The 72,089-nt window shown below is 39.9% G+C and overlaps 1 protein-coding gene, 1 long non-coding RNA gene and 1 pseudogene across 6 annotated transcripts; all 3 read left to right on the top strand.

Annotated features, from left to right (window-relative positions):
* Positions 1-25,195: 25,195 nt before the first annotated feature.
* On the top strand, positions 25,196-25,588 carry LOC112199386 (cytochrome P450 71B17). Its single transcript, XM_024340413.1, has one exon. The coding sequence runs from the start codon at positions 25,196-25,198 to the stop codon at positions 25,586-25,588; it is 393 nt and encodes a 130-aa protein (XP_024196181.1).
* Positions 25,589-41,928: 16,340 nt separating this feature from the next.
* On the top strand, positions 41,929-45,236 carry LOC112199385 (annotated as a pseudogene).
* A 1,231-nt stretch (positions 45,237-46,467) lies between these two features.
* LOC112198358 lies at positions 46,468-49,487 on the top strand. 5 transcript variants are annotated; one of them, XR_005810501.1, is made up of 7 exons: positions 46,468-47,214; positions 47,308-47,419; positions 47,502-47,565; positions 47,671-47,778; positions 47,879-47,943; positions 48,313-48,392; positions 49,170-49,487. It is a non-coding gene; the product is annotated as an uncharacterized LOC112198358 (long non-coding RNA). The 5 variants fall into 5 exon arrangements; XR_002935961.2 differs by having other exon boundaries at positions 48,313-48,486; positions 49,191-49,487; XR_005810500.1 differs by having other exon boundaries at positions 48,313-48,486.
* The last annotated feature ends 22,602 nt before the right edge of the window (positions 49,488-72,089 follow it).

Raw genomic sequence — 72,089 nt, 5'->3', positions numbered from 1 at the left:
GGCAATGCATACGGTGGTTCCGACCGACTCCCAAGCCCAAAACTTTTGGGTCCAATCTCTGTTACCTTTGCGGGTGATGGTAATAATCCTTCTTGGAAGAGCAGATTTCTGCTCGATGAAAGCCTGAAGTGGTAGCCTAATCTCCGGGGCTATGGCAGGGGTGGTGGCGAAACAGTATGGTTGCTAAAGACTTCCCAATCTCTCTCTATGTCTTCAATGGTGTCATCGTCAGTGACTGAGGCGCAGATGACAGGGGGCGCTGAACGAAGGTGCAACGCAGAGGTTATAGATCTAGAATGGTTGGCTTGGGCGTCGCTGCGGACGTGGTCAGAATTTCCAGTGACTTGCCATTGGATTTGGGTGTCCAAATCAATAGGGCAGGACTGTTTTTTGGCTCATACTTGAGCCCAATTCTTGCTAATTATGATGATGATTTCCTGGTGGTGTTCTCTAAAATTTGCATTGGTCTCAGGTGGTGGTCCAGGTGGCTGGGTAACTCCCTGCGATAGAGATGGCGGGGGCTGTAGCAGAGAGGCTACAACCTTCGTGAGATTGGGTTTGTGCTCAAATGAGCTAGGGCAAACTTTTGGGCCCGTGCTTAAGGCTGCTGTGGGCCAGAAAATGAAGATGCAAAAAGAGGGTGATGGGCTTGAGTTTTTCCTTTCAATTCGGATCTTTAAGAGTTTGGGCAGTTGTGGGGCCCACTTCACCCTACTGTTAGGCCCAATCTCTCTACGGACCAGACAACTTTTGTGTTCGACAAAATCTCCTAGCCCGAGCTTGATGGGCAAGGAAAAAATATAGATAGGTGTGGTAGGGGCCTATTTACTATGTCTTACTATTCTCCATAGTTTATAGGCTCACTTTAAATAAGTGAGCGGTTAGTTCGAATATAGGTGGTATGTTTCTATGTATCACAGTAGTTCTCTTACTACAACTTCTTGATCTGTCTAGTCGAAGGCAGCAGAAGGATATGTAATGGCCATCATGGCATGCGTTAATGAAATCCACATTTCTTTTCAAAATTGTGATCTTCTTTAATGTAAAATTAACAAATTTAATATGTTCACTTTAATTTGTATCATTAGTTTCTTGATTTTTGAATCAAGGAAATAGTATATTCATCACAAGCCAGAATAGGTCGTTACATACCCTTCCGCTGTCATTTAAGGACATAGACAGACAAGAAGATAGTGGTAGTGCCCACAAGTGTTACATAGAAATGGTAGGTTAAATGACGAAAAAAACATCTATGTATTAGAAGAAGAAGAAAAAACTCATATTTCCTTTTATTATTCATAATTATGTATAAATAGTTAGATAAACACAACAAATTTTCTATACATGGCCTCCCCATTTAATACAAGAAGTCAAGAATAAAATTAAACACCATCTAATTTAATTTTTTATTAAATAAATTGTAATTAAATCGGGTGAGCAACCATTTAATTTAGAATTTCAAAATTAATATATAGCATTAAATATTTTTAAAACAGATTTTTTTACACTCATTTTTTAGTTAAATTCCTCTTTTTTTTTGTTCTAAAAGTCATGATTAGTCAATTTTGTTGTCTAATACAAAACATCATAAGTATAAGACTTTATAATTGTTAATTTTTTTGGCCCTTCCAAAGACAACTTCGTAGTTCCGCCACAGTGAAGAAACTACTGATATAGCTAATTTTGGCATCTATTTGAAGGGAACAATAAATCTTTATGAATTTTCTAATAACTAACACAAGTAATCAATATGGTCATTTACAAAACGTCAATATACTAATCATATTAATTATAGATTTAATATAGTCATATTTTACGTTTTTGAGATTAAGGATATTTTGGGTTGTGTATTTATTAGCAAATAGGTAGTGTATTAAGTATTTAGGGGTGTGTATTTAAAACTTCTCTTTATATGTACCTTGTAGTTAGGTTGATTTAATGTTCTTCACTTTCTGCCTTTTGGTTAGGTTCATACTAGACATACCGTATTTTATCTTTGCGAGGTGAAAATATAATCTCTTTATAAGATGAAAATAATTATACCTCTATATGAGGTAAAACACTCATGCATGCTTGCATGCTTTTTGGTTAGGGAAAATGTCCATTTACCCAAATTTGGGCTACACTAACCTCATTTACCCAAACATCTTATAAGATTGTCCACTTACCCAACAAATTACATATTTTTTGTCCTAATACCAAATTAAGTTTTTTTTTTATTAATTTTTTTTTTATTTTTGGGACAATTTTGCCCTCTCTCCCTTTGTCACTTAGAGAGAGAGAGAAAGAGACTTCACAGGACTTCGGTTGCCGGAATCCGGTGACTTGTTATAGTGTCTTTCGTAAATTTAGGGATCAATCACGCCTTGGTTTGTTGGAACTCTATGATTAAAGACTGCGCCTTGAGCCTCGGATCTCGGGCTCTAAGCACTTGAGCATTTTCTTTTGTTTCAAATAAATATGACAACAATTACAAAGAACACTTCTGTTCAAAATTCAAATCGAAAAGTTATAAATTCTCATACAACGGTTCAATCTGAACTCTATAAAGGCACACAAAGATCAATACCCAAAATACATCAGTTTTGAGACTCATCTTCCGTGAAATCATTTGAGAGTGACCACATATTGATGTATGCAATAGATTCTAAGGCAACAATACTAACCTTGGGAGAGTTGTATCCTGCAGGACACACGTCCATGAAGATCTACAGTAAGTGTGTAGGGACGTATTTCTTTCACTACTACACAAAGTGAATTAGACAATAGTCAAAAGACTGTTGTTTGAATGAAAATGGAGTTGTTGTCTAGTAGTCTGCCGTCTGATCTCCCCCATCAGACAACATTCTTTTTCAATTGTCTCTCTGGTCATTCACACAACATATGTACCAAAATATGTGTTGTCTAAATTTACCAAATTTCTCTTCATGATAGTAGTCTGTTGTCGGGTATGAACTCAGACAACAGCTTATTAGTTGGGTGTTGAGTGAAATTTATCAAGCACAACAATCTATCCAAGGCTGTGTTGTCTGTCAAATATCTTCAACGACAATAATGTAAGAAACTTGATGTGTGAAGTAAACATCAAACAAGCATTTTTCATTACCAGATGTTCTGCTAAATGCATTATAAATATCAATTTGCTCGAAATGGTGTTGTCTTGAATGAACCCCAGACTACACTTTCAGTTACCTTATGTTGTCTAACTCTTATCTAAGATAACAGTTAGATGGATTCCAGTGTTGTCTGAAATAGAATTAATATAACAATCTTTTGGATACATGTGTTGTGCGGGACAAATTTCATATCACACATTTTATTTTTCTTGTTGTCTGAATCTAACATAAATGGTGTCTAAATGTTATTTACGATAACATTGACGTTGATGCATTTGTTGTCTTGAATGAACCTCAGACCACACTTATTTTTTCCTTCTTGTTGTCTGTGTTCCTCTTAGATGACAAATTGTTGGACGCCATTATTGTCTGAACTAGCTTTAAGATGACAAGTTCATAGATGGCCATGTTGTCTGAATAGCTTTGAGATGACAAGTTGTTAAATAAAAGTGTTGTCTGTATTTTACTCAGACAATACGCTTTATTTTGACCTTTTTTTGCACAATTGATCTGGAAATAGGCAGATATGAAATTCAAAGTTCCAATGTCATTTACTTCATCATTCTCACAAATCTTATATTATGAATTCAAAGTACAAGCATCACTCATGTCCAACTAAATCCATAGAACAAAGTTTCAACTGAACTAAAAAAAAATACATCTCCACAAGTACCAAGCACAATGCTTACATATATGTCTTGACCATAAACTTTGCCCACTCATTTCTGACCACATCAATATCTTCCTGAGTATATGAAGCTTTGCCTCTTCTCTCCCACTGAAATAAATTGGTCTGCAGTTAGTAATGGACAAAATTGCAGAAAAGAATCTATAGTTGTCATTGAACATTATGTATTCTGGACAACCTTGACAAAGTTTTGTAATTTGAGCATTACATATATGCCACTTAGTAATTGACAATCAAATTTTCAATAACCATAATCCAAGCAACCAACAATAATCAAAATTACATATATATGTCATCATTCAACAAAAGACATGTAAAACAATAATAACCAAAATTTCAAGCATTCTGGACAACCTTGATATAATCAAAGCAACCAACAGCTTGTGGACCATTTTAGAAATTTGTACGGTACTGCGTGAGCAATATGCATTACTATTATCTTTTCAAAACCAAAAATTAGTTTGCACAGTTATCTACTGTACCTTCTTCCCTGGTTGTCTTGTGTCCGAAACAGCCTCTTAACCAAAGAATGCCAAAAATTAAGAAGATAAGGCATAAAGCTGAAACAACTCCAACCACAATATAAATCTTCCTTTTGCTGTCATCAGGGGGACTGAAATCTAGAAGCCAAGATGAGGGATCATAAGATTGTAGTTCACAAAAGGTACTGCAATATAGCTTAAGAATACTTCTTATATGGCAATAGGTGAGATAAAAAAGTTTACAAAAGGTAGTACCACATAGCTTAAGAACATTTCTTATATGGCAATATATGAGATATAACAGTGTTAAGATCAAGAATTTAAGATAGTCGTTGAGATACAAATAAGGCACAAAGAAAGCAAAGGTTAATGTAAGGAAGTTGTGGAGTCGACCTGTTTGTCTCCCAACTCCTCTAAGCGAAAAGGCATGGGATATGCCGTTTGAAAAACTAATTAAACATATGCCTACTGACTCTTTACCAATATATGGAAAGGTCATCTTTTATTTAAACTTCAGAAATTTAATTTTCAATTGGAAAAAACAAAAAACAAAGTTGGCAGATTATAGTAATATATTCACACCACAACAAAGTGTTCATGGGTAAAACCTTGCAAGAGAAGAAAAATGATGATACAAGGAAAAAAGAACATATAATTGTTAAAATAAGAACTCCTACAAGTTGCAATATCAATTGATTCAATTTTGCATTTCAAAATCCCAGCTATGCAAATCAAGGAAAACAATTTGCTCCAGTTGGACAACCACTGAACCCAAAAAAATTGACCAATAATGTATATATATCAAGTTATTTTAGGGAAACAGAATTGAGAGAAATTTGATGTGTCGTCTCATTGATAATAAGGGCCTCTTTATATAGAGGATTACAATGCATAGAATCCAAATCATATAAGGAAAGTAATCATACATTGAATAGGAATCTAGATCCTTCTAATGTAACCCTATTACCACTAGGTCAAGTAACCTAGAGTTTGGGCCAAAAACAGAATAGAGATTTCCTTGAACACTCCCCCTTGTGTTGCCCAAATGCGGTGCTTCTCTCGTTGCCTCGTTAAAAACCTTGCCGAGTAACAAAAACCCAGTGGGATAAAAATAACCTCGGTCGAAGGGGAAAAAGAGCACAACACACCCTTCACATTTCAAGACCATACATGTAGACATCTCCCCCTAGTGTCTGCATCTCCCCCTGATGACTACGATCATGGGAGTTCGGATAACTTCCGCAAACGATGCTACCAACATGTTTCTCGAAAGTGGAATTTAGGCAATGACTTAGTGAATAAGTCTTCCACACTGTCCTCAGATTGAACCTAGTTCACTTTGATCTTGAGGAGAGTCTGTTGTTGCTGATTATGCTTGGTGTTGTCGCTTTTGATGTAGCCTTGCTTCATTTGTTCAAAACAAGCAGTATTATCCTCATAAATGCTTGTAGGCTTGTCTGTGGTAGACTTCAAACCACAATTGTTCGAACATGCGTAATCATGGATCCAATCCATAAACATTCACGAACCATTTCGTGAAGAGCAATAATCTCTGCATGGTTCGAAGATATAGCGACTAAAGTCTGTTCTGTAGACCTCCAAGATATCACGGTCTTTTTCCATGGTGAACACTTAACTAGTTTGGGAATGACCTTTGTATGGGTCAGAGAGAAACCCAATATCAGCAAAACCTTCCAAAACACATGTCGTTTTGGGATGGGGATAGCAGACGCATTCCAGTGTTGGCTGCGTTCCTGGTGTGTGATAGGTCCGAATCTATCGTCTCTCTGTAGGGATAGAACAAGCCCATATCAATCATACATCTCAAGTATCGAAAGATATCTTTTACACCAATCCAATGGCGTCACATTGGCGCAGAGCTATATCTAGCTAACAAGTTCACAACGTATGAGATGTCCGGTCTTGTGCATGGAGCTAAGTACAAAAATGCGCCTATTGTACTTATGTAGGGCACTTCTGCCTCTAGCACATCTTCGTCATCATCCTTCGGACGAAGAGGTTCCTTTTCAGGATTAAAACTACGGACGATCATGGGGGTGCTTGAAGGCTTGACCTTGTCAAAATGCCTAAGCATCTATCAACACGATGCTGAAGTTCCAAACCGAGACATAATCGTGTTCTCCCAAAATCTTTCATCTCGAAATCGGATTTCAAGTGTTCAGCGGTTTCCCTTAACTCTTGAAGGGCTTCCAATGAAGATCATGTCCAACATGAACCGCGATATAATCCGAAACTTGTTATGGAAACGTGCGGACATATCCCTTCCCAATCAAGTAGTCACTTTAGTGAGCGTTTCAACCTCTTTGTAAAATGCGCTCCGTGGTCTAGAGCCACTTGACTTGGGTAAATGAAGTTCACCGTGAACCTTCATGTATATTCTGTATCTAGATCCCCATAGAGATACGTAGTGACCACATTTGTAAGCTGCATGTTCAGTTATTTGGAAACTACCAAACTAACAAGGTTGTGGAGTGCAATGACATCCATTACGAGAGAATATGTCTCATCGTAGTCGATTGTAGGGCGTTTTGTGAGAAGTCTTGCGCCATAAGGCGAGATTACTATCTCTTTTTCTCATCACGCTTTCTATCGAAGACCCATAAGTCAACAGGTTTTATGATAGGAGGTGTTGGCATCACCGGCTTGAAAACCTTCCTCTTCGTTAGAGAATCCATCTTAACTTGGATCGCATCTTTCCATTTAGGCCAAATTTCTCTACGTTGGCATTCATTCATCAACGGAGTGTGGTTCGATATCATCTGATTCAACAAACTCATGTGCAACAAAATGCGCAACTACATCATCAATTATGATGGAGTTTCTATCCCACGTCTCATGTACACTAGTGTAAGTTTCATAGAGCTCTATATTCTCAAGAATAGGTTCTGACGTTGAGGCGTCCCCCAACGATAACCATAACCCGGAAGATTCTCATGAGACGGATTTTGAGTCTTGATGATCAAAGGATTAGGTTGTGCTAAAGTATCCTTCGAACCCACGGGCCTCCTATGCATCCTAGCTGGGGCCATGGCCTATAACGCCAGAGTGCCACTCTCTTTGGCGTTGGCGCCATGCCTACCTCCGTGTAGGGTGGTGCTACGTCCTCTCGTAGGGACGTCCTTCCTTGCAGGCATATTTGCAACTTATTTGTGTGATCTCATCACTTTAACAGGGATCGAGATGAGACATAGTGGGGACAGACCACGACAATTCCTGTCGTTCCTGTTGAACATCTGTGTTCTTATCTCCCCCTAATGATGGGAAGACTGTCTCATCAAAGTGACATTCGCAAATCTAGCAGTAAGGAGATCATCTAGCAAGGGCATTAAGTGGTGGACGATTGTTGGAATCTCAAATCCAGTTGCCCATTCGTCTGTAAGGACCCATCATAGGGCACTGTGGCGGCGCAATTGGCACATAAATGGCTCACTCAAATATGCGTAAGTACGATACTTGTACCCAGTCACTAGCTATAATGTAGAGGTAAATTGAGTGGCGGTGGGTCGTAGACGAACTAGCATAGCTGCATGCGATATTGCATCACCCCAAGCGGATATAAGAAGATTGGTGCACATTATCAATGACCGGACTACCATTGTAGTCGTTTTCGCGAGACCATTTGGGTGTGTTCATGGGAATATGATGTCCAACATCAGTCCCAATGCAATAACCATCGAAAGTCTTCGATGTAAACTCTCTAGCATCGTCAAGTCCAATTGACGGAATAGGATGATCCGGGGAGTGAGCCCGTTGTTGTATGATATGTGCTAAGAGTGTAGGATAAGCAGCATTACAAGTGGACAATGGCACAACACGTGACCAGCGTGTTTACGTGTAAACCAATATCATGAGATATTTAAATGTCCGCAAGTCGGTTGGATCAGTCCACAGAATTCCCACAGATTCTACGTAAGAACATAATGAGTATTTTTATATCCTTTGCATAGGACGGTCTCAATCCTAATTTCCCTAAGGAACGGGCTTTGCAAAATGAGCGAGGTGCCTTAGAAGCAACCAATGAGGAGTTTGGTTAGGCATGAGCGTCTATAGCGCTATTAGAAGCAAAATATGTGACTACATCACCCATCATGGCGGTGGAACCATGGAAAGTGGCATCCATGGCAGCATGGCCATGGGAAGGAACATTCATGGCGGAATGGCCATGGTTGGCGCCGTTTATGGCGTTGTCACAAAGGACTTTTGTTGCCCTACGGCAGCTAAGGACAGTGGCAGTGCTGGATGCAGCGGTAGCGGCAGTCACGCTAAGTCCGGGAATCAATTTTCGATTCTTGCTTCTTCTCACTCTGAAGAATGGATGTCCGTGTGAAGTCTTTAGTAGACGGATCATCATATCATGACTAAGATTATCTATCCTGTCGTTACAAAGCCAATATGTGTCTAAATCCAAGAGATCTTTTCTCATAACTTCATTGGATTTAATAGCTCAAATAGTGACATAGAGTCCATTAGAGAGACACATAAACTTCTCTAAGATGCGCCTTTGTTCGCAATCATTAGAGGTATTGCAAAGGAACTCATTTCCGTTCTTTACATGCGGTTTCGCACGGAATCGGTTGGCTATTCATAGGTGCGATTTTCCCTAGGAGAGTAGAGAGTTTATGTGACAGTAATCAAGGTGCCATTTGGCAAGGGGAACTTGGGCTATTCCATGTCCTTGAATTAATACTAATGGCCAAGCCATCGTAGTCACAAAGAATTATGCTCAGAATCAAAATGGAGTCATAATGAAAGGAACTCGAAATTGTATTCATAAGCCAACGGAGTACACCATTGTCTCTTAACCATTAGGGGAATCTAATCCAAATGCTAGCTAATGCAAAACGGCAATTGCCCATTACATCTCTTGGAAAAATAAAGACTTAAACAGAATTGGCGATCTATCGATCCCAGCCAGATTTGTAGTCTTCAACCCTGCACTCTAGATCATCTTGTTGATCTTCTTGTTCCACATAGTGAGCTTCTCTTGCTTCACAATATGCTTTGTAGGCGGTGAAAATTTCTTCACGAGCTCTATAAATGTGTGCCCAATGATCGGATACTCCACATCGAGAACATACATCTCTGCGCTCAGACTCCATTGATTGAGGCGCTTCGAAAGCGTCATTTAGATGGCTCTTAGTGTTGGTGGCGCCACCAACATGGCCAGAGGCGTTGCCTCCCTCTCTCTTTCCACGTTGACCTCTTCGGTTCCGTGTTCGCCTATTTTGGCAGTTACCTTCCCAAGTAGAGCGACTATATGGACCAGAATGTCCATAAGTATCCCTAAGATTAGGGTTTTGCTCTTGGCGCCCTCTCTTAGGGGCGCGACTATAATTGGATTTCGAAATATGCTCTATTTCCACGGATTTCAAATTATAGTTCTTCACAAGGATGTTGTCATGCTTTTCAGCGATATTCATAGCTCCAATAAGCTCATGAAACCTTGTGATCCGTCTTACAGTAACGTCGATTTGATGGTTCTTAGCAACCATCATTACAGAGACGGGGAAGGTAGATAGAGTTTTCTCAATCAACATCGCATCTGTGATCTCTTTACCACAGAATTCCATTAAGGATTTAATGAGAAGTGCTTCTGAGTTGTAATCAAGAACTGACTTGAAATCACAGAAGCGGAGGCTATGCCATCTCATTTCTAGGTCAGGAAGCAAGGAGTCACGGACGTTGCCAAATCTTTCTTCGAGTGAGACCCACAGCCTTCTGGGGTCTTCTTCATTCATACACTCGTACTGGAGCGAATCATCCATATGACTAGTCATTAGGATGATGGTTTTCACCTTATTTGCCTCTAAGGCTACTCTATTTGCTTTCAAAGCTTGAGCTTGCTCAACAGTTAGCACGTCCTGGCTAGGCTCGAGAATCATATCCAAGATTCCATCGGCCTTGAGATGCTGGTGGACATCACGAACCCACCTGTGATATCCAGAGCCAGTTATTCCCAATGGAGCAAATTCCAATTTGTTCAGGTTACTCATCCTGAAAGAGAACAAGAAATTAGGGTTATTTTCGGAGCGAAAAGGCTACCACGAAAACAATAGAAATTTCTGAGCGTAGTCGCTTCCAAGAAATCCGATTCCAAGAGGAATTAGATAAGATCGAAACAATGATGTGTTTGTGGTCGATCATAATATCTCAACAAACTCTAAGTTTGAAGGATTCTACAGGCTCCAATCTTGGAGTGAGCACGAACCCCCACAGTTCGGCTATTGGTCTCCCCTATGAAGAAGAAAGGGGAAGGGGGGGGGGAGAAGGGAGTTTGCAAGTCCCCTTAGAAAAGAAGAAAAAAAGGAGAAAAACTCAAAAACGGGAAATTTAATCTCAAAACTTACTTGTTGATTCGGGGCTAGAGAACACGCGCATGTTGGAAAACAGGCTGGGGGGATAGGCTGCTGGTGCTGCATAGCCGCGGGGGCAGCAGATACAGTGCGCGCAGGCAGGAACAGCAAGCGCAGGGGCTTGTAGGAGCTGCTGAGCGTAGGGCTGCGGGGGCAGCAGATGCAGGGCGCGCTCATGGGGACAGCAAGCGCAGGGGCGCGTAGGAGCTGCTGTGGTCGCACGGTCGCAGGCGAGTCACGGGAATGCGGAGTCGCGGGGGTCGCTGCAGGTATGCTGCGGGAATGCCAAGAGACCACTGCGGAGATGTCGCGGGGCCGCGAGGAAGCTGCGGGGATGCCGCGGGGCCGCGAGGACGGTGCGAAGATGCCGTGGGGTAGTTGGTGAGTAGCGGTCGCGAGGGCAGGCGAGCGTGCGCGAAGGTAGAAGGCAAGCAGGGCTTGCGGGCGCCACAAGGGCAGCGAGGCTAACCTGGTAGGGTTAGCGTTGAGTTGTGATGCGGCAGCTGTGGGGGCAGTAGTAGCGCAGGCAAGGCTAATCCGGTGGTGCTTGATCAATTTCTGGGGTTTTGGTTTCTAAAGCTAGGGTTAGGGCTCGTGCTGATAACGTGTTTTAGGGAAACGGAATTGAGAGAAATTTGATGTGTCGTCTCATTGATAATAGGGGCCTCTTTATATAGAGAATTACAATGCATAGAATCCAAACCATACAAGGAAAGTAATCATACATTGAATAGGAATCTAGATCCTTCTAATGTAACCCTATTACCACTAGGTCAAATAACCTAGAGTTTGGGCCAAACACAGAATAGAGATCTCCTTGAACACAAGTTAAATTAATCCTCATTTTTTCACTATTAATCTTTTTAGTGTATATGTAATTATGATCACATGGATATGATTAATTGAAAGGCTTCTCCCAAGATTATACAACGCAGTACATATAACAAGAAAAATCATAACTAATTACACCTGACCAGCAGGCCCGCTCACCTGCGGGACTACTTTTCATAGACAAAAAGGGACAGATGGTTTATAGCCATTAGATTTAAATGAACCAGATCCGAGGGGTGAAAGAAACTTTACAAACCTTCATGGATTCCACCCAATCCGTTGCCCATCTTCATTTGCTGCTCTCTCTCTCTCTCTCTCTCTCTCCATTTCCCTCCCTCCCTCTCTCTATTCTTTCTGGCTCACTCGATCACTGGGGTTGGTCTCGTTTGAGACTGCATTGAGATGGCTGATATAAGAGAACCATATTATCCTCCTAGTGGAACATTAGTTGTCCCTTTCCCAGCCCACTGAAAGTGGATCAGTAAAGTCTTAACATTAACAACTGCCTTAAATACATTGATCACGTCCTTATCAACCCCTAATGCTTCCTTTGTAATATCAAAATCCTTCAATACCAGTTTGTCCTGCAATAAGTTGGCGGATAATAAGACAGACCAACAGTGATTATGAAAAACTAGGTAAATTAAAGAATATCGAGAGTTGTGTATAGGAAGTTAGGTTATGACATAATAACTTCAGAGAACAGTTAGATTTATCCAAGTGATTAGACAGTAAGTAATAATGTAATATAGATATAAGATTTACCTATTATGACATTTTGGTGGATAAATGGGCTTTATATATATAGAATAATCCTACTTTTCACATCTCTACTTTATTCAAATGATGCATGCGTTACTCATTCCCTGTGAAATGTGATATTATATAGAGTATAAAACACTACAAATGGATACCTGGATATAAACATCAAACATTTGTCTTCCAACACCATAATAAGACATGTTGTCTCTGAGAACTATCTCTGCGAAGTGTAGTTTCAGTGTAATTTCCATTTGGTAAGCAATGGGCATAGTAGGTGAGAGAAAGAGGAAAAAGTCGTGCAGTTCTGTACAATTTGGAGTTGTTCATTTTGAGTATGGAAACATTATTGGCAATATAGTCCTTGTCAGAACTCCAAGCATCTACGAAATCACCAGAGCTACTAAATCCCCAATTGGATGTGGCCTGAACAAATGTTGCTGCACCTCCAGAGGCTTCATCTCCTTCATACTTGATGCTTCCGATGGTGGTTTGTTTTCCATGCCACCACAATTTATATGCAATGTGTACTGATCTATTCAAAGGAAATGACATATATAATAAGACAAATCAACAATATGTTCTGTGTTCAAGTAAATTCAGAATATGTATCTAGCCCAACTCTAGGTTACTTGCTCTAATTGTATACGGTTCATGTTAAAGATATTCTCGGAGATATTCGTAGATGTCCAATCATTGTACCATTATGTTTCCATGTACAACTCTATATCTATGCTTGTAATCCTCTATATAAAGAGGCATATATTATCAATGAACGCACGACTCAATTATCTCTCAATTCCAGTTTTCCGAAAACACTTTATCAGAATGAAGCCCTAACTCTAAAACCCTAAAATCGTAGCCTTGAAACCCTAGCAACCACCGCCGCATAAATTGAAGCCCTCAATCCTAGGAGTCCAGAACAGGCGGTACCACTCCCAGAACCGGCCCTAGAAGAAACAAAAGGTTATCTACCCGGTTCGCATTCTTCCAGCCCACCCCCAACAGTCATTTTTCGTCCCCGACGGTGCCATTACCCCAGATTCTAGGAACCGAAAAATAATTCCCGGAACCGGCCTTTAAGATCCCGAGCCGGCCAGCAGAGAGGTTGACATCCTTGAACTGCCGGTCTCGTCCTTCCACTGATCCCTGCACCTGCACGCCACCAAGCCCAGCCATTATCCAGACGAGCCCAACGCTAGAAACGAGTGCTGCCCAGAAAAGAGAAAGAAGAAGGCGCGGCCCAAGCCAGGAGAGAGAGAGAGAAAGAGAGAGAGAGAGAGAGAGAGAGAGAGAGAGAGAGAGAGAGAGAGAGAGAGAGAGAGAGAGAGAGAGAGAGAGAGAGAGAGAGATAGAGAAAAAAAAAAAGGAGGAAGACCCGCAGCCTAGAAGGAGAAAGAGGAAAGCTTGGCCTAGAAGGAGAAAGAGGAAAGCTTGGCCTAGAGAAAAAAAAAAAAAAAAAAAAGGGCTGACGCGGCCCAAGTCAGAAAAAAAAAAAAAAAACAGAAGTAGGCCTGGGCTAAGAAAGAAACAAAAAAGGGGCTAAAGAGACAAAAAAAAAAAAGAAGGGCAGCCTACCAACGAAACAATTCCCGCTAAACACCGCCAAGCTCCGGCCACCTCTGACAACCAAATTCAGGTGACGATCTCCGGCCACCTCCGACGACCAAATTCCGGCCACTTTTTCCTGTAATTTTCTACACTTTTCAAGGTATGTTTTAAAGGTTCTATTAGTTCCCCTTTTTGAAGTTTTTTTTATTGTTTTTCTCTTCTTTTTCCTTCGGAACTGGCAACATCCCTTCTTCTACTCCTCTTTCTTCTTCATAGAGGAGACCAAAAGCTGAACTGTGGGGGTTCGTGCTCACTCTAAGCTTGGAGCTTGTAGAGTCCTCCAAACTTAGAGTTTGTAGAGAAGTTATGATCGACCACAGACGCATCATTGTTTCGATCTAATCCAATACCTCTTGGAATCGGATTTCTTGGAAGCGACTATGCTCAGAAATCCCTAATTTCATGGGAGCGATTACGCTCAGAAATTTTATATGTTTTCGTGGTAGCTTTTTTCACTCCGAAACTAACCCTTTTTCTTGTTCTCTTTCAGGATGAGTAACTTGAACAAACTGGACTTCGCACCATTGGGAACAACTGGCTCTGGATATCACAAGTGGGTTCGTGATGTCCACTAGAATCTCAAAGCCGATGGAATCCTGGATACGATTTTCGATTCTAGCCAGGATGTGCTAACTGTTGAGCAACCTCAAGCTTTGGAAGTAAATAGAGTAGCCTTGGAGCCAAGTAAGGGAAAGCCATTATCTTAATGATTCGTCATATGGATGATTCACTCCAATCGAGTATATGAATGAAGAAGACCCCAGAAGGCTGTGGGTCTCACTCGAAGAAAGCAACGTCTGTGACTCCCTACTTTCTGAAGTAGAAGCAATGAGATGACATAGCCTCCACTTCTGTGATTTCAAGTCAGTTATTGACTACAACTCAAAAGCATTTCGCATTAAATTCTTAATGGAATTTTTTGGAAAAGATATCACAGATGTGATGTTAATTGAGAGGACTCTCTCTATCTTTCCCGTCTCTGCATTGATGGCTGCTAAGAACTATCGAATCGATGTTACTACAGGACAGATCACAAGGTTTCATGAGCTTATTGGAGCAATGAATGTCGCTGAAAAGCATGACAACATCCTTGTGAAGAATTATAATTCTATCCCTTGGGAACAGAGCATATTCCGGAGTCCAATTATAGTCGCACCCCTAAGGGAGGGCGCCAAGAGTGAAACCCTAAATTTAGGGACAATTTTGGACGTTATGGTTCATATTCTCGCTCTAATAAGGAAGGTAACAGCCAAAACAGGCGGACATGGAACCGAAGAGGTCAACGTGGAAAGAGAGAAAGGCAATTATCACGCCCCTGATTTTTAACACAAATAAAAATCGATATATAATCCCATAATTATACATGCGTGATTGTTCAGTCATCAATATAAATACCTTAAAACCAAGTCCATACTGATGCCCTGAACCCACAAGGTTAATATACACTCGCTCCACAGAGTTATATATTACACAAGCTTACGAATTAAATTGCCAACAACAAAATAAAACGTAAATGCTCCTCAGAGCTCACTACAAGCGGAAGTCTTAATAACGGTAAAGTCACAAAACTGACTTCCTACAGTAAAGCTGCTAGCTCGCTACCTCAGTTTTCAGCCACGATTACCCTGACCTGCAAGATTAACCCCTACACCGTTTGAATGGTGCACCGGGTTGCCACACAACAAACCCGATAAGCTTTTGCAAGCCCGTATGAGTAACTCAAATAACTCACACAAAACACAGAATAAACCCACGCGAATCACGAGATAAACTCACACTTTTCAATCAAGAAACAACTCACACAAATCACGGGATAAACCCACACGAATCACGAGATAAACTCACACGTTTCAATGAAGAACAACTCACACAAATCACGGGATAAACCCACACGAATCACGAGATAAACTCACACGTTTCAATGAAGAACAATTCACACAAATCACGGGATAAACCCACATGAATCACGAGATAAACTCACACGTTTCAATCAAGAAACAACTCACACAAATCACGGGATAAATCCACATGAATCACGAGATAAACTCACACGTTTCAATCAAGAAACAACTCACACAAATCAAGTTTAAATTAATAAACAAATCACGTTTCAATCAAGAAACAAAGCACGGCGGATAGACTAAAGCTCTAACTGATCGTATCCACAAACCCGGCCAAAGGCGTGAAGTCCCGATTTTTCCACCCACGATCACATTTCATGATCCACGATCCTCAACTAGTAAGTCTTTGGATCCACGGTATAAATACCAAAGCATTTAAAGGAGTCGCAGTGGACCCAAAATGTTACACGAATCTAAAATGAAAGATTCCCCGTAATTGACCCCTATCAATTACTCCCGGTACAAGACCCATATTTAAATAACCCACTGCGAACTAAAATGTTCCACAATTGCACAACACTTTTCAAAACAATAGAAATCAACCCTTTCACAAAATATTGTTTCACGAAAAGTCACACTCAAAACAATAAAATGAACACACCCATAATTATTGTTTTATCACACAAATCCACCTACACATATATATTTCACGTAAATATATATATATATATATATATATTTACACACACACACACACACACACACACTTAGACATTCACTCAGGAATGCTACTAATACGTACCAACTATAGTTTGCAGTTAACTAAATAACTATCAAAACGATAAGGTAAGCCCGTTCGTAAATGAACATTGTGATATTACTCACCTCGAAATTCCCGCTGCGTCTTCACACCACTAGACTACTTACAGAATGCACTCTGTCAAGCACCTAAGAAAAGTACAACCTTGATTCAGTCAATGAAACACAAGGAATAACGTTCGAAACCCTAAATCGAACCAAAAGTCCCAAAGTGATGCCAATCGAGGCGAAACCACATCCGAGACCTCCCAAAGTCTCCAGAATACTTCCACGATCGATATGCTAAAACCACAAGTCGATCGAATGCTCAAATCCTCACGGATCAAATAAATCAACTGATATGAAACCGTAAATATCATAACAATTTCATACGAACTCCAAAAATTGCATATTATATATCGAAACGCTCGTATCAATGAGTAGAAGATATATAATACCAAAAACAGTCCCTTACATGGCCGGAATGCCACCAGAAAGCCACCACAGGCTGTGGCGCACTGCCGGCGGCCAAAACTCAATATTTCATCAAACTTCTAACATCAAAGCTATTCAACTAAACATGCTTGTGAATTTTCATAACTATCTCGAAGTCAGAAAACAAGCACAAAGGGTCGAAAACTACCTCACAAGCTTTGAATTTTTGCTCAATCTGAGTTGAACTGATTTCCACGTAAATCGATCCAAACAACACCACAGATCGATCTAGAAAGCTTCCACGAACCCAATTAAAGAAGGAAACTTGAAGCCGTGCCGTCACCGGAACAAGGATTTCCAGTCGAGTCCAAAATCCTCAAACTTTGTCATCTTGCAGCGCCGTCGTGGAGGAGGATCACCGCTAGAGGACACCAGAGGGAGGACTGGAGCAAGGTGGCGAACCGATCTGGAGAGTTTCACCGGTAGAGGCCGCCGGAAAATGGAGTTCAGACAGGGTCGGAATACCGGGTTTGGGTCGGGTCAGCCGGATAACTTTGATAGTGAAGGCGTCGACTGAGAGAGAATGAGAGTTTCCAGAAATGGAAACTTGGAAATTATGAAAATAATTTCGGAAAATTCCTATTTATACCAAAATCGAAACTTCTTCTGAAAGCCATAACTTCCCCATACGAACTCCAATTGACGCGTACCACATGTCCACGAACTCGTATCGATGCGCTCTACAACTTTCGTGAAGAAAGTTTTCTGAGAATCCCAACGTAATAAAAGTCAACCTTGAGCCCCCTTCTAAAGTCATACTTTCCGAATAGAAATTCATCCGACACACTTCCGCTCCATCCACGAGCCACGAAACTGTCCAATAACCATAATTTAGATTCCAAAAAATCCTCGGAAAATAAATACGAATTTCCAGGGCATCACAGCAATGCCTCTGGCCATGTTGGTGGCGTCACCAACACTAAGAGCCATCCAAATGATGTTTTCAAAGCGCCTCAATCAATGGAGTTTGAGTACAGAGATGAATGTTCTCGATGTGGAGTATCCGGCCATTAGGTACACATTTGTAGAGCTCGTGAAGATATTGTCACCGCCTACAAAGCATATTGTGAAGCAAGAGAAGCTCACTATATGGAACAAGAAGACCAAGAAGATGATCTAGAATGAAGGGTTGAAGACTTCAAATCTGGTTGGGATCAATAGATCGCCAATTCTGTTTAAGTCTTTATTCTTCTAAGAGATGTTCAAATTTTCTGGTATTATAGATTCAAATACACTAAATAATTTCAGTTAAAATCTTACTAGAAATGATGGATTCAAAGGGACTCAAATGATTACTGAACTCATATTTTTCTTCTATGTCTCGATGACAAATCAGATGTAAAATTTTCTCCAAATATGGGTCTAAAGTTTATTGATCTGCCATGATTGAACTTCAAAACATCATATTAGAGGAATAGAATAACTATGTTAGAGGAGTTTTTGATAGAATTGAAAAGAGCAGATCAAAAAGAGTTTTGAAGTCCTCTATGTCTGTGGGAAAATAAGGGTTTAGGATTTGTGGATGATTGACTTGCCAAATAGAAAAAAAAAACATAATTATAAGGAAGGGTAACCCAGTACCATTTGGTCTAGTGCCATAGTCTCCCCTTTGAAAGTGGGAGGTTGTGAGTTCGACTCACAAAAGAGTAATTGTAGCATTTGGGTTGTTTATCTGATAAAAAAAAATTATAAGGAAGGGTAGTTAGGGTAATTTATGAAAAGAATTAAATCAAAGTAACAGAAAAATAGAGAGGGTGTGTGAATAGAGAAAAACGGTGTGTGAATAACACCACTATATATATGTGTGTGTGTGTGTGTGTCTAATGTTTTGTTCCTTGAGGATTGATCCGTTAATTACTATCCCAATTTCTAAAGGTCCAAACCTCATAATCTTTTATCTGAAGCAACAAAACAGACCTCATTGTGCCACAATGACTCGCCTGCTTGAGCTCTCACAGACTCACACCATCATTCACCTCACATGAAATGATGTAGAATGATAAGAAAATTTTGTGTGCTACCTTTTTTTTTTTTTTTAAATAAATAGAGGACTAGCCTGGACTCCACTCATTCCTTATTGAGTTTTATTTCGAAGAAAAAGAAAGGGAAAAAATACAAGAGCGAGGATGTGATATAAAAACAAACTCCTTGAGAAAAGCAACCGGAAAAGAAAATAAATGACAATTACAAGAAGAAAGTGAACTTAACGAAATTGAAAATTAAGTAGCTCCAAGTAATCCCACCTACAAAAGTGCCAAAAAAAAAATTAGTAAACAACATGAAAAACAATTGACATCACTAAATATCATACATTAGGAACAAGTAACCAATGAAATTCATAGCATAAAAAATTAAAAATTAAATAGAAAGGCAGTAGGCATTAAATTTTTAGAACATGGAAGTCACGCCTACTACTTTATAGCCATGACTTAAACATATCTTATAGCCCTAACATTAAATAATATACCTCTAGAATAGTTAACCACATAGCAATGAGATATCTACAACTATATACCTCTTGTCAGAAGAAGGAAAAAAAAAATTCATAGTATAATACAACCTACCTCATAACCGTGAACATCACTAAATATCAAACATCTAGAGTAAGTAACTAATGAAACTCATAGCAAAAAAAACATAAAGTAAAATAAAAAAGTTAGTACGCATTAAATTTTTAGAACTTGAAACTAACTCCTGCTACCTTTTTTTTCTTTTTTTTTTGAAATGCGCCTACTACCTTGTAGCCATGACGTTAAACAAACCTTATAGCTATGACATTAAATAACATTAACATACCTTATAGCCATGATATTAAATAACATACATCTAGAATAGTAACTAATAAATCACTTAGCAATGTAGGTATCTAAAAATATATACCTCCTAACAAGGTATTGGAAAAAACTCATAGCATAAAACATCCTACCTCATAGCCTATTACCTTATAGCCACAACATTAAACACATCTTATAGCCATGACATTAAATAACATATCTCTAGAATAGGTAAGTAATAAATCACATAGCAATGAGGTATCTAAAACTATATACCTATTGACAAGGTATCGGAAAAAACTCATAGTATAATACAACCAACCTCATAACCATGAACATCACTAAATATAACACATTTAGAGCAAGTAACCAATAAATTAAAATAACATAATTAAAATAAAAAAACATTAATTAAAATAAAAAAGTCAGTACACATTAAATTTTTAGAACTTGAAACTCACTCCTACTACATTTTTTTTTTTTGAAACGCGCCTACTACTTTCATAGCCATGACATTAAACATACCTTATAGCTATGACATTAAATAACATTAACATACCTTATAGCCATCAAATAACAATATCTAAAATAGTAACTAATAAATCACATAGCAATGCAGGTATCTAAAACTATATACCTCTTGACAAGGTATAAGAAAAGCTCATAGTGTAAAACAACCCACCTCATAGTCTATTACCATATAGCCACAATATTAAACATATCTTATAGCCATGACATTAAATAACATACCTCTAGAATAGGTCCCCAAAGGACGACCCCTCTTCTTCTTACCATCAGTCTTTGCAACATGCCCTCCATCCCTGGGCATCATGACCTCCGCTGGCACTAGCATACAGCTAGGAGTCTCAACTAAACCGAGTGATTTGGCAGTGAATGGAAGAGCAGGAATCTTTACCTTCTTCATGGGTGCAGTATTGCCATTAGACTCATCCATCATAAACTTGATTTTCTTTGGGGAGGAGAATGGTGAGGGAGGACGGCTTCACTTCGGAGGTTCCAGGGGCTGCTCACCAACTGGGATCAATGCCAAGGTTTGGCCAGTGCCAGTTGCATCCTGCATCTGTGCATTCCGGATAAGGACCGGTTTGCGCTGCTTCATGATGTCTTTGCTGCCAAATAGATCCTTAGCAATAGAGGGTAAAATAGGGGTCTGCACTCCCTTAAAGCAAAAAACTCCATTATTGAAAATATCTGCAAAGTTTCGAAAAGGACTATGCAGTCCAATTCTTTTACAACTTGTGTCAACGGCCGGTTGCTGCTACTCCAGTATGTCAGTCATCTTGCAGGTTCCATCCACATGATAGATCAAGTGATAGGCTTTGCACTTACCAAGCAGGTTCTCGAAAAAAAAAAAAAGAGATTTCTTCCACCACATTTTTTTTTTTTTCAAAAAAAGGGTTGAGAGATATCATGAGAGACTCTTACCTGGATCTTGCCAATTTTGTCAAAAAGCTTCGTGTCCATGTCCTGAAACTTTCCTGCAACAGAGGTCTTGACTTCCAGTGCAGGAGGAATATTGTCAATCTTGACCCAGAAGAAAAGAGACTCCATGTTCACTGTATTAGGGTTCGCTAGACCTTCATATGATTGAATGATCACTGGGGCTCGATTGAAGTACCATGCCCCCCCCACAACACATTGTTTCGATCCCTTTTAAGATTGAATGCAAACACAAAACGCCCTTGTGTACATTCCTGGACTTTGAATCTGCTATGAAGAACCCAAATCCTTCAAAAGTGTCTGTGCAGATCTGTGGCTACAACCTATTTGGTTGTCAGCGGTCGAGCAAGCAGAAAATCCTGGGAGTTTCGCGGCGCTGCAGCGTTTCCCATAAGTGAGACGTCGATGACGTCGCCTCTAGCCAAATCCAGCAAAGCGACAAAGCTCACTGTGAAATCATCGATGTCGGAGGACGTTGTCATGGTGGAGGAGGAGCAACAAGATCGATGAAGGCGTCGTTCTATGGTTAGGGTTTGTGAGCGGCAGTACGACGCTCCTAGGGTTTTACAAAATAAGAGAACAATAAGATAGGAAGAATCCCCCAAAGACCAAGACAGTACCAGCTGAAGAAGTGCTAAGTGTGCTTTGTCCGGGAAAACCTCCTAGCCCTAGTGTTAAGGGCAAGGAGAAAATTTAAACTTTTTTCTTTTATTTGGCCTAGTAACTTGTCTTAGGTTACATAGTTTTCTAGGCTTTCTTGAATAAGTGAGCATGGGTACCGTCAAATGATCGGATCTAATGTATGTATCGCTCTGGTTTACCACAAACTCTTTATCTACCCATAGATGGTAGAGGGAGGATATGTAATGATCCTTTCTGGCCTGAGTATTATTATATCGACATGATATTATTTATAAAAAATAAAAATAAAAAAATAAAAAACCTCTAGAATAGGTAAGTAATAAATCACATAGCAATGAGGTATCTAAAACTATATACCTCTTGACAAGGTATCAGGAAAAACTCATAGTATAATACAACGAACCTCATAACTATGAACATCACTAAATATAATGTTTAGAGTAAGTAACCAATAAAACTCATAGCATAAAAAACATAAATAAAAATAAAAATGTGTGATACCCGGAAATTCGTAATTATTTCCGAGGATTTTCCGAAATCTAATTTGTGGTTATTGGACGATTTCGTGGCTCGTGGATGGAGCGGAAGTGTTTCGGATGAATTTTTCTTCGGAAAATATGACTTTAGGGGTGGCGCAAAGGTTGACTTTTGATACGTTAAGATTCTTCGAAAACTTTCTTCACGAAAGTTGTAGAGCACGTCAATACGAGTTCGTGGATATGTGGAACGCAGAAATCGGAGTTCGTCTGAAGAAGTTATGGCCGTCGAGAAAAGTTTCCATTTTGGTATATATGGGATCTTTCCGGAAAATTTTCAGAAAAATCAGATTTCCATTTTGGGAAGGATTTTTCTCTCTCTTCGGTCCCGACCCCGGTTTCGCCCTCTCCCCTTTGCCGACTTCGTTCTCCCTCCTCCGGCCACCATAGGACGCGATTCAAAGTGGGTTCTCTTTGCCTCAATCCCCTCTTGAGGTCTGTGGAAGAATTGGAGCATGAAATGAGCTATGGAGGGCGGTGCAAGGTCGAGAAGTTTGGCGGCGGAGCTGCATCGGACCTAGATGTGAACTTCCAATTCCGGCCACCATCGCCGGTGTTTCTTGAGGGCTTTTGAAGCCCATAGGACTTTGATGCTTCTCCCAAAGCGGTTGGGATGTTTTCACTTGTGGAGGACGAATCGAAGCTTTGAAATTCTAGGGTTCTTCGAATTTCAGATATTGCGAGGAAAATTCCGGCCAAACGGCTATGATTTTGACTTTGTGTTAGTTATGAAAGTTTAAATTGGAATTGAGATGAAGAACTTTGGTGTTGGGAGTTTTGTCAAATTCCGACTTTGGCCGGCGGCGGCGACGCTACTGTGGTGGTATTTTCCAGCAGTTTCCGGCCACCTCAAGGATAGTTTCTGTTCCCGAGTTCGTTCTACTCGTCGATACGAGCATTTCGATATATATATATATATATATATAAGTTTTTGGTCACTTTTAGGTCGCATATCCACATCTCGACCGTTCAGTTTTTAGGTACTAGTGTATAGATCATCTCTACAAATTTTCAGCCAAATTGATGATCGTTAAGGTATTGATAACTGCCTTAAAACAAGTACGGTTCAGGTTGGACAGATTCAGTTTGTCGATTGGTTTAAGCGAGTTAGATACCTCAACGGTCATCAATTTGGCTGAAAATTTGCAGAGATGATCTATACACTAGTACCTAAAAATTGAACGGTCGAGATGTCGATATGCGACCTAAAAGTGACCAAAAACTCGAAATTCACTCCGTAATTTCAAAGCGGACCTCCGCTCTGGATAAAATCTATATATATATAGAGGACCTGTATTTGCAAGGGTCCTGAACCCCACCCTCCTTCCAAATGATTTCTTGAGATCCATCTTATGCGGTCAAATACTATATAATTATACATATGGAGTGTTTGATCATATGAGTGAACACAACCAAATTCTCAGCCCACTTAGAAAATAAATAATGAGATTCTGCTCAACTGTTAGTGGATCTAAATCTAATGGTAGAGAACAATGAGTGAAATCTAGTTTGTTCAGGTTACTCATCCTGAAAGAGAACAAGAAATTAGCGTTAGTTTCAGAGCGAAAAAAGCTACCACGAAAACAATAAAAATTTCTGAGCGTAGTCGCTTCCAAGAAATTAGGAATTTCTGAGCTTAGTCGCTTCCAAGAAATTCGATTCCAAGAGGGGTTGTATTAGATCAAAACAATGATGTTTTTGGTTAATCCTTTCTTCTCAACAAACTCTAAGTTTAGAGAACTCTACAAGCTCCAAGCTTGGAGTGAGCACGAACTCCCATAGTTTGGTTTAATTAGGTCTCCCCTATGAATTATGATGAAGAAAGGGGGGTAGAAGAAGGGAGAGTTTGCAAGTTGCCAATAAAAAGAAGAGAAATTAAAAAAAAAAAAAAAACCTCAAAAACGAGAACCTTTTGAAAAAATTACCTCGAAATAGGTGTCCAGAAAGTGGAGAAAAAATTGCCGGAAACATTGCCGAAAATCTGGCCTAAAAAGTTTCCAGCGGCCGGAGTTAGTTGACTGGAGAGTTGACCAAAAGGTTTGACCGGAGGAGGTTGACTTGTAAGCTGGGCTGTGTCAGTGGGCCAGTGGGCTGCTGCTTTTTTTTTTTTGGCCAGTTCCGGAGGTTCTGGTCCTAGTATTCTGGGATGGAGACGCTGTTGCTGGTAAAGCTTTGTAGCAATTGGATGTCTGGAAGGTGGTGAACCGATAGAATATTTGCTGCGGGTGGTTTAGAGCTTCCAATGGCCGGTTCGGTATGTTTCCGACCGATTCTGGACTTCTGGTGTCGAGGGCTTCAAGGTGTGCGGCGGGGGCCGTAAGGGTTTCAAGGTTTTGTATTCGGATTTAGCGTTTTGGCTATTAGGTTTTAGGGTTAGGGCGTCATGCTAATAACGTGTTTAAGGAAAACTGAATTTGGGAGAGAACTGAGTCATACTTTCATTGATAATAGAGGCCTCTTTATATATATGATTATAGGACATAGAATCAGAGTTGTACAAGGAAATATAATAGTACAATTAATCGGATATCTATGAATATCTCTAATTCAAAACCCTATTACAACTAGGTCAAGTAACCTAGAGTTTGGGCCAGACACATATTCTGGATTTACTTGAACAATTCCAACTTAAATAGATTTAATAATTATTATGATATTTGTGAATCCGAAATTGTTTGCAGCAGGAGTAGACACCAGTGGAATTGCCATGGTTTGGACAATGGCAGAGCTAGGTATGAATACAAGAGTGATGAAGAAAGCACAGGAAGAAATTAATTAGAAACTGCAATGGAAATAAAAGAAAAGCCATTGAAATTAACAGCTGCAGTCCTCAAGATAATCGTGAAAGAAACACTTCGACTACATCCACCAGGGCCCTTACTTGTTGCACGAGAAACCATGTCCCACTTCAAAGTCCTCAGGTATGATGTTGACCCAAAAACAACAATCCTTGTTAATGATTGGCCAATCTCACGAGATCCAGAATTTTGGAACGACCCAGAAAAGTTCATTCCGGAAAGATTTGATGATAGGTCTATTGATTTTATAAGGCAACACTTTGACTTCTTGCCATTTGGAGCTAGTCGAAGAATCTGTCCAGGGATTTATATGGCAGCGACGACAATGGAGCTTGCACTTGCCAGTTGTGCTGCTTTGATTGGAAAGTGCCTGATGGAATGAATGAGGAAGATATCAAGATGGAAGAACGCTATTTCCTTGAAAAATCCTCTCAACCTTGTCCCTATGAGATATTCTTGCTAGAAATTATGACCATGAAATAGAAGTTTTGGATTGAACGGGTAACATCTTGAGAGAGGAGCTTCCTCTTATCTATAGAGTTTTCAACACTTTATTTCACATTGAGAGTTCACCATTAGCTCCAATCTCACCACCCACATCCATGTTTTCTGCCTCCCTCCTTTCCAAATGCCCCCTCACACTCACCCATAATTATTAGCCCCTTGTACTCTATGGTGGTTGCACAGCCAATGTGGTGTTCATATATAGACGTTCTAATTACTCCTTGCTTGATTTCTTGTCTTTTCCTTATCAATTTATCCAAAAAATTTCAGATCTTTACCCTCCATGACCTAACACCTCATATCATTTCTCCACTACCTCAGCTTCCATGAAAATTCTCCTGGCTACCTTATAAAAGTGAAAAATAAGTTACCTAAGCAAATATGGTTGCTCACACATGGGTTTCACAACCACCATTCTCCATTCTAATAGTTCTTTGCTATTAACTTATGTCTTTATTCAATGGCCACGACTCCTTCAAGGATGATGCAAAGTTGGTTTAAGGTGTGGTTTTAAATTCTCCATCCTCTATTTCAGATATGCCTTTTGCGGTATTTCAATTATGGAGTTTCTCGGCAACGTAGAGTGACGTCACCGTAGAGTGAAGTCGTCCAAGCGAAACAAAACCGGCGTCTGACAAACAAAACCGGCGGCGTCTGTCCAGATCGCCTCTGTCCGGGAAAGAAAAGCCCCAACGGAAAAGCTCGTCGTCCGAGCGAAGCCCAGACTCGAACTTGGAGCGTGGAGCTTCGAAGCTTCCCGGATGTCTGACAAACAAAACCGGCGTCGTCTGTCCAGATCACCTCTGTCCGGGAAAGGAAAGCGCCAAGAGAAAAGCTCGTCGTCGTCTTCGATTTCATTCTCGCATAGCTTCGGGAACGTTGAAGACTCTAACCTGCATTTATCCGATTCGGATTCTGATTTCAGTTCGGGTCATATCCAGGTTGAGAGCAGCGTCACTCAGCCTCACCGTGTTGCCGCCGTCTCCGTCACCATCAGGATCTGAACCTGCGCAGGCAAAATCGATGGGGGTGTTCCTCGCCGAAAAGAGATGAGAGAGAGAGAGAGAGATCGGTCAACCACTGCAAAACCTGTGATTTTTTAATTAATTGAAGGTTGAAATTGTCATTTAACACTGAATTGGATAAATATGGTTAAAAAACTCTTAGTGGAGTAAGCGGACATTTTTAAAGCTAAAATTGGGTAAGTGGCCACGGCCCCTTAAAATTTTAGAACATGGAAGTCACGCCTACTACTTTATAGCCATGATTTAAACATATTATAGCCATAACATTAAATAATATACATCTAGAATTTAACCACATAGCAATGAGATATCTACAACTATATACCTCTTGACAAGATATCAGCAAAAACTCATAGTATAATACAACCTACCTCATAACCATGAACATCATTAAATGTCATACATTTAGAGTAAGTAACTAATGAAACTTATAGCATAAAAAACATAAATTAACATTAACAAATTAGTACGCATTGAATTTTTAGAACTTGAAACTAACTCCTACTATTTTTTTTTTTTTTTTGAAACGCGCCTACAAGCATGACGTTAAACATGGTGGGCTCGGTTTGATTCAGTTCGGTTTTAACCAAACCGAAGTCAAGATCGGTTCAGTTTGGTATTTTTCACTTTTCAAAACCGAAAACCAAACCGACCAGTTCAGTTCAGTCCGGTTCAAGTCAGTTTTTTTAATTGTTTTTTAATCATTATTTCTTTTATAAAAATATCAATTATTTAATATGACAGTCTGTTTATTTAGCCAAACATCAACTCCATTCTTTCTAATTCCGTGGATTATTCTGGAAACTAGGAAAGAAGGCCATTGGAGCCCCATAAAAAAACAGAGAAAACAACAATGGTTACGGCCTAGAATCAGGTCAAGTGAGGCTTAACTGCTAGTTGCCTATTTATTATTACACCAAGTAACTTAGAATCAGGTTAAGATTGGCCAACTTGGTCTCTTTGATATTTATTTTTGTTCATATTCGCTAACTGCTTCTTGATGGTTCCGCATAACCTGCATTAGATAGGCAGTGTAAAACACTTGCTATCAGTAGTTGTGATTAAAAACAAAAAGATGCATGCTGGAAAAATGTAGTAAAGGTAGTATGAAACATGGTTTGGTTGTCGACTTATTTGGACATGAAATTGATCTAGAGAGTTTCAAAATAAAAAATGAAAAAAGAACAAAGAAATTGATCTAGAGAGAAGATGCAGATACCGACCATAACATGCATTAAGCATATGACTGGTCCTATGCCTGGACTGAATTGAGAGAAAGAGAGCTAACCACTGCTTTTACAAAGGGTGATATCACAGGATGTTCAAAAGAATTATGCATCCAAACTTACCAGATTGTCAATAATCTTCTATAACTGCTGCTTGACCACCAGAATAGCCTACAACACACAAAAGAATTGACAACCATATCAGCAAACATATTAAACACACCAGATTATGTAGTGGGTATTCAAATTATACTGATTCTCATTAGATCATGTCATGTCAAGCACACCAGATTACATAAATGGGTATTCAAATTCCTAAGTGCTGCATATTAGAGGCCCAGCAGCTATAACAAAGTATATGATTTAATTAAGTCATCATCCCACCTTGAGATTTCAAAGAATCCGAACTGCTTCCCACCTTAATTAAGGTGAAAAATGAATATATATATATATATATATATTACTTAAAAAAGGCATACTTTGTCTGAGGTAATCAATAGTTCAAATTAAGTTCCAATTAAGTTCCGATTATGAATAACTTATATGGTAAGCGCATTAAGTCATTAGGCCATAGAAGAAACAATAACTATGAAGTTTCCCGGAAATATATATATATATATATATACAGATCCTATCTAGAGCGAGGCATCGCTTTGAAATGTCAGAGCGAGGTTAGGGTTTAGGGTCACTTTTCGGTCGCATATCCACATCTCAACCGTTCAGTTTCTAGGTACTAATGTATAGATCATCTCTACAAAATTTCAGCCAAATTGATGGTCGTTAAGGCATTGATAACGGCCTTAAAGCTAGTACGGTTCAGGTTGAACAGATTCAGTTCGTCCATTGGTTTAAGCGAGTTAGATACCTTAAAGACCATCAATTTGGCTGAAATTTTGTAGAGATGATCTATACATTAGTACCTAAAAACTGAACGGTTGAGATGTGGATATGCGACCGAAAAGTGACCCTAAACCCTAACCTCGCTCTGAAATTTCAAAGCGATGCCTCGCTCTCGATAGAATCTGTATATATATATATATATATATATATATATATATATATTCTGAATAAACAAGAAAAAGATACAGGCAAAGTTGGGAAATAAGAATACCCAAACAAGTTACAGTTGGTACTATGTACATGCAATCCCAATTGAGGTTCAGATACCCTCCTTTGTGTGAGCTCATGGCTCGGAAAGTCCCCTCATCAAAATCAGTACATAATCCAGAAGTATACGGATAAAAGTACAGATGCAAACCAAACAATAAGAACACACAATACCTGAAATCTTGCCACTGTCCCAACGCAAACAAATCTGAGCAGTGTGGCGCGGGTGGCAGTTCAGAACACTCGGTTAAGCACCTCCATCCAGTTCACACTTCACAAGTTTGCATGCTTGAAATGATAGCATGTGCCTAACAAAAGAGCACACCTGTCATTCAAGTTTGAACTTTCAACCATAAATCAAAACACCCAGAAACCAATTTCCAATTCTTGCAACACAAATTCAAATCCCACCCATTCAAACATAAACAAAGAAAACTGTATTTTTGCCTCGGCTAAACCATCTCCAATTTCTCTGACTTATCCATCCTGATATTGTGTTATGAGTCATTTTATTTACAATTGAAACGCAGCATTTTGTTTAATTGGTGTGCACCGTTTAGTCCTTGTGCTGGGAGTATGTTGGGTAGGGGTCATCACTGGTTGGTCGACACGTGTCCTAAACAGTTCTATATCTACTAGCTTTCTTGTAGAACAGATCTATGAATGAAAATCTGCATTTCTATTTTCTTAGTTTTCTCTAGAATTTCTCTTTACTTCATTTCACTACTATGGCATACCATGGCTACGATCCCGGGGATCGTAACAATTGGTATCAGAGCCCATCGATTGGGCCGATGGGGCAAGGGCCACCGGAGCTGTCTGTTGCGGCGGCGCAATATCGGGTTTCACCTGGTTTTGCTCTGACGAGAACAGCGGTGTTGGATGGCAGTTCTGCTCAAACTATTGGTACATACACTGGTTTCTCTCTCTATTCGCATTCGTATACACCACAGCAATACTACCCACCATCACCGCCATCACAATCGTTCACCCAAAATCCTCAATTTCACACTCAGATTAGTAGTATGGTCGATTCCACCCACTCCTTTTCCCCAATCCATTCTCATATGACCCATTCCGTTTATTCACTACCACAAACCCCTAATCACCTCTTTTACACCACTTCTCTGCCTCTGCAACATCCGAGAAATTTCCATTCACCATGTCAACATCCTCTAACTCCAGGTGAGGTCTATCACCATTACCCACCTACCCAGCCTTATTGCATCCCCACAAACCAGTTTGTTCCTCCACCTTCCACTCATGAGCAACCACGTCCTATTTCAGATCTAAAGCAGGTGGAAACTGATCTTCAGCTTCATCCAATTCCAATGGAACCTGACCGAGTACGTGATTGGGAGGTCCCAATTGTTGATTCAAGCTACTCTTCTTTCACACCAGAGCCTACGGTCAAGCTTAAGGGGGCTGAGAAACCACCGTCACCACCACGAGGTTCCGGCGAACTTTCACACAAGGATTTTGAATTGCAAGGTCACAAAGATCACACAGATGCTAAGCTGTGTGAGATGCAAAAATCTTTTAAGAGTTCGACGGATGCCTTCATGTCTGAATTCAGGGAGGAGCTACGGCGGTTAAGGGCTTCGAAGCAAACTCCGACAGGCCAAGTTGATAATCCATTGAAGTTTGGCTCTCTGCCGTCGTCAACACATGAAATTATTCCGGCTACTATTAAGGCTTCTTCGTCAGTCGTATCGTCTTCTAATGGTAATCCGACAATAACTTCTCTTAATACTGGGTTGAATTTATCTCACCATGAAGTAGGTACTGAACCTCTGGCATCTGCTATTTCAACAATATCTACTGCTACTCTGGTTTGTAGTGATAAAAGTGAGGAGGTTGTGAGTGGTGCTAATACTAGCTGTGTGACTTCTTCTGAAACTATGGTGAAACTCTCTAGATGTACTGCTCCCCCTCTTTGTAATTTGGCCTTTGACATTGCTACTGTTTTGCGCTTAGTTGTGACTGAAGAAGATCATCTTCTGTTGGATATGATTTCATTGGTTGGGCAAGGGGAAGCCGATGATAAACCATCTTTGTGTCTATTTGAGCAGAACCTTGTTATACAGACTAGTTTGGTTGACTTCTATGCAAGAACTGGGTGTGTGGACACTGCACGCCAAGTGATCGATAGAATTCCCCAACCAGACTTGGTTCCTTGGAATGCATTGATAGCTGGTTATTCGTCGAATGGATTCGATTGGGAAGCATTAGAGGTTTTTAGGGAGATTGTTTTCAGTGATCTGAGGCACTCTAGCTAGCATTGTTCCTGTTTGCACTCGTTTAGGGTGTGTTCATGCTAGTAAGTCTCTTCATTGCTTTGCTGTCAAGTTTGGATACTTTTCGAATGATTTTCTGGTTCCTGCTTTGATTTCAATGTACGCAGGGGATGGGGATACATGTGGTGCTAGAAAGTTGTTTGATTCTGTAGTGGAAAAGAATGTTGCTGTTTGGAATGCCATGATTTCTGCATATACACAAAGGCAAGAGCCTGTGTTAGCTTTTGAGTTGTTCCGGTCGATGCTGCTAGTTGACATAAGGCCTAATTTGGTCACTTTCATGTCGATTATTCCCTCATTTGAGAATTTCATTAGCCTTTCTTTTGGCGAGTCTCTTCATGCTTGTGTAGTTAAACATGGATCAGAAAATCAGATTCCGGTGTTAACTGCCCTGGTATCAATGTATGCCAAATTTGGTAGTATTGATGAATCCAGGTATCTTTTCAACCAGATGCAAAGTAAAAACCTTCTTTTGTGGAATTCAATGATTTCTGGATACGTGTACAATGGGTTATGAGATTTAAGTTTGGGTTTGTTTCGTGAAATGCAAGTTTCAAGATTTGATGCGGATGCAGTCTCTGTTATTAGTATTCTTTCTGCTTGCTCCAAACTTGAGGCTGATATGTTGGGTAGGTCTGCCCATGCATTTAGTATAAGAAAGGGTATCCACTCAAACATCAATCTGTCCAATGCATTGTTGGCATTTTACTCTGATTGTCATCGTCTCTCTTATTCTATTACTTTATTTCACAAAATGCCTCTAAGGAATGGCATAACGTGGAATACATTAATTTCCAGTTGTGTGCACCATGGAGAAATGGACAGAGCAGTTGCCTTATACTACCAGATGCAGAAAGAGGGTTTCAAGTTGGACTTGGTCACCTTGACCAGTATACTCCCTAGTTGGAGTGACGAGGAAAACTTAGGGCAAGGAATGGCTTTTCATGGTTACGCTATAAAACTCGGGTTTGCTTCTGACATTTCTCTGCTTAACTCACTTATTAGCATGTACTTTAACTATGGAGACCTTGATGCTGGGAGGTTGGTTTTCGAAACCATGCCCAAAAGAACTGTGGTGTCTTGGAATGCTATGATGACTGGCCTCAAGAATCATAATTTACAGAATGAGGTTATGGCCGTCTTCAGTCAAATGATAAAGGATGATCAGAGACCAAATTATGTAACTTTGCTAAATTTATTGCCTACATGCTACTCCCAGTTACAGGGTAAGTCTATTCATGCTCTGGCAGTTAGAACAAGTATTCTCCATGAAACCCCTCTTCTTTCATCACTCATGTTTATGTATGCCAGATTTGACAACCATGATTCATGTATCTTACTGTTTAAAACGAGAAAAATGGAGGATATTTCTTTGTGGAATGCCATTATGTCGGTGCAAATACAAGCGAAAAGTAGCGAGAATGCAGTGGGATTTTTCAATAGCTTGCTCCAGATGAAATTGGAACCAGACAATTTGACCCTTCTGAATTTGGTCTCTTCATGTGCTCAGCTGAATAGCCTCACTCTTGCTAATTCTGTAATGGGTTACATCATTCGCAAGGGCTTTGACAAAGATCTGGTTATTAGTAATGCACTTAACTCCTCAGCATTGCAAATGTGGTTGGTTGGTTATCCAGATACGGTAAGGGTTTTCATGAAGAAGCAAATTCAGTTCTTGGGTAGCCATAAGAAGGTTCAAGGTGTGAGAAAATCTACCACAGAAGCTCCGGGTGTTGATGTTGTTAGGCATAAGAAGACAAAGAGTGTTGATGGCACTGCTCTGATGGACGCTATTTTGGGTGCGATTTATGCTCAATCAAAGGCTTATGGTCATTATACTGTTATGGTTGGTAGGATGGCAAGGGAGGATCCAAAGGGGAATCTTCTGCAGTGGTGGTTTGAGAAGCTGAAGAGTGCAATTGTTCAGCTTGGTGATGTAACAAATGGGTTGTTTGCTTTGTTGGCTGTCAAAGAAGTATATCATGGTACTGTCGTAATGTTTGATGTTGCACATGTCATCAATTTTGACTTTTCAAAAAGCATAGATGATTATGTTCACAAGATTGGTCCTACTGGTATGGTAGTGGAGTTGATAAAGGAATCAAAGCAGGAGGTTCCTAATTGGCTTATTCATTATGCTCAACAATCATTATACTATGGTGGAGACCAAAGCCAAAGTTATATATGTCTCTTGAAGCACATAATGGAGTTCCCTTGCATGCCACGTAATGAGATAGCTGGATTTACTGTTTTGGTTACTTGGCATTTGATTAAGGGTGTTAAAGAGGACTCGAAAGCTGAGGACAAGCTGCAGCATGTTAGAAGTTGGTTCTAAAAGTGAAACTTGAGGTCAAGTTTCTGTTTAAGGGGGAAGAAATGTTATGAGTCATTTTATTTACAATTGAAACGCAGCGTTTTGTTTAATTGGTGTGCACCGTTTAGTCCTTGTGCTGGGAGTATGTTAGGTAGGGGTCATCACTGGTTGGTCGACACGTGTCCTAAACAGTTCTATATCTACTAGCTTTCTTGTAGAACAGATCTATGAATGAAAATCTGCATTTCTATTTTCTTAGTTTTCTCTAGAATTTCTCTTTACTTCATTTCACTACTATGGCATACCATGGCTACGATCCCGGGGATCGTAACATATTGCAATGCCACAGTAATGAAAACCCAATCTAATCCACCATACTGAGATGAATATGCATGATATATAAGGGAAAAAACAAAAAACAAAAAAAAGGAAGGATCGAATACATACCGAGTTAGATATGAACAAATGGCCCAAGGTTGACGAATCGTGACGGATCTCTCTTCAGAGGTAATCCCCTTCCAATCCTGATCTGCTTCGGGTGCTTCTCGAATAGTGGGTTGACCACCTTCTCCTATCAAACTCCCACCTCAATCAGTAAAAACAATCGCAATAGCAAATCTTACAGACATGAAATTGAGAGAATCATTATAAAAGATTTAGACGAATCAGACCACCTTGGATGACGGCGATCTTCAAGAACCCTAGAATTCCTAGTCAAGGAACTCGACGGCGATCGACTAATCAGACCACCACCGGTGATTGCTGAGTGCAAGGGAGAGGGGAGAGAGAGAGAGAGAGAGAGTGTGTGTGTGTGTGTGTGTGTGTTACTGAAGAGGACTGCGGGAGCGCTAAAGAGAGGCTGTATACGAAAGAGAAAGGGAGGAACTGGAGATCGACAATCAGGAGGCTATTTATATGGCTTCGGTTTTTAGGGTTTCTGACTTATAACATAAAACGACGTCGTTTTGGTTAGTTCGGTTCGGTTCAATTCGGTTTGGTTCAGTTTTCAGTTTTTTTATTTTGGTTCGGCTTTTCTTCGGTGCGGTTTTTTTCGGCTCAGTTTTTTTCAGTTTTCGACTTCGCGAACCCACCCCTAATACCTTATAGATATGACATTAAATAACATTAACATACCTTATAGGGCCATGATATTAAATAACATACATCTAGAATGATAACTAATAAATCACATAGCAATGTAGGTATCTAAAACTATATACATTCTGACAAGGTATTGGAAAAAACTCATAGCATAAAACAACCTACCTCATAGCCTATTACCTTATAGCCAAAACATTAAACATATCTTATAGCGGGCAATGACATTAAATAACATACCTCTAGAATAGGTAAATAATTAATCACATAGTAATGATGTATCTAAAACTATATACCTCTTGATAAGGTATCGGAAAAAACTCATAGTATAATACAACCAACCTCATAAGCATGAACATCACTAAATATCATACATTTAGAGTAAGTGACCAATGAAACTCATAGCATGAAAACATAAATTAAAATTAAAAAAAAAGTCAGTACACATTAAATTTTTAGAACTTGAAACTCACGCCTACTACCCTTCTTTTTTTTTCTTTTTTTTTTTAACGCGCCTACTACTTTATCGCCATGATGTTAAACATATCTTATAGCTATGACATTAAATAACATTAACATAACTTATAGCCATGATATTAAATAACATATATCTAGAATAGTAACTAATAAATCACATAGCAATATAGGTATCTAAAACTATATACTTCTTGACATGGTATCGGAAAAAACTCATAGCATAAAACAGCGTACCTACCTCATAGCCTATTACCTTATAACCACAACATCAAACATAAATTATAGCCATGACATTAAATAGCATACCTCTAGAATAGGTAAATAATAAATCATATAGCAATGAGGTATCTAAAACTATATACCTCTTGAAAAGGTATTGAAAAAAACTCATAGCATAAAGCAACAACCTACCTCATACTTATTGACATCACTAAATATCATTCATTTGGAATAGGATTAAATACTGTTTACTCCCTATACTTCTTATATCTCGACATTTCAGTCTCTCACTTTCTAATTTCAACCAAATACTACTCGAGCTCTCAAATGTCACGCAATAGGTCCTAGCCATTAACTCTCTGTCAAATAGCTGATGTGGCATCCCTTCCATGCCAAAATATGTATTAGATCCTCAGTTAGGGGAGTGTATTCATTTAAGAGTCCACAAGATTTTTTTGCATTTTGAAAGTTTATGGGTATTCAATTGAGATTTTAAACAATCCTTTAAAATATTGATGTATTCAATTAAGATTTAGAATTATCCATTCAAATATGCAGATATTTAAAAGTATACGGATTTTTAAGGATTTCATTAAATGCTGGATTTTGGAGAATTTTATAGTGCATTTTACACATATCAAAACTCAAAAACAATCCAACCACTTCCCAGGATATTTTGATGGATTCTTTCTCACTCAAAAAATGAAGAAACTCCTCACCCAAAAAAAAAAAGCAACTTTGAATAGGTGACACTCATCCATTTTGTCTTAAACATATCTTCCCACTATCCTCCTCTGCCTTTGCCTTTGCTTTCATCTAATAATTTTTTTTTTTATCACTATAGCTCTGGAAGCCTTAATCCTTCTAGCTAATTAAGCTCACTTTCAATGGTATTGTTAAGATGATACATACACACATGTTTCTTTGAATATGAAATAAATTATGTCATTAGTTTACTACTTTTTCTTTTTTTTTGAAAAGTTATTAATTCATTGAAACTTTAACGATTACAATCGTTTAGAATGGCATCCCAAAAAATCTTGGGAGCAGACACAAGCCATAAATGACTTGAAGCTAGAGCTAAGCTAGAACAAACCAGAAGGTGTACTACACCAACAGGTTGTTCATGTACAATACAATACTGCTCTAAATCACTTATAGAGAAACTAGCAAACAATTGAAGGTAAATTCCCAGCCTTCTCAAGATAATTACCAACAATGAGACCATTGCCATGACATTGAGATTTGGAGACAAAACCATCAGAATTTGCGATCCGGGTATGCAAGAGATCGATAGACCAATCAAAACTATATTCGTCCCAGCACAAGTATCACTGTTCGCCAGGCACGCAATTGTGGTACTCACAGTAATATTATACTGAGAATTCTTATAGAATGTAGAAATGATCAACCTATCTGCACATAAACACGGTACACCCGAAATAATATGGATAACACAATTGATCAAACAGATACCCAAAACACCTCCTGGGTCCCAAATCCTTGTAAAACTCAAGCCCAAATGGAGTCCACCATAGGCCCAAAGGCAGCCTAGCCATATCGCCCAGTTTTCTGATCTGAACACCCAAACGCTGGGCACCCAGACATGAGTTACCGCCACCATCACCTCCGACGTCGACCATGGCTGTACCTTCGCCATCTTGCCTCCCTGAATCATGGCTCCCAGGAGTGCTGGCCTCCTAACTCGCACCGTAACCAGCAACCTCATATCCAAAAGTCGACAACCAAGGCCAAAAAATCTCCCCAGGACGGACGTCTCAACCTTCATCGTCAACCTCGCCGTGCCAACTTCTGGTGGCCTACCCCACCGCCATAGCATACGATCAGCATCAAAACGCATCGAACCCATTCTGTTGGACCAAGTGCAGCAACGATAACCTAAGATCGGATACTAACACCAACTCAGATCTGCTCCACACCCGCCGATGCAGAACAAGAACAAGACCAAAGACGTAAGCAACTTCTTCATCACTACATCTCTGGTACTCTGCGAGTCCACGCCCCACGCTAAGGAGTCTCGCAGCTTCTAGACCACCGGCGGATCCTCAGAAGAAATCCGCCGCCACTCTCTGCTCAAACCCTAGGGTTTTCCTATTTATTTTTTTGTTTCCCATTAGTTTACTACTTTATTTTTTATGTAACATTTTGGCTGATTAGTTTTCTCTTATTATTCATATATAATTATATACAACATAAACAATGGTAGATTGCCACACACACACATACGCATACTTTTTTGTCATTGAAATAGCATTATAATTGGATTCATACATCCATTGCTTTTAAAGAAGAAGAAAAATTGACCTATCAAAAACATCATAAGGACTTGTAAAATCTAAACAAATACCAGTAAATCAATCCATTAGAAATTTAGAATCAATCAGAGTCCATGTAGAATTTAAACAATCTGTGGATTAAGTAAATCCATGAATTATAAAAACTCAAACAAAATCTTTTAAAATCTAAATTGAATACACCCCCCTTAGTTTTTTTTTAATTTATTTATTTTCTCTCTTTTTATTTTTTCTTTTTACCTCTTCTTCTTCCGGCACTATCTCCTCTTTTTGTTTATCTCCATCTCATTTTCCTTTTTTGCCTCACCAACCAAACATACAAGAAGCACTCACCATCCTTTAACCTGTCTCAGATCACAATCGACCACATAGAAATGCCTCCAAAGAAAAAGCAGCCGCATCAGCATCCTTAGAGGCCGAGTTGTAAATCCCAACCGGCGTCGTGGGGCCAGAAGCCTCAGCCCAACACCACTAAACACCAAAAGGCATCATGGACGGCTGCCGCTTGTCCAACAGACCTCGCTTCAGGCCCTTGAGCGCTCGCGACACCCAATACCAAAGTGGCCACACCCCAACAACACCAACAAAGCCTTTGCCTTTCCTTAACGTTCCTTCTCTGGTTCCCTTCTGATTCCCCTAAGAAAAACCCAAACTCCAAAAGGTTTCAAACTCTCTCTGATCTGTCTAAGAGAGATAAAGGATTTAGGTTTAGCCGTTTAATACTAAAGGGGCTTTCTTTCTTAGTCTGTGGAGATCTCAAGAGAACTGAATCGAATCTTGAATCTGGTTCTAGGCGTTGAGCATTTGAGTAATATGATCGATCTAAAGAATGTGGTGGATGATGGGTGAAGGGCGAGGTCCTTATTGCTTTAAGAAGACTGACGATTACTGCGCTGATGTTTGTGGCTTGGTATGTCCTTTGATTCAGAGCAATGCGATAGGGAATTGGAGAAGATGACGAGGATGAGGAAGAGAAGTATAGGGCTGGTGAATGGGAGCATAAGCGTGGTGGACCAGCTTCACGTTTTGGTTATGAACAAGTGCATCAAGATCAATGCTTTATTGATTCGGGTTGAAACCGGCATCGAAGAACAACTCAGGGCTGTGCTTCTCGTTAATGTTTATCCCCCAATTGAGTTATGGTCCGGTTGGCAGTTTCCAAAAATCAGGCTCTATTGCCGGTGCTCTGTTCCGACACTTGAGGTGCATTGTTGCTTTGTTATACCTAAAATTTTCCTTCTAATATTTTTCGATTGAATCTGGTATGTTTGGTTGGTGAGACATAAAAGGAAAATGAGATAGAGATAAACAGAAGGAGAAGAGAGAGCTAGAAGAAGAAGAGGTAAAAAGAAAAAAAAAAAAAAAAAGAGAGAGAGAGAGAAACAGTAAAAAAAAAAACAGTAATTGAGGGTATAATAGATATTTTGGCTGAAAGGGATGCCATGTCAGCGATTTAACGAAGATTTTGACGGAGAATTAATGGCTATGACATATTGCATGAGCTCTGAGAGTCCGATGAGTATTTGGTTGAAACTAGAAAGTGAGGGACTGAAATGTTGAGACACAGGAAGTATAGGGTATAAACAGTATTTAGTCATTTGGATAAATAACCAATGAAATTCATAGCATAAAAAATAAAATAGAAAGCCAGTAGAAATTAAATTTTTAGAACATGGAAGTTATGCCTACTACTTTATAGCCATGACTTAAACATATCTTATAGCCATAATAGTAAATAATATACCTCTAGAATAGTTAACCAATAAATCACATAGCAATGAGATATCTAAAATTATATATATACCTCTTGAATCTTGACAATGTATTGGAAAAAACTCACAGCGTAAAACAACATACCTCATATCCATGAACATCACTAAGGGCTAGTTTGGGATTGCTGTGACTTTTAAAAAAAACTGATGCTGCTGTGTTGTGAGAATAATCAGCTGTGAATTAAAATAGTTTTGTGTTTGGTAAATAATATTTTTAAAAGTGTTGTCAGTACATAAAACAACTGCAGAGCGTGTTTTGATCCACAGCAGCTTCTAAAAGCAACATTTGGGCTGCTTCTAAAATCTGCTGTCAGTGACCTATAACTTTCAATTAAATCTGTTTTTTATTTATTTACCAAACACGATAAAATCTAAAATTTTGAACAAAAGCTGATTTTTTTAAAAGCGAAGTAATCCCAAACGGGGCCTAAATATCATACATTTGGAATAGGTAACAAATGAAACTAATAGCATAAAAGAAAAACAAATAAAAAAGTTGGTAGGCATTAAATTTTTAGAACTTGAAAGTCACGTCTACTACCTACTTTTTTTTTTTTTTTTTTTTTCAAATTTTCACCTGAAAGTCATGTGTTTTACCCAAGTTAGTATGTGTATAGTAAGTATGATAAAGTCGGATGAACCTCTATGTTAGGTATGCAACTAATAGAAACCATTATACGAACTAAATTCTTACATGTCATTGAATACAATGAATGCACCGTAATGAAAAGTAAAAAACACAAACAAAAACAAAAAAACAAAAATCCTGAACCTTGTTCTCCCCAATCTTAATCACAACAACAAATACTAACGATTATAAGAATCAAATAACTTAATTACCTCTGTGATTGAAGGTTTGTGAACCCAAAAGAAAGATATACAAAAATCTCTCAGCATTTGGTTCATAATTTAAAGCAAAAATCAACCCATTTGAATTTGAAAACGGACCAATATTGTATGATTCTAGCAATGTTAACAACAATATAGAAGCTAGGGATTACAAAACCTACAAGTTAATGTATTAATGCAAAGTGCTTTAATCATGAGATTACTTAATGTTACTTTCCTGTCAAGAAAAAAAAATCAGCGTAGCTTAATAATTTTCCTGCAGTGGTAATTTTTGTAATTTTGAGGGAAAAAATGTTGTATATATGTATATATATTTAATTAAATAGTACACATCAGTTTCAAAATTGACTACTCTGTTTCAACAATTGTACCTCAGAGCAGTCTATGTTAACAAAAGAATATCACCCTGCAGGCAATCTATTTTATCTATCTCACACGTCGAGCACGCAATTGTGGTACAGTGACACTAAGTACTTCCACATGGGCTCATAGAGATGCTCTCACTAACATAGACATTTATTCTAACAAGTAGTAACAAAACTAGATAACTATAACCAAGCCCAAGAGCCCAGTCTCAGGCCCAAGCCCACCGCAACCAAAGAAAGCAATAGTAGAAGCTATTCTGCCTTTGCAAATCATCACCGCCACCGCCACAGTTTCGGGCGGACGGCCCTTCTAGCGTGGAATCAACGCCACCTCCCAAACACAGAACCTGAAAACCAATTAGTGCCGGAATTGAGTGATGAAAAAAAGGAAATTGAAACCACAGTCAGCCAAAACAATGATCGATTCGAAGCCTCGATTCCTTGATCTCGACTCCAACCTACCACCACACAGCAGAAACCTCCTTTTCAGCCGCCGTCGCTAACAAAACTCGCACCTATTCCAAACGTCGCTGCAGAAGATGACGCTGTCCTCCTCTACTGTGCAAACGACAACCTCGAAAACACCTGTTCCAAGCCTTAAGTATGCTTCCCTTACTTCACCCTAGGGCCACACTCGACGTCGAGAGATCGTGCCCCTACTAGAGAAGACGAAGAGGATCAGATCCGTCGTTGCCATTCTCTGTGCTCAAACCCTAGGGTCACTCGCGCCAACATTTAGATATGGATAACAATTGTAGTAACTCGTGTTAACTTTACTGACGTATTGTATTGTATTCCATGTAAAAAAATGTTGAATTATTTATCTTACATGGCAGTTTTTGGATGTAAAATTGAAAAAAAAAAAAAAAATTTATGGTTACCTAATATTTCTTATAAAAATTGGGTTTATAATGAATTGCCCATATTATTTATTCTCTAGTTGATAGGTTTTTACTCTATTGTTGTATAATTAGATCTTTTCAATTCCCAAAGATCTGTCTTCATAATTTTCTTCAAGTTTTCTTGCAAGTGGTTATGAATTATGAATATAACAAAATGGATTATGAATATAACAAAACCATATCGACCAATTCAATAAACTTTGTGCGCAACTCTTCACCTGTATTAAGCAGTACCAGTCATTATTTCTCAGTTATTTAAGAAGTCTTCACAACACTTAGAGTTAGAAAGTAAGAAACACCAAGGTATTCACTAAAGCTCCGTTAATGGCTGACAACACCGTCCTACTAATCTTATGGATTCCATTTCTCCTCCTCCTCCCTTTACTACTGCTTTTACTGAGAAAGGAGATCAATAAGCCACAAAAGCACTTCCCACCAAGCCCTCCTAAGCTTCCCATTATAGGCAACCTCCACCAGTTAACTCAATCTGGTTCATCACTTCATCAAAACCTATGGAGACTATCAGAGAAATACGGACCACTCATGCTCTTACAGCTGGGTCGCAGACCGACCCTCATAATCTCATCAGCTGAAGCAGCAAAGCAGACCTTGACAGATAATGATCTCCACTGTTGCAGTAGACCGTACATCTGGGGATCTCGCAGACTCACATTTAACTATCTAGACATAGCATTTTCGCCCTACGGTGAATATTGGCGAGAGATAAGAAAGATATGTGTGCTTGAGATTTTCAGTGCGAAAAGGGTTCAGTCGTATAGGTCTATTAGGGAAGAAGAAGTCGTGAAGATGATTGATTCAATCTCTGACGCATCAGCTTCATCTTCTCCTGTTAACCTTACTGAGAAGTTGTTTGCTCTCATGGGCAGTATAATTTTCAGGATTGTTTTCGGGACAAGTTTCCAAGGGCACGATTTGGAGCATGAAAGATTTCTTCGAGTGCTTCATGATAGTCAAAATATGATTTTAGGTTTCTCAGCAGCTGATTTCTTTCCTCCAGGTATCGGGTGGATCATAGACAGGATCTCCGGTAAACATAGAGAGTTTGATAGAGTTTCCAGGGAAGTTCATGGCTTTTTCCAGCAGGCGATTGATGATCATCTCAGGCCTGGGAGGACAAACAGGAGCATGAAGATACAGTTGATGTGCTGCTTAAAATGATCAAGGAACAAACTGGGATTGGAGCTGCTCAGCTTGGTCATAATAACATCAAGGCAGTTCTCTTGGTAAGCTCCGAACTAATTCAAATCTCGGCGTCTTAATTAATCTTTTAATTAATGACGAAATAAGATAAGCTAGGTAGATAGAATCGTCTGTATGTTGTCATGTGTAATCCAAAACTAAGAGTGTGTTTGAATGAGGGAAGAAATGATGGAATTTAATTGAAAGTGAGGATTTCATAATTCATAAAAGTCAATTCCCCCGTTTGGCATTATCAGATTAGAAATTTTAAATTTCTATGTGGAAAAAAACGAAGGAATTCATTATTTAAATTCCTCACTTCAATTTCCACCAAAATATGTGTCATTTACGAATTTCTTTGCAGTATTCAATTTTTATTTCCAAAACAAGGTTTTTTTCTATTTTATTTTTTTATTTGTTTTAGACTTTCTTAATTTATTACACATTTCAATTCCTAAATAGATACAACTAAACAATGGAAATTGCAATTAATGGAATTTTATATTGATGGAGTTAAAGATTCCATTATTTATAAATTCCTACGGATTTTATAATTTTATAATTGATTTTGGATTGAATGCTCTATTTAATTAATTTTTAACATCGTATTAGTGTGGACAACTATTTGTGTCCTATAGAACCAATTTGAACCCATATATATGCCCAATATACTCGCCAGAACTGTGAATGGCCGGGTTGCCTTCCGGGAAGGCTGGTCGGGCCCGGATGGTGTGAGGAAGTTGGATTTTGGCTGCGGGCTTGGGCCTCTACCTTGCTGGGTTGTATTGTGCAACCTAGTGATCTGGGTCTATTTGGGCCCAGTTCTCCTCTTTCTTTTCACCTAGTTTGGGCTGGTCTGGGCTTTTGGGAGGTAGTCAATTTATTTTTCTAGCCCTATTTCTGTCTCTTTGATGTTACCGTATAACTGTGTTGATTTGTTGCGACGTACACCATTTGGGTCTTAGGCGTCAAGATGCTCAAGGCAGTGGTTCCATCTTTGGATAGGGTAGGGTTAGGGATTTAGTTTTTTTCAGCAGTTCCTTTAGGTTTTAGTTTTGTTGGCTAGTAATAATCTGGCTGCTTTGGGCAGTTTGTTTAGTTTTTGGCTGCTTTGTGTAGTCTGTATTGTGCTTGAACTTTTATTATGAGTGGTTTCGTGAAACCCTCTAACTTGACGCAGTGACGTCGTAATATATCTGGAACCTGATTCCATTTCCCTAAAAAAAAAAAAAACTTGGGCATCCCAATCGAATCTATTTGATTATCTCAAAAAAAAAATCGAATCTATTTGTTTGCCTCAATTATATAACTCTTTTTTCTATTACACAACAAGTAGCTAGTTGTCCATAAGTAGACTGAACTCAAGATCACACTAGACCAATATGATTATGAACCCTTTAATGTTGATCATAAGAGCATGTACACTTTTCAATAAATATTTTACTCAGCTGAGCTTAATTGTTATTGGATTTTAATTCAAAATTAGAGAATAAGGAGGAAGTTGGGATGAGTTTAACTGAGTAGGAACGAGATTTTATCACTAATGATTTATATATAGTTATATGTGTGATGATTTTTCTAGTCAGACCAAACCATCCTAGAAATTTTACGTGGTGCATCACCAGCCATCAGCTATGTTAAAGCTATCTTTATGTTGTATTGTCGATTGATTTTGAGTTGAATGTTATTCCAACTTTAATAGATTTAATATTTTGATAATTACTATGGTATTTGTGAATCAGGATTTGTTTCTAGGAGGAGTAGAGAACAGTGCAACTACCATTATTTGGGCAATGGCAGAGCTAGCTACGAATACAAGAGTGATGAAGAAAGCCCAGGAAGAAATTAGAAACTGCATTGGAAATAAAAGAAAAGCCACTGAAATTGATATAGAGCAGCTGCAATACCTCAAGATGATAGTGAAAGAAACACTTCGACTACATCCACCAGGGCCCCTAGTTGTTACAAGAGAAACTATGTCCCACTTCAAAGTCCTCAGCTATGATGTCGATCCCAGAACAACAATCATTGTTAATGATTGGGCAATCTCACGAGATCCAGAATTTTGGAACGACCCAGAAAAGTTCATTCCGGAAAGATTTGATGATAGGTCTGTTGATTTTAAAGGGCAACACTTTGACTTCTTGCCATTTGGAGCTGGTCGAAGAATTTGTCCAGGGATTTATATGGCAACGACGATAATGGAGCTTGCACTTGCCAATTTGTTGTGCTGCTTTGATTGGAAAGTGCCTGATGGAATGAACGAGGAAGATATCAAGATGGAAGAAACAACCCATGGGGTAACTAATTCCTTGAAAAATCCTCTCAACCTTGTCCCTGACATGGTTGAGGGTCCTTAAACTTTTTAGCTTTCTGTTGATAAGCTGCCTATTATTGAGGGCAGTGCTGTTAGTGTTTGAACATTTCATAGCTTAGTTTACCACGTACTTAGCTGCTTACGTGGGCTGCAAGTTTTTCTCTTTCTGTTTTGTAAAGGCTATTAAATAGCCAAGGTTGTTTTTCAATAAAATAAGTCATTCATTCCCAATTTGTGTTATGCTTTGATCTGAGAATTCGTGTTCTTGTTCATTCATTCATAACAAAGTGGTATCAGAGGCCTCACTGGGCCTGAGAAAAGAGAGAGCTATCTTGAGTGACTTCTAAACAGAGAAAGATCGTAAGTGAGGGGAATTATGTTCAACCTGCAATTCCTTGATTCGATGGTCACTATGACCATTGGAGTATACTAATGGAGAACTTCCTTAGATCAAAGCAGATGGAGCAGCTGCAACAAAAGTACAACAGAAGAGGCTTGATGAATTGAAATTGAAGGACCTGAAAATGAAGAACTACTTGATTCAGGCGATTGATAGGACAATCATGGAAACCATATTGATGAATTATACACTATGCCAAAAAACAAATCAGAAGACATACACTTCCAACAACAGCGAAATTTTTAACTGTCGTCTGATTATATCAGACGACAGCAAGAATTATTCTGTTGTCCAAATTTTCGATTCAGTTAACAGTTATTACATTGCTGTTGTTCAATTGTCATTCAGACAGTGGTTATATTTTGATGTTGTCTGAGTGAGTTATTTCAGACAACAGTAATTACATTGACCGTTGTGCAATTACTATTTAGACAATTGTGGTATTTTGAGGTTGTCTGACCAATCTAATTTAGACAATAGTTGTTTTTTTGTGTTTTATTATGTTGTGTAACTCTCTTTCAGACAATGGTAACAAACAACAGTTATCTATTGATACTTTACTGTTGTGCAATTTGTATTTAGACGATGGTTGAGTTTTGATGTTGTCTGACTCATTTTACTCAGACAACAATGATTTAGTGCTAGTTTATTACTTTATTATGTTGTACAAGTCTCCTTTAGACAATAGCTTCCGACAACAGTTATTTATTGATATTTTAATTTATTGTGCGACTCTACTTTAGACAACGACTATGAATTTATGTTGTGTGAGTTCCACACTTAGCCAAAACTCAATTTTTTTACTCTCTCTTTCGACTTTGCGCACCCACTTTCTGGCCAAAATTTAAACTCCCGGCTTTTCACAAAACATGGTTTTATTTTGGGAAAGAAAAAATAAATGTTTAGATTCAACCTCTCTCTCTTCTCTAGCTCGAAGGCCCAGCGAATCTCTCTCTCTCTCTCTCTCTCTCTCTCTCTCTCATACACACAAACGCCGGACCTTCAAGAAACAGCCCATTTCTTGATCATGAACAAGAAACCACAAAGAACGAAGAGCACTACAGCGTCAAGAAAGGGCTCCATCAATCCACAGAGCCCGATCCTCTTGCTCTGCAGATGCTCCCTCACAACCTCCGTTTTCAGATCTCCGATCTCTCTCCTCAGCGCCTTCTCCTTCTCCTGAATCACAAAACCATCAACTCCGGTCATCAATTACAGAAACATATCAGAAATCGAAGAAAGTAAATTGAGCGAGTTACCGTACCGTGGCAGCGTCGCGGTGGTCGAACGAATGGCGGATGACAGTTTGAGCCGAGAGAGAAGAAAAGCGACTTTGATCTAGTGAATTGCGGTTCTCGATTGCAAAGCTTCGACGGGACTAAGGTTAGGGTTTCAGCCTCAATTTCTCTCTCTCTCTGTCTCTCCTTCTTCTTCTTCACGAGCAACACCGGGATTCCAAGTTCTCCGACTGGAATCTCCACCGTACCAGCAAGTCCACAAGCTCCTCGAATCAGCGCTGTTTCGAAACCTCAATTTGGGAGGGCTAGTTTCTAGTGACGGAAGAAATGGAAGACCCAATTCCTTCTTCATCAGCCCCTCTTGACCTCACCACCTTTCACAGGTTTCAATCTCCCTCCCTCTCTCTATTTCCGCCTCACATTCTCATTTCATTCTCTCAATCAATTAATGCTTTTCCTCTTTCCAAAATTTGAAGACGAGTGCTTGGCCTAGAAGAGATTCTCGAGCGATGCGGCTGGGACGATGATTTCGAATCACCTATTGCAGATTCGCATGATTTACTTAACGACAGAGCTGTATTTCTTCGGGTAATTTTGAATTTACCCCTACTCTTTTGGTTGAATTTTGAAATTTTCATTACATTTTTCTCTCTTCGGGTAAATGTTGCAGAGTAGAGTTGAAAAGGTAGTATCTGATTGCTCTGACGTTGGTCTGTTAGGGGATCAAGATTTTGGTAAGTTCACTACAAGCAGATTAGTTTTTGCTTTACTGGATGGTTGTGGGTTTGTGATATTTGGTGCTTTTACTTGCTGCTTAATGTGATTGGTTCAATTTTTAGAAGCATATATGGGACGTTTTGAGCAGGAGCTTAGCTCCATGGAGGCCGAGAATGCTAAGGTTTCCGATGAAATTTGAGGTCTAGTTCGAACCCATGAGGAAGGTGAAGGTACTATCTTGGTCTGGCATGCTACTGCACATTGACTTGTAAATGACACAAAATGGGATAATGTTTTTGTTTCTTATGAGTTCTGTTTTTGTGTCTGCAGATTTTAATCGGCTCAATGTTGATATTGGGCAGTTGAAATGTTCATTGGATTCTGTTGGATTGCAGGTTGGTTTTCTGTTGATAAAAAAATTGTTAAAATATGGCATCAGCCTATTTGGTGGTAATAAAGTAATGCCAGCTTAATTGACTATTAAGAAACTTGCTTTCTAGAAACCAAAAATTGGTTTAGTTGGTTGCACCTTGAGTTTGATAGGATTTCCACATGAAGCACAATCTTATAGATGGGTGGTTTTCTGTGCTCCTGTCCCTGAACTCGGTAGAAAAACTCAGCAATTACTGCTAGATGTGTTTAATAATTTTATAGTTCCTCTGATGCGAGATTGACATTTTTGGGCCTTTAGTAGTTCTCTCTGTTTGGTGTTCATTTTTTATGAAAGTTCTGTTGCTAATTGGTTAATTGGGTGGTTTTGGCAGAAGTAGAAGATTGTGTGTTCTTTTTTGAAAGATGGCAAACGAAAAGGGCTGCCCCTATGGTGTGGAAACTTCAATTTGAGGTATAATGGGCTGAACTTTTACATCACAATTTTGTTCTCATGTATCTACGTTTAGATTCGAATTGGCTGCATTGGTATGGAGTTTGGAATTGAGGTAAGGGATTTAGGGGAAGCTGAGAAAGTTGAGGTTTTATTGCTAATTTTGGTATGAGTTTTGATTATGTTCTATTTTTTATCTATCATGAACTAATCATACTATTATAGGTGTATTATATTCTTTTCCGATGATCTATTGGCTCGCTTTGAGGAGGAAAAGCTGATTTAACTTCTAAGTTTTATTTAGAACCACTTTGCTGTCATTCTCTGCGATTTGGCATTCACTAAGCTTTGTAAAATTAAAAGCTAGACTTTTGGTTGATGGATTTATATTAATTAAACTTTGAAGTGGAGAACTGTAGCATCAAAAGTTCTCTTAGCTGCACCCTGAGCATGAAGCATGAGGTACATTTAACTAAACAGTTATGTAGATTGGCATTGCAATGAAAATGTAAAAGTAAAAAGTGTTTGATTACACACAGACATCCTATGCCAAAATGAATGCTTTTATGCCTCAAGGTTTTGCTTTTTACAATCTTACTTTCATTTCATTTTTTGTTTTCAATTTGTGTAACCATAAATTTATCTAAAACAATGCCTTTTGGTTATTGATTTGGAAAATGAAAAATGGAATAACCCTTCACCAAGAATGTTGGATGCAACTAACAGTTGTAAACTGATTTTCATAGTCTTGCTTTTGGTTAGATTTCTGCTCAGTCTGGCCTATTATAGTTTGCACAGTCATCCACTATTGTTGTGCAGGGACATATGTGTGAAGTGATGGAAAAAATCATGGAAGTCTAGGTTGCTAAAGCTATTGTTAGCATGATTGGTTAGTTTGGTATTGAGTTATACTCTGCATATCTTGTTGCTGAGAAGGAAGAAGGAACTGTATAGAGGAAGTTGATGGAGAGAAGGAAATGGACAAGTACAATATGTTTCTAGCCTTGATGTTTTTGGCCTTCATGTTTAGGTAGGATTAGTATGCTGATGTTGGGATGATGATGTAATCAACTGGTTTTGAATGTTCAATCAATGGATGTGTTTTTGAATGTGTTAGTCAACTGGTTTTAGTAATATATGTCTTGTGACTCTCATGCCATTTCATTCCAAATAGAAATTGTTGTCTAACAATGGAACATCATAAAATAGAATTCAAAAATTGTTGTATGAACAATTTAACTACAATATTTTTCAAACACTTTCAATTGCCTAACGAAAAAAGACACAACAATAAAGTACTATGTTCTACAGTATCAAACCCAAACACACAATGCTTTCTACAAACTTCTGTTGTTTTGCTTCAATTCACACAACAACGTTATCTCAAAAAAATGATGTAGAACATTTAAAGGGACAACAGTTTCTACACAACTAATCTTGTCAAACTTTGCTTCAAAAGTTACTTTCCATGAGATTATGGTCGACTTAATACGACTTGCACAACGGATTCTACATAGTTGTACGTCGTCCTTTTTGGTATTCAGACATGCATATTATTCAGACAACATGCATATTAATGCTAGCGCTTGTCCAAATTGGATTCAGACAACAGTTCGCATTGTCGTCTGATTCTTGCATCAGACGGCATGAATATTAACAACAACAATTTTCACTATCAGACGACAGTTTTTCACTGTCGTCTGATTCGTTTTTTGGCATAGTGATACATCGAAACAAACCTGGGATTCGATGAAGAAATATGAAGGGAGTGCATGAGTGGAGCGGTCTGTGCTTCAAGCCCTGCGGAGAGACTTTGAAACCATAAAAATGAAAACTGTGAGTCTGTTATAGATTACTTTTCAGTGGCAAACAAGATGCGTGTAAATGGAGAAGACATGAAAGATGTAACTGTGGTGGAAAAGATCCTTAGAACTTTGACTGAGAGATTTAATTACATAGTCTGCTCAATCGAAGAATCAAAGAATATTGATGTGCTTTTGATTGATGAGCTACAAAGCTCACTGATTGTTCATCAACAAAAGCTTCGGAGACAGAATAGTGAAGAACTACTCTTAAGGTGTCATGTGAAGAGAGAACTGGTTGAAAAGGCCGAGGTAGAGTTTCATTCAAAGGCAGGAGAAGAGGAAGAGGACGTCAAGCATTCAACAAAGCCACTGTGGAGTGTTACCGATGCCACAAACTCGGTTACTTCTGGTATGAATGTCCCACATGGGATAAGCAAGCTAATTACGCGGAGCTGGATGAGCAGGAGGAAATGCTGTTAATGGCTTATGTTGAAGACATTGGAGCAAGGGGAGAAGAATTTGGTTCATAAACTCGGGCTATAGCAACTACATGTGTGGTGATAAGTCCCTGTTCTCTGAGTTAAATGAAGGCTTTCAACAAGTAGTGAAACTGGGAAACAATACATGAATGAAGATTGCTAGCAAAAGGAATGTCAAACTGGAGGTGAAGGGGGTCAATTATGTTGTTATTGAGGTGTTCATTGTACCCGAGTTGAAGAACAATCTCTTGAGCATAGAACAATTACAGGAGAGAGGTCTTGCCATTCTTATACAGTCGGAAAAATGCAAGATATACCACCCACAGAGAGAAGACTAATCATTCATACTAAAATGACGGCTAATCAGATGTTCATTCTGGTGGCAAAGTCTCAGTCATCTCTTTCCCAGTCAAACGAGGAAACCTACTTCAACACTACCGATTTCTCCAATTTCTAATAGTAAAAAAAGGTACATGTTATGCTTCATCGATGATTTTAGCAGAAAAGCCTAATCATATTTTCTAACTAAAAATTCAAAGACATTTGTTGTTTTCAAATACTTTAAGACTTATGTGGAGAAAGAAACTAGTCTTGTTATTAAATGCTTGCGTACGGATCGAGGGGGAGAGTTTACATCTGGAGTTCAACGAATTTTCCAAGAATAATGGGATCAAGAGTCAGCTAACAACTGCATACACTCCTCAGCAGAATGGAGTTGCAGAAAGAAAGAACTGGATTGTGAGGAACTTGGTGAGATGTATGCTGTCTGAGAAAGGGATTCCAAATACCTTTTGGCCTGAAGCTGTAAATTAGACTTTCTATGTGTTAAATTGATGCCCTACTGCAGCTTTGAAGAATGTAACACCAGAAGAGGTTTGGAGTGGTGTCAAGCCATTAGTTGGGCACTTCAAGGCTTTCAGGTGTGTTTGTCATGTTCATGTACCTAATGCTAGGAGGAATAAACTGGATAATAAAAGCATTAGTTGTGTTCTTCTAGGAGTGAGTGATGAGTCGAAGGGTTATAGGCTATATAATCCTGTGGTAAAGAAGATAATCATCAGCCGAGATGTTGTTTATGAGGAAAATAGAGAATGGGACTGGGACAAGAGTTATAAGCAGCAAGTGTTTGTTAACTTAAAGTAGGGAGAAAGTGATGATGAGCTAGTTGATAATTCAAGTGATTATGATGATGAAGCTGATGTTGGTGATGAGGCAAACAATGAAGATGTACCAAATTCTATAGATGCAGTTGTGTCTTCAAGTCCCTTAAGCTCGAGTTCAGAAGAAGGAAGAAATAGAAGACCACCCGTTTGGATGGACGATTATGTGAGTGGTGAAGGGCTCTCATAAGGTGACATCGATGTGAATTTGGCATTATTTGCAAGTACAGATCCTATGTGTTTTAAAGAGGCTATTGAGAGTGATAATTGGAAACAAGCAATGGACTCTGAAATCAAGTCCATTAAGAAGAATGGAACCTGGTTTCTCACTGACCTACCTGAATGAGCAAAACAAATTAGGGTCAAGTGGGTTTATAAGATAAATTTGAACTATTAATGTCTAAGATTCAGTGGTAGCTAAATCTTGGTTAACGCTGGTCTGATGGGCGGATCGCAACTTGCGATGTTCTTGTGTCTTCCGCTATCTGTCAAATGAAATACAGAGGGCGTCAGAGGGAGACCGCGTTGGGCAGTCTTCTCTTCTCTGATGCCTAAGTTAGTCAATGTATTTATGTTGACAGAATCAGTAGGTAAGTAGTAAATGCGTAATTAATGAGGAGAGAGGAGTGGACTTTTTATAGGTGAGGAAGAGACTGATCTCTTCCTTGCTTCCGATGTGGGACTGATATGGTTCAGTTCACAGCTTCTGATGCTTCAGCGATGCAATCTTGGCGTGGCGTGTGGAGGAGCGTCAACGGTGATCTGGAGATGAGGTGGGGCTCAGGTGATAGTCTACTTGGATGTGTTTCCGTAGGTCACACTGTTGGTGGTTGTAGGTACCGCTGGCGGTAACATGAGCGTGGCTCATTATAGCTAATTATGCTTGGCAAATGCTCATGTAAGTACAAGTCCCCCAAGTCCCCAGTCAAGGAGGGCAATCTTAGTTGAAGGGTTGCCTAGCGGTTTGAAGCGTTACTTCTGCTAGACTGGCAAAAGCATAATTAGCGTCAATGCGCTGTCAACCATGGCTTTGTTATGAGTAAACGTTTTATACTCTTTTGGGTGGGCCCCTGCTAGGCCCCCTAGGGAGTCCCTCACTCCTCGGCTAAGATAGGCCTCCGTTTGGCCAACGTATTGTTTGGTGAGGGGGATATGCACTGAGCAGGGGGTGTTGGGTAGCGAGCGCAATCTTTGCTACCCTAGTGGCGGGGGTCAACGTGCCTGATCAGGGCCATCGAACACTGTGTTGAAGTGTCCCCTTACCTGTTTCGGAGGAACATGCCTTGATTGTGATGCATCGTGGCAGTCATAGTCAAAATGAGGCGTTGCCTCGGGAATCGCGGTTGGCAAAAGTCCCTTCGCTGATAGAAAGCAGTAAGAAGTGTCACGGGGACCTTCTTGTTTAAAGCTCCGCGAGAGGTGTTACGCTCAGTGGAGACTGTCACTTGCAAGACGAAAGGGGGGAGAAGTCTTGCTAGGTGTTGCACTTAGCGGTGACTGTCTCGCTTGTAAGCTGAAAGGGAGAAGTCTCGCTAGGTGTTGCACTTGGTGGCGACTGTCTCGCTTGCAAGCTGAAAGGGAGAAGTCCCGCTAGCGGTGTTGCACTTAGCGGCGACTGTCCAGCTTGCAAGCTGAAAGGGAGAAGTCCGGCTTAGAGACAACTGTCTCGCTTGCAAGATTGGTATACCTGTGTTTTGTGGTGACTTCGGATAGACGCTACATCTAACATCTCCCGACACGTGGCCACCATGCATTGGGTTGAAGTGTGGGTGTACGTAGCCTAAGCACGCCCGCTTCTTCGCCATTAATGTGAGTAATTATTGATTTTGTAACCGAGGCATCGCCTCGGTTAATCCGGATAGTGAATGCGATCGTGGGACACGTGTCTGGTGCTAGTGCGATGTCATTTTTTAGCGAACGACCTCGATCTGATTAATGTTGACATAAAAGGGAGGGAAACTCAGGGGCTTTTGATATTTTCTGGACTTGAAACCTAATTCGTTGTCTTCAAGCTCTGCTTTCTGAGGATTGAGAATATGCTCTACAAATCGGGTGAGAGCTTTGTTGCTTGGAAAAAGAGATTCATCGGAGTGACGACAAGCCTCCTCAAGCATACCGAGGTTCCCATACATCAGGTTGGTGCTCTGAGTCCCGTGCCCATTTTTGGTTGTTTCTTGTTTCTATCTGTCGATGCTTGTGTTAATCGAAGTGATTTATGTTGTTGTATGGTGGGATGAAGGGTCTAGGGGGATTTTGGGAATGGGTTTGGGTGTTTGTGGCAGAGAGTTGGGGTTTATGGACTTGCTAGATGGTCGAATCTGGGTTTTGGATGCATATATACATTATGTTCTTGTTTTGGTACTTTCTGGGTTTTCTGGGTATGGTTGTCCTTGGATAAAATCTACCATATGGATAGCTTAGATCGTTGTGGAACTGACTCTTAGATTTTAGGGTGTTTGAGATGGCTAGCGTCATAGAGATCTCTAGCAGTGAGAATTCCGGGTCTGAGGTGTTGCTTAGCGGTTCTGATAGGGTTTTTATTGATTCGTTGCATCCGTCTGCCCCTACAGGAACCTCACTGCTGGAACCACTAGATATCCAACCTTTACAAACCATTCCGTGGGACGTAGCCATGGCCCGTGCTAGACGCCCAGAAACGTCAGCGGCAGGAGAGGATACCGCTGCTCGTGAGCAGCATGAGGATAGGCTGGCTAGCCATAGTGCTACGAGTGGGTCCGCTCATGATGATGCTGGTGGAGAGGAGATAGAGTCCACTTGGGTTCTTAGGGACGATACTCCCATTGATGAGGCAAGAGGGTCGATGTCACCTTCCTCCATCACAAAGATGAAAAGGGTGTTTCGCCTTCCTGGCGTGGTGAAGTTGATTTCACCGGGGAAAAATGAGAAAGCGTAATTGCTGCCGGCAGACTATGCCACTGTACACGAGGTAGTGCTTCGCTAGGGTGTCACCTTTCCGCTACTGCCTAACCTTTAGATCATGCTATGAGAGTTTGACCTCGCCTTCGGGCAAATTTGCCCCAACATGTGGAGGCTATTGATGGCGCTGAATTCGCTCTGGCAGTTGTCTGGATGCGAAAGTCTGACGGTGGCCGAGATGCTTCATTTTTATGAACTTGTGTACGTGAAGTGCCAGGGTTGCAGCGGGCAAGTGAATTTGACCCGCCGTCAAGGGGCGCCTAAGCTGATCTAGAATCTGAAGGATTCTATGTCCCCCTGGTGGGCGACCTTTTGTGTGGCGACGGAGGGTTTGGAGTTCGACGAGGGGGTGAACACAAAAGTCCCCAGTTTTAGGATTAAGTCCGAGTTTTAGCCTATTTGAGGTTGTCGCCAGTTCCCGCTGACTAATGTTGGTGGTTTATTGTTTGCGCTTCATGCCTCTGGTTTTTTTTTTTTCCTAATATTGCTTGTGTACTTGTGCCGCAGGCTTGCGATTTACGTTGACGCACAAGGAGCAGTGCCGCGTAGCAAGGATCAAAGGGTGTTAGCAGAATCGCAGCCGCCTTGACCTTTGTCTGCTCACTGGTTGGGAGCTATTGGTCGATTTGAAGTTGACGCGCGCCCTTGGTAAGTGTCTCCCGCCAACTTGTGGTTTACTTAATTTTGTCCAATGCTAACTAACGTTATGTTTGTCTAGATTCACCCCTGGTAACAAAGCTAGCCGTGATGCCTTTGCTAAAGAGATGGACCGCGCGGAGCTGCAGAACTTTCTAGAAGGCATGTATGTCGTCGGGCTCAATACCAAACAAACCGCCGTTGATCCTCAGACGCTGGAGTTGACCTAGGTGGAGACCGAAGTTGTGATCCCCATGCCGCATCATCGGACCTTGGCGCCACCAGTCAGTCTGTGGTGCAAGAGTCTCGGGCCGAGCGTGGTGCTGTGGGTTGGAGTAAATCTGGTGCCACCCAGGGCAAGGTGAGGGAGAAGGTTGGCGCTATGCATGGGCCTCAGAGAGAGCAGGTGGTGCCAATCATTGTGCTGTCCTTCGGAAGAGGCGTCAGAACGACGTCGATGAAAGCGAAGAGGAGATCGATGCTGCGCCAGCTGCAAAAGAGAGCGAGGCTAGCCCTACGAGAGATGGCCGCTACTGTCGGGAGGGAGTGTCGTCGAGCAGGTTGGATTCCCTCGCAACTTACACGGAGTTCCTGACTGATCCCCAGCGGGAGTTTCTTCTTCACTTGTGCAAACGTCTTGGGTTCGGCGGGTTGGATGGGACTGTCCGCTCCACGACCATTCAACAGTCTCCGTTCAGTTCAGCATTTGGGCACCTGTCCGTTGGGTTGCAAAACTATTCCTGGCGGCATCGAAGCAGCCTCATGTTCAGCGGCAGCTGAATGAGGAAATTGAAGGTCTCCGGAGGGAGTTGGGGGAGACCAATGACAAGCTGGTAGAAACCGTGCATCTCCTGACTAAGGCAGAGTGCTACCTGGCCAATGCCAACGGCAAGTTGGGCGTCTCTATTGAGCGGGACCTTGAGCAGAATAATCATGTATCCCGGCTGGAGCAAGATATAGCTCTGCTTAAGGAACAGTTGGCGGCTAAGGGTAAGCGGGCTAATATCCTTCAGCGAGAGTTTTCCACCGAATCCGAGGAGCTGAAGAAGTTCGAGGGCGAGGTTGCCCGGCTAGGGACTGAAAAGAGTCAAGCAGAGCAGAGGTTGTCGCCGTTGAGTCCTACAAGCAGTCTTCGGCATTCAAGCAAGCCTTGACGGAGGCGACGAAGACAGGCGCAGCGGCCAACTTGGACCTGCTGAACAAGAAGGGCGCCATTGACTGGGTGAAAGCGTCTGGGCCTACCGGGCCATCAGGTCAGCATGGACCTTCTGCAAGTAGTGTGGCCCCTGCTTAACCTGAGGGTGTCCACTCAAGCAGTGACGAGAGTGGTGAGCATCCGACAAATGACTCCCAACGGAGTCCACCTCCCACTCAGTTCAAAATTTCCTTTGATGACTTCATGGTGGCTCACACCCGAGCAGATGGCACAGTGGTGACGTCGAGCCCCACCGCTCCCGGGTCTAATCAACTAGCCGCCTGGCCTAGCCACAGCTGTCGGTGGATAGTTAAGATGTCGCTGCTGCTCCCCATGGCCCCTGAAGATCATCGAAGCCTTGTGGCGCTGCTTCTATGTTTTGTTTTTTTTTTCTTTTTGTTTAGTATTGCGGCTAAGGCATTTTTTTTTTTTTTGTAATTTGACAATATTTTTAGGCAGGGAATCCCGACCCTAAATATATGAAGTATCGTTATTTTTCTGAAATGTTGCCAAAGTATGGGACTGGCAAATAATATGATTGTTTGTTTGGATATTGATATGCCGCAAGAGTTTTGACTTGTGCTTTTGTTAGTCAATGAAATATTAAAGGAATTAAGATTGTTCTAAGTGCACCGTGTAGCGGACGTGATCCGCTGAACATTGTTGGCATTGCCAGTTAATTTTTTTTGTGCTAGACTTGGTAGCAATGGTTTGAATGATTTCTCGTTTCATTAATAGTTGACAGATCAACGTTTACAAAAGAGGGGTTGTACCCATTGGGTAGCTTCCCTTAGCTAAATATTGAACAAAAATTTAGCTAAGTCAAGATGCTCTTGGGTAGTGGTAGGACTATTTGTAATAATACCGAAGGTGTTTGGTATTCCAAGTGTGGGTCATTGTGACGCTATCCTTGACCATTAAGTAGAAGGTGCCGGGGCTGACGACTTCCACAATTTTGTATGGTCCTTCCCAAGTTGGGCGGAGTGCCGTTGGCGGTGGAATGACTTCCTTCATAACCCAGTCCCCCAGTTGGAGGTTCCGGGCCTTAACTCTGGCATTGTAGAAATGCGATACCCCTGCTTGTTTTACAGGTTATGTACATGGGCCTTGTGGCGTTTCTCCTCGAGGAGATCCTTGTTGAGGTTGATACCTTCGCCGTTGGTCTCAGAGCAGTAGCCCTCTGAGTCACAGATAAGATGTTTCTGAAGCATAAAGAAGATACCGCGCGTTGAAACATAAGTGATATATCGCTGAAACGTGGTGAGTATGTATATCACTAAAACATGGTGAATATGCCACTAAAGCATGGCGAGAATGTGCCACTGAGGCATGGAGGGTAGGATGTACAAGTCCCCCAATATCGGGAACATCTATCATGGCGAGTGTATGCCATCTAAGTATGGAGAGTATGACATACAAGTCCCCCCAGTATCGAGAACATGTATCATGGCGAGAGTGAGGACTGATCTCGCTAGTGAAATTTCATGTGAATATAAGCAACAGATGTGCTAAGTATGTAGCAGTATGTGGACATAAGATTAAAGTGTAAATAAGAGTATTGAGTATTGCTCAATGGACAATTTTGTGTGCATGACATTGTTTGGACATCTATGCATGTCACTATTTGTAAAGTGAGTATTGCAAGTGTATACGTAGTAATGTAATCAAGATAAAGGCATAGCATGTACTTGGCATGTAATCGCAGTGGAGATACTAATAACATTGTTCATTTTAGTCATGCTTGATAATCATGGAGACATGTAAACATTGCATCAACATTAAGGCATAGTAAATATGCTATTAAAATTATCGCATTTTGTAGGCATTCTTAAATTGTAGTAATCAATGAAGCATGTGAAGTATAGCATTAGCTTAAATTAAAAGGGTGTAGATGAGAACTTATCTGGAGCTATTCGCAGGTGGTGAAAATATTGTAGAAAGATTGGAGTTGTCCATATATAAGACTCCATGTCGGCTAGCGAGTATTGATAGTGCTATTGCTTTTGCTCATATAAGAAAGGTTCCTCGTTAGGTGATGGAGCCTTGTCAAAAATAAGCAAGTGAGTAGCAGCTTATTCAAAATATTTAACTGACTAAGTTAAACATGATATGATCGTATAACTTTGCTGCAATGTTTGAATAAATATTGAGTGCACTAATCGAATGGAAGCATAAGTGGTGTTATCGACATACTAATGTGCATTGGAGACCGACTTGGTGGCCTGTCGAGTTATATGAGCACTCGACTATAAAAGAGTAATGGAGCATATCAATGTGTACAGAGGCATTAGAGCCTTGTGTCGGTCAAGTGAATATAGGGGACACACTACCCCAACATAAAGGTTTGTCCATTCTTCATGGAAGATTAAATTGTACGTTTGATTTCCAATGCAACATGCATAGCAGTATGGGACCCCCAGCAATTGATATAATTGAAATAATTGCCATAAAACATGGTATCACATAGAGGTGGCAAACGGGCCGGCCCGGCCCATTTGAAGCGGGCCTAGTCGTGCTTCTTGCCGTGTTTGGGCTGGCCCATTTATTATCATGCCAGGCTCGTGCTGGCCCATTTACTTAAACATTAAGCCCGGCCCGGCCCATGGCCCGAGCCCATATTGTGCAGGGCCGTGCTCGTGCTGGGTCAATAACGGGCCGTGCTCGTGCCTACCCACTATAAAGCCCAATTTTAAAATCTTAATTTGAACAAATAAAAATTAATTTTATTTAACTATTTAGAAAATTAAAATAAATTAAGTTCTACAATGTTTTTCTTAATCTTAGCTTTTTAAGATTAGATTTCTAATAATTTTTTATATTCCACTATAAGAAAGAAAGAAAAAAAAAACTCAAAATATATTGTTTTTAGTATATTATTGTGAGATTAATCTTTATTAATATAATGAAGATTTAGTATCTTGTAAAAGTAAAATGGAGATTGGAATTGGTCTACTCATTTCATTTCATAACCCTTTATATAGGGAGAGAATTACAATGGAAAAAATAATTACAATGATGACATTAACTACTGATTGGTTCGTAATCCATGCTGATTGATGTTAATCGGTAATTGCTTGATTCCCTCTCCGTCAATCACTTTGATGAAGGCACACAATATGTTTTTCCTTTCACACTCCCCCTTGTGCCAAGTCAAAGACGAAATGGTGCATGAGTTGTTGCCTCACTAAAAACCTTGCCAAGTAACAATAAAAACCCTGTGGGACAAAAATACATCTTGGTCGAAGGAAAAGAGCACAACGCACCATTTTACATTTGAGTATGACATGTGTGTGTTAGACTCCCCCTAATGTCTACACCTCCCCCTGATACTTACATTAATCTAGGGAGCTTGGAAAGTCTTCGCATTCCTATGCTTTTCACATGTTTCTCAAATGTGTCCTTAGGCAATGATTTGGTGAACACATCTGCCACATTCTCCTCAGACCTTACTTGATTCATTTGAATCTTGAGGAGAGTCTATTATTGCTGATTGTAGGACAACTTTGGCGATATGTGTTTTGTGTTATCACCCTTAATATAGCCTAGCTTCATCTGTTCGATGCAAGCTGCATTGTGTTTGTAAATGCAAGTAGGCTCTTTAGTGGTAGAACTCAAACCACCAGTCCCTCGAATATGTGCAATGATAGTTCTTAACCATACACACTCAAGAACCGCCTCATGTAGAACAATGATCTCTGAGTGGTTCGAGGAGGTAGCCACAAAGGTTTGCTTGGTTGATCTCCAAGATATCGCTGTGGTCCCATTGGTAAATACATAACCAGTTTGGGAATGATATGTGGGTCAGATACGTATCCAGTATCAGCAAAACCGACCAAAACGTCATTTGGCGTTTTAGTGTAGTGAGTGGCATTTTCGCCATCAACATTTCCTTTAGGGATTGTAGTTCCATCTGCGGTCCCTCTTGTCTCTCTGTAGGGAAAGAACAGTCCCAAGTCAATGGTTCCTTTTAGGTATCAAAAATGTTCTTGATACCATTCCAGTGATGCTACGTTGGCGCTGAGCTAAATCTAGCTAACAAGTTCACTGAGAATGCAATGTCTGGTCGAGAAAATTGGACTAAGTACAATAATGCGCCTATTGCACTTAGATAGGGAATTTCAGCTCCCAATACTTGTTCGTCATCTTCTTTTGGACGAAATGGATCTTTCCTTGCATCCAAACTTCGACCGATCATGGGAGTGCTAGTAGGATGTGCTTTGTCCATGTTATATCGCCTGACTTTTGGACATATGCAGACTGGTGGATTAATATTCTATAAACTCGGTGTTCTAGTTCAAGACCTAGATAGAATCGAGTTTTCCCAAGATCCTTCGTCTCAAATTCAGATTTCAAGTAGCTCGCGGTTTCTCTTATTTCATCAAGAGTACCAGTTATGACATATACTACTACAATTTGCAAATCCGAAACTTGTTTTCTTTATGAATACGCAGGGGCATAATTCATCGTTCTTATATCCCTTCCCAATCAAGTAGTCACTCAGACGGGTATACCACATCCGTCTGGATTGTTTCAATCCGTAAAGTGAGCGTTTCAACTTAATTGCAAACGCACTCTGTGGTTTAGAGTCACTTGACTTGGGTAATGTAAGGCCATTAGGCACTTTTCATATATATCTCTGAATCTAGATCCCTATAGAGATACGCAGTAACCACATCCATGAGCTGCATTTCCAGTCCTTCAGAAATTACTAAGCTAACTAAGTAGCGGAACGTTATAACGTCCATTACGGGAGAGTATGTCTCCTCGTAGTCAATTCCAGGGCGTTGTGAGAAACCTTGCGCCACAAGGCGAGCCTTGTACCTTAGGACTTCATTATTCTCATTACCCTTTCTGACAAAGACTCAGTTATGTCCTACAGGCTTTACACTTGGTGGGGTTAGCACTACCTGACCAAATACCTGTCTCTTTGTCAGAGAATCTAATTCTACCTGGATTGATTCTTTCCATTTAGGCCAATCTGCTCTTTGTTGACATTTTTCTACAGAGCGTGGTTTGATATCATCGTGCTCTATGATTCCTTGAGCAACAGTATATATCATCAATGTGTATGGAAGATCTTTCTATCAACTCAGACGTACTCTCGTAATCCTTTGAGATTTCTTTGTTCTCTGGAATCATTTCAAACATCGGAGCGTCCTCCAGTATTGATTCATGGACATAACTATAATCAGAGACAATCTCATGAGAGGGATTCTATACATTAATGATTGGTTTGTGCCTTACTCACCCTCTTCTTCCTTGGGTGAGTGTCAATCGAACCAAGTGACCTCCCCCTCTTCCTTGGGGAGCCACGGCCTCAACCATACCTCCACTAAGTGCGGTTGCAGTGCCTCTATCTGCGACACTGTGCCCCTTGTTGGGGACTTCTAACCTTGCAGGCATATTTGCAGCTGGTATATGTGATCTCGTCACTTTTACGATATCAGTAAACGCATCAGGCATCGAATCTGCTACGTTCTGAAGATCGATTATTCTTTTCACTTCACTTTCACTTTATGAAGTGCGGGGATCAAGATGAGACAGAGTGGGGACAAACCACGACAATTCCTGTCATTCCCTTGGCAAATCCTTTTTCCTATCTCCCCCTAACGACGGGAAGACTGTCTCATCAAAGTGACAATCCGCAAATCTAGCGATAGAGAGATCGCATGTCAAGGGTTAGTGGATAATTGTTGGGGATTTGTATCCAACATAAATACTTAATCGTCTCTGAAGACCCATTTTGGTGCTCTGTGGGGGCGCAATAAGCACATATACTGCTCAACCAAATATGCGTAAGTGTGAAGTGTCAGGCTCATATCTAGTTACCAACTGGTACACAGATAATGGTTGGCTAGCTGTGGGTCTGAAACGAATAAGTAAAGCTGCGTGCAATATTGCATAACCCCATGCAGATATAGGCAGGTTGGTGCGCATAACCAATGCCCTAGCCACCATCTGTAGCCTTTTGATGGTGGTTTCTGCGAGACCATTTTGTGTATGCACATGGGATACAAGATGCTCTACATTGATCCAAATAGATATGCAATAATTATCAAATGCTTTTGATGTAAACTCTCCAGCATTATCAAGCCTTATAGACTTGATAGGGTGATCGGGGTGGTGAGCCCCTAAACGTATAATCTGTGCTAGGAGTATTGCAGCATTTCTTGTGGATAATAAAACGACATGTGACCAGATTGTCGAAGCATCCACCAGAACCATAAAGTACTTGAATGGTCCGCATTCTGGATGGATATCCACAGACATCTCTTTGTATCCTTTGTAAGAATAGAATGTTTTGTTTTGTATCTTTAGCATAGGAAGGTCTCGATCCTGTTTTTGCTAAAGAGCAGGCTTTGCAAAACGAGTGATGTGCCTTTGAAATAGTCAATGAGGCATAATGGGAGGGAGGTAGTGCTTCTGGTACTTCAGAAAAGCAATGACTGCATTTGAGCAATTCTAGAACCGACACCTTGCAGTGTGGCGGATTTTTCTCCCATTTTTCACTCGAAAGAAGGGATGTCCGTGTGAGTTTTTGAAAAATACGGATCATCATGTCACGACCTCGGTACCATAGGCGGTCATGCAAAAGCCTGTATGAGTCAATGTCCCACATTTCATTGTTGGTGACAGTATAGGATTCAATTATCCGAATCGTAGTGAGGTACATTCCACTAAATTGACTCATAAGTTTCTCTAAGATGTGTTTCCTTCCACAGTCATTAGATGTAATATCAAGGTATTCAGTTCCATTCGCACGGTGTGTTTTTACATGATGACCGTTGGCACAAATTGCTTTGAAACATTAACAAGGTTCGATTAGCTCTTTGTGCATATAGAGCGTCTGTGACTTGAAATGTTGCGCCATTAGGCAGCAAAAATTTGGCAGTTCCTCGCCATTTTATTAGTTTTGATAATCCAATCATCGTAGTCACAGAGGAATTATAGGCTATTAGTTCAATGAATAATTGCCTATTTCTTAATATTGTGTGGGTAGTCCCACTATCATCTAAGCACTCAAGTTCTCCTCGATTCATTCCTACAAATAAATGGGAGGTATTTAGAAAATATAACTCATATTCTTTAGAGTATTTCTATTTGCGTAGAATGGTATTCTTTTCATTCTAATAATTTTTTTCTCTAGATGTATTGCTTTACATCTTTATAGTGCTATGTCAAACCATGTAAATATGTGTAGTAAATAAATTTGAATAAATTCAGTGCTTCAGAATAAAATTCAAAATTTATTAATAAGCCAACGATAATCAAATCAAGGTCTTGTTCAGAAATCTTATTCATCAATCCATGATTGAAAATAAACTTTAAGACCAAACAATAGTCTAATTAAAAATGAGGCATTATGCCTTCACAACTGTCTTTGGAAAATAAAATGAATAAAGCAGATCAGTCAAGATTGAGATCATCCATTCACTTAGCAAGTTTCTCTTTACCATTGGAGTCTGCAACTGTAAGGTTGACGTCTAGGTCATGACCTCCTTCTTCCATATAGTGAGCCACTTGTTCTTTAGACTCTCTATACCTCTTGTAATTGGCTGCTACTCTGTTGTTTGCTTGGCAATTCTTGTACCAATGCCCAATGAATCCACACCTATAGCATGGTTCATTGTCAACTCTTTCCTTTGGCATCTTGTTTCTATGATCCCCATGTCCCTTTCCACGTGGGTAGGGATCAGCAAGTCTAAACCCCCTTGCATTGGAGTTATTTCCACCTTTCATTTTTCCATAATTAGCCTCGGGAATTTTCTTTGTCCCAGTGGGCCTGGCATTGTTATTCAAGAGAATCTTATTTTGTCTCTCAGCCACTTGCAGTAGGCTTATCAACTTATTGAAGGTTGTGATTCTTTTGTTGTCATAATCCAACTGATACTGGTTCGCTAGTATAAAAGCTGAATTAGGAAAGGTGGTAAGAGTCTTGTAGATCATATCATCTTCTGTGATTTCCCTTCCACAAAAATTGAGACGTGCCTTTAAGCGCAACATGTCCTTGTTGAAGTCATTGACATTTTTATAGTCAAGCAAGTGGATTCCATTCCACTGAACAGCCAGTCCTGGAAGCAAAGTATCGTGAATGTTCCCAAAACGTCCTTTAAGGGCATCCCACATTGCTTTGGGTGTCTTCAACTGAAGGTACTCCCAGTGTAGGCTAGGATCAATATGTCGCCTCAAAAAAATTAAGGCATCTGCTTTCACCTTATTAGATAGTTCATCATCTTTGGGATCAGTAATGGTGGCAGTGTAGTCTTTTGCCACAAAGGCAATTTCCATATCGGAAACCCAACGATGGTACTCAAGTCCTTCTGAGTCCAAGATGTCAAACTCAGGTCAAGTTGGATCAGCCATCTACATAAAACAAGAGAGAAGATATAAATTACGCAGTCATAAAGACATCCACGTAAATTATTTTCCAAACATATGAATTAGATTTCAAGACCAAGATTCGTAATGGTCACATTTTTTTTCGATGCTATGTGAAAATACTTTATCACAGTAAGTGTGTGTATAATGCACATGAATTTTCATTATCATGGCAAAATGGAATTTTATATGTTGTATTACAAAAATAACTATAACACATTTAATAATAAATAAAACATAGCATATATAAAAATAAACTACATGACATGCTCAAATTGCACAAACAAAATATATGCTGCATATAATAATAGCAATAATATATCATGCGTAAAGTAAAATGTAAACAATAGCATAATATAAAGGCATGCTTAGGAATAATTATATAAGAGTAAATAAAATTCACAAAACATGCTCACAATTGAATAATAAAAACATAAGCAATAAAATATAAAGCATGCTTAAACATAATTATAAATCATGCTTAAATATAATGATATAAAACATAAATAATAAGGCATGCTTAAGTATAAAGCATGCTTTGTTAAAATCATAAAATAAAATAAAGAAAACATACTTGATTTCGAGAAAATAAAACAATCCTAGCGCACGCGCGTGTTGATGCAGGCGTCCGTAGCGATGTTTTTGAGTTTGAGAAAACTGGGCCGCTTCCTCTTCTTTTCAGCAATGGATCACGGGGCCTTGTTTTTTTTTTTCTTTTTTTCTTGGCCACAGGGCCTGTTTCCCTTTTTTTTTTTTCTGGCCTGAGGGCCTTTTCTTTGGACCTTCTGTTTTTTTTTCTTGGACCGGGTCCCTACTCTTTTTTTTCATTGTTTTTTTTTTCTTCCTTCGTGTCCTCTTCTTCTTTCTATTCTCTGTTCTTCTTCTTTTTTTTTTTTTTTGCTTCTTCCTTCTACTATTCTTTTTTCGCTTCTTCCTCCGGCTTACCAGTTGCTGCTCACGGTGGACTGACGCGGAGGCTGCTACGCAGGGGTCAATAGCGGGGGCTGATGCGTGGGGAGGGGGGCGCTGAGCGAGCGCGCGGGCTGTTGCAAGCGGGGCTGGGCTGCTGGGCTGCGACTGCAAACACCGGACTTGCAAGGCGGAGGCGCTGCTGTGATGTGCAGGCAGGGACGGAGGCGCTGCTGCAGTTTGCTGGGTTGGGCTGGAGTCCCGTGTGTTGCGGCGTGTGTGCAGCGCTTGTGCAAGGCTGAGGCAGGGTCTGTAGGCTGTGTGATGGGCTGCAAGCTGGGCAGCAAGATCTCCGGCGTGCAGGGCTTCGTGGCTGGGGCCGGTGTTGGGGCTGGGAACGGCGAAGAATCCGATCTGGGCTGGGTGCTGCTGCTGTGTGTAGTGGTGAGGCCGGTCTAGCCGGCTGGACGGAATTTTTTTTTTTTTTGTTGAGAATTGTTGTTGTTTGTGGCGGCAGAAAAAGAAGAATTTCTTTTTCTTCTACGGTTTTGATTTGTTGTTCGACGGGAAGAAGAATGAAACTAGAAAATTAGATTTCTTTAGCTATTGGCTCTGAGCGTGCTAATAACGTGTAAAAGTAAAATGGAGATTGGAATTGGTCTACTCATTTCATTTCATAACCCCTTTATATAGGGAGAGAATTACAATGGAAAAAACAATTACAATGATGACATTAACTACTAATTGGTTCGTAATCCATGCTAATTGATGTTAATCGGTAATTGCTTGATTCCCTCTCCGTCAATCACTTTGACGAAGGCACACAATATGTTTTTCCTTTAACATATCTATTATTATTTCCTTCATTCTATAGTTGTATTATTATGAGATTAGTCTTTATTAATAAACATATATTTAATATTTAGAAAAAAATACTTATGTCAAAACAAGGATATAATGTTTCGTTTCATTATTTTGACAATATAAAAGAAAGCATTGGTGGAATTGTCATGAGATTTTAAATAAAAATGTCTCATATTCAAATCTTATCATTGTAGTTTTTTAATATTTTTAAAAACAAAATGAAATTTTGTGTTTACAACGGGCCGGCCCACAATATGTCGTGCTCGGGCAGTGCCGGGCCCATTATGGGCTCAGCAATGAAACTTGAGTAGTTGTGACATTTTGTGAACAGCATCTGACTGGTCAAGCTCAATAATGGAAATACAAGGAAAAAAAGTAGTGAATAGTCTTGACCGGTCAAGTTCAACGGGTGAACTTGCTCTTATAACATTACAACGAGACCCCAATCATAGTTTAATCCCAAAAGCAATATCATAGAATGACTACTGGGATGGCTTGGACTTGGGAGTGATCGACAGCATCGTGGAAGTTGGGTTTCTCTCTATCTATATAAAACCATTCAAGTTTCATACCTCTCCACAACCGCAAGTCCTTCACATCCCAAAATCTGAAAACTGAAATCACAAAGCAATGTACAGCCCTAGCAAACTGCATTTTCATTCTTCAAAACGTCATCATTTTTTGTTGAAGATGGTGTCTTACGAGTATGTTTTGGGTGGGGTCTTGGTTTCATTGCTGGGCTCTGTTTTCTTCATGATCATCAGCACTACTTTGGGGGGGAAAGAAACCATGCAAGGCTTCAAAGGGAGGTGTAAAAAGTAATGATAGGTTTGGGAACAGTGCGTTTCAGCCGAAAATAGAGATGAAAAGAACCGATGTAGTCATTGTCGGTGTCGGAGTTGCCGGTGCAGCTCTTGCTTACACTCTTGCCAGGGTCAGTTCATTATTGATTCTCAATAGCGGCTTATTTTTTATTTGGTACAGATGATATGGGATAATTTTTCATCTCTGGATTTGTGTTTGCTGGGTAATAATTTGAGTAGTCTAGTCCAAAATGTACTTGAAGTTTCATACTTCAGAATCAGTAGTAAGACAGGAACAGAGTATTTTAGCTTTTGCTAAGTCTTTGTACGTACCTGATTATAAGTAATATTTGAGAGGCTTAAGGCGTAGAATGTGTGAATTACATAGGCATTGACTGAAGTGGACCTTAAATCTATTGATGTAGTGGCTGAGCCATTAGCTTCATCTTTGATTTGGGATTTTGAGTTGAGCATACATGTGCTTCATGTTACAGGAAGGTCATCGTGTACATGTCATCGAAAGAGACTTGACTGAGCCAAACAGAATTGTTGGTGACCTGTTGCAGCCTGGGGGTTATCTCAAGTTGATTGAGTTGGATCTCGAGGGTGAGCAATCTCTCCCAGCCAATTTAGAACTCCTTTGTTTATTTATTGAATGTTTAGTATGAAGTGGTGAGACATTTGGTTTTAATCAATATCTGTTTGTGGCTGCAGATTGTGCAAATGAGTCCATTGATGCTTAGAAGGTGTTTGGCTATGCGCTTTACAAAGATGGCAAGGATATCAAACTGACTTATCCCTTAGAGAAATATAATTCAGATGTGGCCGGGAGAGGTTTCCACAATGGGCGTTTCATCCAAAGAATGAGTGAAAAAGCTATGACTCTTTCAAAGAATCCTCATTCCCTCTGACTATATCAAGTCTTTTATTCGTAGTGATTGTTGTATGTGATTACTTTGGTGAAACCTGTTTCAAGAGTTTCAATAGTTTATTCATGTCCCATGGAATTTCCATTGCAGTGTAGAATTGGAACAAGGATCAGTGACAACACTAATAGAGGAAAAGTGTTTAAGGAAGAAAGAATTCAAGAGAGATTGATGAGAGAATTGTATCTTCATTATTGAGAGTAGGAGCCCTATATATAGGGATTACAAAGTACATGTTCTAATATTACAAGGAAAACTAATCTGAGTAGGACTAGGAATTCTAGAACCTTCTCTCCTATTACAACCATGAAACTAATCCTAGTTTGATAAGGCACACAAAGTCAATTTTCCTTCAACACTCCCCCTTGTGCCGCTCAAACTTGGTAGTGATGCTTCATCTGTTGCCTCGTTAAAATCCTTACTAGAGTGAAAAACCATGTGCGACAAAAACAAGCTCGAGGAGGAGAAAAAGAGTACAACATGTCCTTTACTCTTCGAGATCGAACATGTAGACATCATGACTCCCCCTGATGTTAATATCTCCCCCTGATTACTACAATCATGGGAGTTCGGATAACTTTCTCAATTCGATGCACTTCACATGTTTCTCGAAGGTAGATTTAGGTAACGATCGAATTAGTGAATAAGTCCGCTACATTATCCTCTGATCGGATTTGATTCACTTCAATCTTTAGAAGTGATTGTTGTTGCTGATTATAAAAGAACTTAGACGATATATGCTTGGTGTTGTCACCCTTGATGAAACCTAACTTTATTTGCTCAATACAAGCTGCATTATCCTCATAAATGCATGTAGGTTCATCCGTGGTAGACTTCAAACCACAACTTCTTCGAAAATGTCTAATTACAGACCTTAGCCATATACATTCATGCATAGCTTCATGTAGAGTAGTAATCTCTGCATGATTTGAGGAACTAGCAACAAGGGTCTGTTTTGTAGACTCCAAGATATTGCAGTGCTTCCCATGGTAAAGCCATAACCCGTTTGGGAGTGACCTTTATGAGGGTCAGAGAGGTACCCTGCATCAGCAAAACTCATCAAAACATCATTGTCATTTTGATAGAGTGGAGGAGGGTGATGCCGGCCACCCTTGGTGGTGGCGGCGACAATGTTGCCTGCCATGGCATTTTGGACGATGGCTCTTGAGCCAATTTGGTCCAATCTCATCCTTCCGTCATTCCTTTTCTCTTTTTAGGGATAGAATAGGCCCATATCAATCGTACCTCTTAGGTATCGAAAGATTGTCTTTACACCAATCCAATGGTGGCGTGTTGACGTAGAGCTATATCGAGCTAACAAGTTCACTCTGAAGGAGATGTCTGGTCTTGTGCATTGAGCTAAGTACAATAATGCGCCTGTTGCACTTAAATAGGGCACTTCAGCCTCTAATGATTCTTCGTCCTCATCCTTTGGGCGAAACGGATATTTTACGGGCTCAAGACTACCGCCAATCATGGGAGTACTCACAGTCTTTGCTTTATCTTCATTGAATCACCTTAGGATTTTCTGAGTATATGCAAACTGATGGATCAAAATCCCATCACTACGGTACTCGAGTTCTAAACCGTGTTTTCCCAAGATCTTTCATCTCAAATTTGGATTTCAAGTATTTAGTTGTTTCCTTTAACTCATCTAGGCTGTGTTTGTTTGGTGGGACTGGACTGGATTGGAGTAGCTTATGTAAGAAAATTAGACTTATCCCACGTTTGGCACATATGAGGACTCAATTAAATGAGATACGAGAGTCCCCGCATCAGCTCCCAACCTTCTTACATAAACCCCCCAAAACTCATGGGACTAGGGAAGGCAGGGCTTCAACAACGCTCATTAGTCTCTCCTCTCTTTCGCGTGAAGCCTCATCTCTCCATCTCTTTTGCGCGAAGCCTCGTCTCCACTCTCGATCGCGCTTCATCCTGCTTGAACTACTCTTCTAGGTTCAATTTCTTGTCTCTCTGATGCTCCTTTTTCTTTGATTCTGATTCCCTCTTCCCTTCGACCCCGTCTAGCTTCTTCTTCTCTTGTATCTACTGTGATTTGTTAAATTAAAGACTATGGATTGATTTTCTATTAACAATTGTTTTTGGGTTGTAACAATTGGTGTCTGGGTAGCTTGATTTACTAAGAATTGATCAATTTCAAGACTGGGTTTTTTTTTCTTTTAACAACATCTGTGTTTTACCATGAGGTCTGGATTCCAGCTGCTGAAGGAGTCTTCAAGGACTTGGTCAAGAAAAGGGGTCTGGATTCCAAGTTCAAGATTGACTCTGCTGGCACCATTAATTACCATGAGGTATGACTTTAGATTCGACTACAACTGCTGTTTTAGTTTTTGATGCTGCAAGTGTTTGTTGGAGTCAGTTTGTTTAAGGTAGTTGTGTTTGTTAGTGTTAAAAAACGGGAAATCAAGCGGACCCAAGAATGAAGGCAGCAGCTAAAAGACATGGGATTGAGATAACATCTTTGTCCAGGCCAATCAAGCTGCCTGATTTTTGAAATTTCAATGTTATTCTTGCAATGGATACAAGCAAAACCGAGGTGTGTGATTATTATTATTATATATGGGAGCCCAAGAATCTTGATAGTTTGTCGGCGTAAAAGGTAGTTGCTCTGTGTAAGTGTTGTTACTTTGTTAGGTTTGGCTTTTTAGGAGTATTCGATTAAGGACTATTGGATTAGAAGGTAGTTTAGTTGATTTGATTAGTGTGCTTCATTTCGTTGTCATTTTGTTTGATTTTAGGTATATCATTATTCTACTTCTGAAAATGACTGATGCGAGATTGGTTTCCATTTAGTTCTGTTTTAGCTTCTTTAAGTGAAAAAAGGGAAGTGTTTAAAGGGACATCCTTATTACTGTTGTGTTCAAATAGAAAAAGAAGAGGAGCAATAGATCTAAGTTTGGTTTGGAGAGTAGGGATTGTAGGTTTGGAAATTCGTGTTTTTGCTGTTATGTTCTTCTTCTTTTAGTTTTGTTTGTGCTAGGGGTAGAGATATAGGTATTTGAATGGAATGGTTTTATTACTTTTGGTAACTTAAGAACTTTGATCAATTTCGGTGTTATATGATGATCATGATGACGAAGTATGGGGATGTAATTGTGGGATCATCGCTGTCTTCATTTGGACCCAATGAATCCATCAGCTCACATTTCTTCTCTTACATCTTATTCCCAGAATCTCTATGCTGGGTTGCTATCACTGTGTATTATATATATATATATATATATATATCGTAATATGATATTATAAGTAGCAGTAGCATATTAATTGTTAGTACTGTAAGAACCAAAGATTTTCACTATCTGCAATCTATAGTGTGTCAAACTTTACAGCATGTATATTTTTTACTGTGAAATTGTGAATTATTAGGAATGTGTTTTCAAAGAAGCAATCTTTTTGTTCTGTTTTGAATATTGTTTTCAAATGTCACGATTCCTGGAATCACATATATTCCTAATGTATATTTTTTTATGCATCTTTATCTATTAAAAATTTCATTCATTATTTTCTATGTAGTTTGAGCTTGAAGTCTGTCTATACTGAACAAGTTGGGCAGATGTTTGGAGAGTTAAACATTGTGCTCTGAGGTAAATATAATCAGTTAACT

This window comes from Rosa chinensis, chromosome 4 (genome assembly GCF_002994745.2).
Source record: "Rosa chinensis cultivar Old Blush chromosome 4, RchiOBHm-V2, whole genome shotgun sequence".
Classification (NCBI taxonomy): Eukaryota; Viridiplantae; Streptophyta; class Magnoliopsida; order Rosales; family Rosaceae; genus Rosa; species Rosa chinensis.
Note: the sequence above shows the minus strand (reverse complement) of the source record. Positions and strands in the feature narration are given on the sequence as shown.

Coding starts and splice junctions, on each gene's coding strand:
- LOC112199386 (XM_024340413.1), top strand. CDS start 25,196: ATGGAAATAAAAGAAAAGCCATTGAAATTAACAGCTGCAGTCCTCAAG.